Raw genomic sequence first — 67,713 nt, 5'->3', positions numbered from 1 at the left:
CTGAGTTTTCACACAAAGAACGCCTGAACATGTCAAACTGGTTCCATAGTAGAACCATCATTGTAAAAACATCATAGTATGGTGTGTTGCTCAAAAAACATTAAGACCCGGCTGTCTAGGGTCGCTGAGAAGCAACACAAAAACAGGACAAACGCTGGTTTCCAGGGGGTTAGGAGGCTATTTATTTGAAAGAGGAAGTTTACAACAACACATGTGAGCAGAAAAATCACAAAGTCTGTCTTTAGTTCAGCTGAAAATATTAGTTTTTGTCTTTTTTATTGACCAAACTTTTCAGGAAGTAGATGAAGAATAATTAAAGCTCTCAGTAGAAATCCAACTTATTTTGGATCCTTGTGGAGAGTTTAATCTTAGAGTTTGTAAAGCTGTTGAGTTTTTAGAGTCACATGGATTGTTTTGACATTTAATAACCGAGTCCTGAAATGAAATTACAGTTGTGGATTTCTGTCATTTAGTCTGGACTAAACAAATAACAGCAGCATAAATCTCAAACGTCATTATGAGGACTCTGGATTGAGGTTTCTCACTTGATAATGGTGAAAACATGAAATTTAGGTTGATTTAAAGGAATATTCCACCTTCAATCTTTGAATGTTGACCTAAAAGGTTGGTTTCAGGAAGTATTCCACCTACAAGGTCCTCACACATCGACCTTAAAGGAACATTCCACCAAAAATCCTTGGACATGCACCTAAAATGTTGGTTTAACCAAGTATTCCATCCAAAATCCTCAAAGAGAGCTGAGGGGCTGGTTAAAAGGAATATTCCACCTAAAGCCTCAAATATAGACCCGAAAGGGTGGTTTAGAAAAAAATCCTTCAATGTAGACCAAAAAAGTCAGTACGGAGGAATATTCCACCTGAAATGTAGACCTGAGAAGTTGGTTTGGAAGAATATACCATCCTAAACATCCATACATGTAGACTAAAAGAGGTTTGGAAGAAAATTCCACCTAAAATATTTCAATGTAGACCAAAAAATCTTGGTGTAAAGGAGTATTCCACCTTAAATGTAGACCTAAAGGATGGTTTGGAGTAATATTCTACACTAAAATCTTCCAATGTAGACCTAAAAGGTTGATCTGATGGTATATTCTACCCAACATCCTGGAACATTTACCTAAAAGGGTGGTTTAATGGTATATTCCCAGAAGAACCCTTGAACATTGGGCTTAATGGTATATTCCACCCAAAATACCAAGAAGTCAGTGTAAAGGAAATGTAGACCTAAAAGGATTGTTTAAAGGAATATTTAAACTATTATTTTCATTATTTAATAATCTGTTATCAGTCAGAACCCTGGCAAACTTATTTTCATCAGTTTCTTTAGTGGAAGTCACAAATAAAGGAGCTCTTGGTTTTTCCTGGCGTTACTGAGTCCAAAGCTGCTGTTTCAACACAGACATGTTCACATGGATCCACAAACCTCTCAGCACTCAAACACCCACAGACAGGAGGCCGGCTGGACCGAGGCTCGGCAGCGTCCTCAGACCCACGAGTTGGGGAGTCGCTGAACTTGTTGGTCCGGTTTGAAGGCCTCCGTGTGGTCCAGTAGAAGTCCACGTAGTCGGTGTTGGCTTTGAACCGCAGCGACTGGCCACCATCAGGTGGACCGGCTCGTCCTCGTAGGACTCCTCCTGTAGCCTTGAGGGGACCACAGGAACATTCAGTAGCTGTTGGAGTTCTTCCTGTCAGACTCGTGGCAGAACGGCTCTGAAGAATCTTGTACTTGTCTGGAATAATCTAACAGCCTAAACTGTTAACAGTGGTGTAAAGAAGCAAACACACAGGCATAGATTAGGACTCAAACTTCCTGGCTCATCATGGAAGAGGATGTGCATCATTGACAAGGATGCAGCAACTCAGTTTTATTGAGTTTCATTATTTTCATGCAGATTTACACTTTTACTGTTTCTTTATAGACGACCTACTGTGACCCAATGCACACTTATTATTCACCCTACTTGTGTTTGTATCTAAATAAATAATACTTATCTGCTTGTATCCCTGCTTTCATGCTGTTAGCATTTATATGTCAATTGTGTATATGTCTAAGTATTTTAAATTATTTTTGTCATGCTTAATGATTCAGTTCAATGTACCTGTTTCTTGTAAATGGCAATAAACTCTATTCTGTTCTATTCTATCTCCATGTATATAACTGCCTATAGCTGTAGAGAGAGAGAGATAAATATAAATTATTGTTTGATTACCTTAACAATTAAATCTTTTGATCTAAAAACATATTTTCTATATGTGTATATTTCTTATCTTTCTCTTTTTTGCTCATATAGCTATATAATTATTTACAATGTAAATTTTACATTTATATATGTAATGACTGAATGTAGAAAGACTTTCCGTTTTTTTAATCAAATGTTCTGTATTAATAGCACGTTTTGACATTGACAATAAAGTAAACCACATGAAAATCGGTTGAGAAAAGAGCAAATTATGATTTATTTTCAATGTACATGGATTACTTTTAATGGGAACGTTGCCCCCCTCCAAGATGGCCGCCACATAGGCACGTAGCTTAGCCGGCTGCTACAGCGCGCTAGCGTATCTAGTCTTCTATATATAGCTATGGGTACAACTACCCACCCTGGACAGAAAGCCCCGCCCAGAGCCATTTGATTGACAGCTCAGTCCACCAATTAAAAGTAAAGGCTTTTGTCTTTGCTTTTACTTGGTGGACTGAGGCATGACAAAATAAAAAATCAAATACAAAACGGAAAAGACAATGATAAAATGGAAAAATAAAAGGAAAAAAGCGAAAAGGGAAAAGCAAAGACAAAATTTTCCCATTTATTTATTTCTCTTTATATTTCCACATTTATTTAGTTATTTATATTTTATTGTGGCACTCCTGTGACTCCATAGGTTTGGAGGGATCCTGAAGGGGAAACATACATGAACTTACACTACCGTTCAAAAGTTTGGGCTCACTTAGAAATGACACTTGGAACCATCACTCCTGTGTTCTAATGCTACATTGTGTTAGCTAATGGCGTTGAAAGGCTCATTAATGATTAGAAAACCCTTGTGCAATTATGTTAGTTTTCATGGAAAACATGAAATTGTGTGGGTGACCCCAAACTTTTAAACAATAGTGTATATAAATGCTCACAATGGTGTAGGCTACTTGCTTAGGCAGTGAGTGTATGATTTGTGTACACTCAACACAGAACTGTAATTCAAGCTTTATGTTACGACGGGGGAAGCAGGAGAACCCAAGCGCAGACACACAGAACTGGCTGACAGGTGAATAACGGAAAGATTTATTTAAACAACAACTGAACCAATACATTAATGGGGAACTGAACTGGGGGAACAGAACTAAACCAACTACTAAAACTCCACTAACTCTATGAATACAAAAAACGGAAGTTTACAAAACTGAACTGAATTAACAAAACTAAGCTGGGTAGGGATACTCACGAGAGGGGGAAACTGAAAACCGAGGGGGAAAACAGGCTGGGGAAAATCCATGAACAGATCGGAGCAAATGGAGTCCAAGAAGGGGAAATCCAGGAGGAGGGAGAGCAGCAGAGTCCATGGGGCTGAACCAGTCCAGAGGTGGCAGTCTTGGTGGGGAGAAACAGAATCCAAGAAGGGATGTGAATCTATGATCCAGCAGGGAGTGAATGGAAGCATGGAGCTTAAATACTGGAGGTGAGGTAGAGAACTGGTGAATGAACTAATTACTGCAGGTGACACTCATTGCAGTAATCAGCTGATGGCAGAATGCAGGCAGGTGAAACAGGGAGAGCAGGAGGGAGAGAGACATGAGGGAGAAAGGAGGAAAATGGGGAAAAAGAGGAAAGAAGAGCAGGGGCTGGAGCAGGATCAAAACGCTTTAAGCACTGAAATTCATGAAAAATGTATCTACAAAGCAATGGCTGTTATTTACTTCAATTTTATTTATCCTTATCTGCAAGTAGAGCTTATTTCACACACTACCTGGGAGAACTTCAACGGACTCGCATACCACAAATGTAAAATAAGATGACAAAATGCAACGGAATCGATTTCCCCACACAAAAAGTTAATTGCTAATAGAGTGCTGGAACTGCAAGTAAAACCATTCATCCATTAGCCATATATCCTGTAGCGAGCTATGAGGGGCTGGATCCTGTCTCAGCTGACTTTGGGTGAGAGATGGTGTACATGTCAGTCCATCACAGGGGAACACAAAGGAACAGACAGCCATACATGCCCACACTCACACTTATGTCCAATATAGAATCATCATTTAACCTGCCATGCCTGAGTGTGGACTGTGGGAGAAAGCCATGACATCCATAGACAACACACACAGACACAGGAAGAACAGGCAAACTCCACACAGAAAGGCCCTGGCTGACCGGCAGGGTCAAACCAGGAACCTTCTTGTTGTGAAACGACGGTGCTAACCATCTATACCACCACTCTGCCCCCACGAGACACAACCATCTTTCTATCAAAAAATGCAGACCAAGAGGAACAGGCTCAGGATCTTGCAGCAATCCATTTTAAAGTGATGATGCCCTCTAGTAAACCTTTACTTTCTTCACAAGGCGGGTCTAAGTCAGTTTGTGTTTTCTGACGTGGTTAGCATTTTAAAGAAGAGTATGAGAGTCTGAGAAGTGCAGCTTGATCTACATTATGTACAGTAGGACTTACCCATTAGCTTTGGAGGAATTTTCCTCATGTGCTGCTTTCACAATGACACAAATATTAGCTGACATTTCAGGGAGTGAACAGCGATCTTTATATCTGAGCATGGCCTTTCCATGGCTTGACATTTCTCCTGCACTTGATTGGCTGAAGAAAAAACAGTCCAGCAGCCTCTTATGCACTCCCTACCTATCCCCTGTTCTCTTTGTCTCTTTCAATTAGGAACTCTGCCCTTAACGCTGCCTAGAAAATGCTCGAAGGCTTAAAGCATCTTGTGTGGCCTCACAGAGGGTGCAAATTCTGAATTCATGGCATTTCTGCCCACATGAAAAGTCTTTAGTATGCAGTTACATGTTCAGCAATTGAAGCAGAGCGTGCAGCACTTCTGACATGGACAAACAGAATGTTGCATGCAACAGAAAAGCTAGAAACAATGTACAGTGAATTTCATCTTGATACTCAGTGTGTTTGGGTTTTAATGCATTTTAAGAAGACAAAATGCTTTCTGTGCACGATGTGTGGTGATTCATAGCAGGCCTAACTAACTAATAATCAGCTGCCGTTTTTATCAGTCCTGAGGCATGCACAATAAATTTGTTATCAAGGAGTTTTTTTCTAAAAAAGATGTGATTTGAAACTCAGAAGCCAAGAGCAGATAGAGTTGTGAGACATCAGAGGGATGGTAATGATTCATTATTTCATTTTCACACAATGTCAGGCGTTATTTACACAGATGGTTCAGAGGATCTACTGATGTATGGCATGGCTGAGCTGCTTACAGCTCAATGAACTGATAAGTGCTACTAAAAAAACAGTCAGCCTTGTTTGCGTTACGTTCTGTCCCTGACTGCAGTGGACATAATAACCTCAAAATGCAACACTCTCTTATGCAGTGCTTTAAATCTTTTCTGGAAATTGTCTTGTTTCTTCTCTATAATAACACCAGGCATACAGAGGCCCATTTTCAGCAATTGTCTCTTATGTGTTGCAGTGAGACATTGTGTTACCAAAAGCAAAGTAAGAGTGTTAAAACGCTAATCGATCATGAGGAAAAGCCTTGTGGAGTTATGGTTGCACAGCTCAAAACTAGCAAAGAATTTGCCTTGGCAAGTGTCTGGAACATCCTTATCTCTGGGTTTGATCGTTTCAAAATGACCCACAAAAAATACATTTTCTTCTGAAATTCATCAGTGTATTGTTTGTGGGCCATTCCAGAACTGGAGGACATTTTACATCCCACCCATCAAACTTCAAATAATGCACGTTCAAAATACTAAAACATGCAGTTGTTGTGTAAATGTACTTGTCCTGAGACCAAATCTAAAAGCGATGAGTCTTTCTCATCTCTGTGGAGATATTTTGGTCCACTCTTCTTTGCAGAATTCTTTCAATTCAGCAACACTGGAGGGCTTTCGAACATGAACGGCCTTTTTATGGTGATGCCACAGCATTTAAATCGGATTCAAGTCCAGACTTGACTAGGCCGCTCCAAAACCTTCATTTTGTTTTATTTTTAAGTCATTTAGAAATTGACTTGCTGGTCTGTTTTGGATCATTGTCCTGCTGCAGAACCCAAGTGTGCTTCAGTTTGAAGTAACAAACTGATGGCCGAACCTTCTCCTTCGGGATTTTTTGGTAGAGAGCAGAATTCATGGCTTCATCAATCACAGCAAGCCGTTCAGGTCCAGAAGCAGCAAAGCAGTCTTAGACCATCACACTATCACCACTATGTTTGGATTTTAAATTTTATCCTTGATTTGATAATGCCAATACAAAAGAAATATGATCTCTGTTACTGGTTCCTGTCAGAAGTTTGGCTGATTTTTAAGCGAGTTTTTGAGACATTCTGGTAATAAGGATTTACAATAGACCAAGCTAGAGGTTACAAATGCATGGACTCGTTTTTCAGTGACGCTCGAAGACAGGATGTACCTGATTTTGATAATATTATGCTGGTGAAAGAAGCTGGTGACAGATGTGCTTTATGTATGAGTTAAAGGACATATCCAGGTTGAAAATAATGCCAAGTTTCCTCACAGTGAAACTGGAGACTAAGGCAAAGCCATCCACAGAAATTATCTGGTTAGATAACTATTTGTTGTCTTGTCCACTTAGTGTATGTTAAAAGACCTGTGTTCTCATGCAGAACACATACAGTTCCCTATAGCATGTTTTTATGTGCATTTTCAAATGTCTCGGTCATTTCTGATCCAATGAGTTCTTAATGTTAGCCAGAGGTAGACAAAAGCAGTCTTCTCATTTGTAACTGACAAATGCCAATTTTACTGGCTGAAAGGTCAACTCTATGCTGAACTATAGAGCAAGCTCAGTTATGTGTAAACCTCAGATGAAAAAAGCAAACACTCATTTGATCATCAGACCAAATTATGACATGCAAACATGTATTTATTAATCAGTATCTCCACTACCATCTGTTGAGGTATACCATCTGATGACACGCTGAACTGCACACCATTTCCATCCTAGACAAGATGAAAATCTCAGGATGATGTTATGGGCTGTTGATTTTGTTTGGTTCCCATTTCATGCCCAGTGGATTGAAATGATAAAGTACTCTGATGCTGAAATGCTGCTAATGTTAAAGTCTGGACTTGGTTTAAGGTCAGTGGTACATAATGCTCTAGTTGGACGTCATGTGTACTGTTTTGGTGCCTGTGAAAGAGTCCGTAACCAGATTGTCCACAGAGCTCACTCTCATTGGATTTTATATCTATTTTACATACAAAGCACATTATAGATTTCAAACTCCATTGCTCATTAATCACTTTTCCGCCTGTCAGTGGGAATTGATGGGGAGACATATATGATGGATGATGAAGCTGATGTTTGAATGACAAAATAGGCAAACCTGCATTATATTGAAAGGGATTCTTTGGTAATTAAGAGCCGAGGGTTGATCGTGAGCTCAGCATGTAGTAATAAGAAACATTTCACAAGCGGTGTATAGATTATGGATGGATGATTAGTGTAGTGGTATTATTTATTTTCCTGTGTTGATGAAATTGGGCTGTAACAACAAACTCCATTACCCAGAGCAAAAAAACTTTCCACTAAAATATCTTCTTTATTCTTTGGTAGATATATTTTAGGTCATGATAATGAAAAAAATTATTAGATTTTTTTTATGCTGTGAAGAATCAACAGCATAAATAAAATCTTAATGACAGATATTCAACAACCATTTTGTATCCTGGGCTCACTTACAATGATCGGCGTGAAAGTTTCAGAAGGTCATCACTTTAGCAGCTGCTTACATGCTGCTGTGCACATATATTTAATCTGATAAATAATAGCAGCGATGCAAAGCTTAATTTATCCTCCAAAAGAAGCCATAGTGATCCAATAATGTATTAATCTCTTGGAGGAGAAAGTCTCTCTTTGTTTACACTCGCTGCAGTCACTCTCACTCAAGGACACTTAAGCAGAGCAGAAAATGATTCGCAAATATCACTTATTCTGAAGGTTAGTCAGGAATAAATGTCAGCTGTACTAAGGCACAGGTGATTTAGAACAATTTATGGACAAAATACAGTATATGAAGGTGCTGTTGAACACTGATGCCTGAGGGTCCCTGAAGTGTTTCTCATACATCATGACTCACACTGACTGATTGACTGCTTTAGGAAAGACATGCACAATACACAGGTACATATACAGATAATTACTAACCTTTTAAATTTAAAAAAAAGAAGATGAAGGAAAAAAAAGAAAAGCTCGTGTATATATTTATCCAGAAACTAGCTTGAACTAGTCTACTTCAAATATTGTGTGGAAACACAGAGCCGAAACAGCTATTAGCTAATGTGGACCTAGAAAAGAAACCTGCTGACATTGAATTTGCTTGCTAGTCCTTGAACAACTATGATGACATTCACAATAATAACAAAGCAGAGAGCTCAGGTTGTATTCAATGCCATATGCACATCCAGTGCTGATTAAATGTTTTGATCACAGATTCAGATTTACATGTATATGAACTGAGGCTTATTGTCTTAGTCAAATATTTACTTTTTACTTTTTCTTTTTTCTTACTGTGTAGGTAAATTACTGTAAGCACTTTTTTCCAGTTCACATATTAGCTATAACTATGGGTCTTCTATATGGACACCGTCTTGTTTATTATATTACTCTAATTAAACACAGTTCTTGATGTTGTGCGATCACAAAACTAAAGCCAAAAAGTTGTGCTGTACTTAAATTCCCAACAAAGTCTGAGATGAATTAAATGACTGAAAGCCATCTCTTACCAGATCACCAGATCTAGTGAGGCTGGCAGCTTGCTTGAACTGGAGTTCATATTTGTAGAACCCTCAAAAAGAGTTGCTGCTGAGAAAGCAGAACAAGAAGGAGACTTACAGGAGCCTAGCATCAATGGTGTTCTGGATCATGAGTGACCTCTATCTGGCACTAGTGTCACCAAAGACCATATCAAAGTATAGAACAACACTATATACCTTGCAATGATACCATGAAGTGCTCACTGCTTATTAATTATATAGGCTGCAAAGTAGGTGGTTGATTGATCACTGTGACTGGGCTCATTACTGGCACATGATACTAACGGACTCACAGTTCAGCTCTAAATCATTGATGCTTTTTATAAACTAGAGGAGTATTGCCTTGTCCAGGCTCTTCAGAGAGCTGTTGTTTTGATGATTGTAGTGAAAAGTGCTGTTGAACACATTAGCCAAAGACCTTCCATGAGAGTTTACTAGGGTTGCGACCTGTTGACTGCAAAGATTAAACATTTAGTTATTTTCATGCTCAAATTAATCAATGATCATTTGTGCCTTATGGATTGAGGGGATTTTCCTCCTAGAAGAGAACACTCCCATCAGGATAGAAATATTTCGTCATAGGTTAAAGGTAATCATACAGAACAGTTTAGCATTGATTTGCTGTGACCCTTTAAGTGGACAAGCAGGCCATTTCTTATCCAGCGTGATCTCCATTTCTAGCTCTAGCCTTCACATGTCTAACAAGTGAGCCAAAATCATCCCGTCTCTCTGGCCGTGCTAAGGCTTGGGCTACAGCGGAGTGGAGACCTCCAGTGTACAGCTCACTCCCTGCTCACCAATGTTGACGCTAATGCAGATTTGCCAACAAATCGCTCCTAGCAGGGAGGCAGCCAGACCTCTGGTGGGACCCCAAAGGGCAAATGCAGACTCCAGGATTACACCATTGACATCCAGACATTAGTCAAACCAATCAGAGCTCTTCACTGCCTTTCTGCATGGACTCTCAGCAAACACGAAGGATCAATTAGCTATTCTTGACCTGCCTTCTGATTTAGACGCTCTGATTGCCCTGGCTGTTAGGATTGACAGTCGTTGAAAGATGGAGAGAGAGAGAGAGAGAGAAAATTTGGTTCACCCTGATATCACTCAATTTCCAGAGACACTTATCCCCATTAAACCTTTTGCTATCGACCTCGTCACCCGCCTCATCGCTCAGCATTGCCGCCCCCATACCCATGAGGGAACCCATGCAGGTTGCAAGGATGCATCTCCCCCCCTGAGGAACACCAGCGATGCATCAGAGAGTGTCATTACATCTGCTGCACCCAGTTGGGTCACTTCTTCACCTCCTGTCAAAGTGTTGGCTAGCCAGTGAACAAGAGAGCCCTGGTGGGTCCAGCCCACACGACAGAATGTCCTTCTCAATCTCTTTTTTGGGGGTTTGTCTTCTCCTTCTGCTTCACAGCTATTTCTGATATGGACTGACCACAATAATCTGAGTCCTTCCACTGGGCTGAGAGGTTAAATGCCAGACAGGCCTTGTAGGATCTATTCTCTAACCAGTTCAATTTCACAAATTAATATCACCGTGGTTCTGAGAATGTGAAACCTGATGCTTTGTCTTGTATTTTTCAACCTGATGATTTTTCCCAAGGCCTCTATTCTCATCCTGCCACCCCACTTCCTTGTGGGGTTGCTCACTTGGGAGATAGAGGAAAAAGTCAAGCAGGCGGTCGCTGATATTCATGTGCCAGATGGGTCCCCCAAACGGGTTGTTTTCTTCTCTCCATCCTCCATTCCCAGATCATCCACTCCAGATATCTCTAAGCATTCTCTGCAAACCAAAGATGAAGTTCAGTTTGCTAGTTTAATGTCCAAAACTTGAAGACAAATCTTGTCGAAGAACATTAAAAACACAAAAGAAGGCCTTTCTTGTTGCGATGATACACGCTGACAGTCAAAATCGTGTAGAGCAGGAACTGTGGCTCAAAGCCATGGGATCATTCCAATCATCTCTCAGTTCCTTAAACAAACGTGAATTGTCTGTGATGGCTGTCAGCTCATCTCTCCTCCTGCATATTCACATATCTTAAACCCTGCAGGCCACCGCTACCTGATCACCGTCCTCTCCTCGTCAGCATGATGCTTCCAGATAAACACTGACACCATTTTGTGAGACAATCCAGAAAGTAAAGCAAGTATTTCCTTTTTTAAAAAAAGTATTTCAAGTATTGCTTACAAGTAGTGTGTGTGTGTTGGCTGGTATTTCACAAGAAAGTGGAATAGGGATTAAAGCTTTCAATTTATACCTGAGGAGTTCACACCACACTGTAGCTTCAGTGTTGCAATACATTCATTCACATACAGACACCGTGAAGATACAACATAACTGGAGCTCACAAGAAACAAAGTGCCAAGCTGGGACTTGCTATTACTCTCCTTACCATCTTGTGAATGTAGAAGTAAACTGAATGAATCATAATTTATCAGTATTCAATTGGCAGTTCTGGATTTCTGAAAGTGAATTTGGACCTGACCATTTGCTGCTTAAGTTGTGAGGAAGCTGATAGAAGCAGGCTTGTGACTAGAGGGGCACTGGTTCAGCTCTGTAGACAAGCTATCAGGATGAGGTAGGACAGTGAGTCATGCTCTTACCTCTCTCTGCAAAGGACACTCTTACTAAATGTGCATAATTGTATTAATGCCAGCTAATTGAAGGCTATGTCTTAAACATGCTCTATTTGTGATTAATAGTAACCATGTTAATAAGATTAATGTGGCCAATTCTGCAAATGCACACTGCTGTCAAGCATGTGTACTATTGTCCTTGAAACATTGTCACCATGAGGACTGTCTGCATGGACACAGTTTTTGGGCTGCAAACGCTCACAGAGAGGTCATTGTGGAGTCTTGTGTACTTGGAGAGACAAGGAAATTATCTAAAAAGCATAACAGTGGCCTCATACTACTTTTCTGGTTTGCAGGAGCCCGTGGAAGACGTGGTTGCATACATGCACAGTGGGTTAGTCATGGCTTAGGGCATTCACACTTCTTCGAAACATGCAGTCCAATGCAGTGAAGAGTGCCCAGATTTGTACATAGGGGAGACTAAATAACAGCTTCACAAGTCCGTGACTCAACACAGGAGAGCCATCAATTCCCCACAACCAAACATGAAGACAGATCTCTTGTGTTTTATTGTGTTTTGTTTTTATTTATCTTATTTTTACCTATCCTTGCTGCTATGTTGGTGAATGGTGGAACACTGAGCACATCTGTCATTTGTCTTGTCACTCAAGCAAGTACCTGCCTGCCAGGTTCGATATCTGTTTTGTAACAGAATGCCAAATGCAATCATTCTTTCTGCAAAACAAATCTACCCACGGGTATAAATAGAGAAACCTTGACCGTGATCTTGACCTTGAAATTGCAAAAAGCATGGAGAGCAGCTCCTCAGGACAAGACCCAGCAGTCCACCTGCATCTGAAGGATAAAGGACATTCCTTTGAGGACAGCAGTGGACACATTTTGGACAGAGAAGACAGATGGTTTGAGAGAGGAGTGAAGGAAGCCATGTCAAACTGGAACAGCCATCTTTGAATAGAGGAGGAGGTTTGTGACACCACTGATCAGACACCTATAGTGCAGTGATAAGGTCTCTACCCAGAAAGTTTCACCATTGTTAACATCTTGAGTCACTCTTGACTTGGCAGATTCTCCTCCTTTGTTGTGTAAACTGACTGCTCCACCACCATGATTGCTGTCATTGTGGGTGGACCACCGGATTTCACAACAATCACACCTTGAGGCATGTGAGTTCTGGATCGTCAATGGGCCATTAGCCATGTGACCTGGAGTGACAATATATTCTGTCACCCCCCCTCCATTAGTTAGTTAGAACTGAAGAATCCTCTTGGATGAGAGGTGAAGCGTCTTCAAGACGAAAAATATCAGCTTCCCTGATCGGGTTGTAACACTGACATCAGCATGCATCTTATTGAACCTGTTAACATAGTCAAACAGATGCTCTACGCCCTCCAACTGCACCAACAAATGTCTGAGCCCAACCCACTAGTGCACATAGGTGTGTGTGTGTGTGGTGTTAAAAGACTAAGCCTGGAAATGTGGATGTGTGAAGGTGTAATGGGGACAGATGAAACGCAGCAGACTGTTGAAATCCAATCCGTCTGCTGTTCCTGATGTGTGTCTGGGTGAGCAGCTGATGAGCTAAACTCCCAAATCCCATCTTTATCTTCCTCCAAGACACCACTCTCACACTTCTCCTGATCTTCTTACAACTACTACCACACACACAGAGCTGCAAAAATAAATCCTACACAAGCCTCTAAGATTTCTGATCACACCGTTTTGTATTTTATCTTAAATAGCCTGACGACATTATGGAGCATCTTGAACAGCTTGCAGTAGTGAAATACTGTGAGTGCAGCAATACTGATTCCACTGAGTTGAAGTGCACTAAGGAATAAAAGAGAAAAATCTGCCAAGGTTTTATAGACGCTTATAACACAAGTTGCACAGTAATAATCAGGCTCATACTGAGTCAGAAATTGGAGGCTTCATATAAGGGTCAATCCAGAATTGGAGGACATTTAGGCTTCAAAATTTTTAAAAAATAAACCTTTTCTTTTTACAGTTTTCTGCTCCATATTCATCAATAATAGATAATAAACTATCAAAGGCTTGATTGGCTCAGCTTACACATCAGTGGTACCATTTTCATTCCATGTTTTATGTGTTGTTTGTTAACCCTACTCTAATCACAGTAACAGGGATGCTAATCCATGCTAATGTTAGCTTTTTCTCAGCAGTAGAAGCTTGATATTTAGCTGCTGTTACTGCTGACCAAGAGGACAAACTGAGTGAAGGAAAAATGTCAAGAAAAAAATATAAATAATTAGTCTTATCCTGATAATGTGAGGTAGAGTGAGATTTTCAATTGAAGGCTGACAATGTTATGAAAATATGAAAAACAGAAGAGAGGACATACACTACCGTTCAAAAATTTGGGGTCACCCAGACAATTTCATGTTTCCGTGAAAACTCACACTTCTATCCATGTGCTAACATAATTGCACAAAGGTTTTCTAATCATCAATCAGCCATTCAGCATGATTAAGTAACGTAGCATTAGAACACAGGAGTGATGGTTGCTGGAAATGTTCCTCTGTACCCCTATGGAGATATTCCATTAAAAATCAGCTGTTTCCAGCTAGAATAGTCATTTACCACATTAACAATGTCTAGACTGGATTTCTGATTCATTTAATGTCATCTTCATTGAAAAAATTGCTTTTCTTTCAAAAATAAGGACATTTTGAAACTTTTGAATGGTAATGTACCTTTGTTCTACCCATTCTTTAGGAAAATTGTTTGATGATGTTAATTCCAGCGTATCATGTGCAATAATTGTTTCAACCTCATCCTCATGTAAATAGTCTTTTTTAAAAAAGTAAAAAATTTCGAAAATCCTCTTCTGTGTATATAATGCTCTCCGAGTTTTTGCACTGTGTTTCTAATTTATTCTAGTGCTGCCTTTATACTTTTTTCTCCTTTAGAGCCACTGTGACGGTGAATTTTTCCCACTGTGGGATCAGTAAAGTTTGTCTTATCTTATCTCATCTTATCTCATCTTATCTCATCTTATCTCATCTTATCTTGTGATTCACTGTTTTCTTCTTCTACCAGCTAAAAAGGGTTGTTGTGGGATTTAAATTTAATTTTAATTGTTTTATTTGAGATTCAGTTTGGTCATCAGGAGGGTGGGACAAGAGAAAAATTACATAGGGGGAACTCCAGACTTATTTGGTATTTTAAAAAAATATTTTCAGACATTCTTTTCTCTTAGTTTTTTTGTTTGTTTGTTTGTTTGTTTGTTTAGATTTGGTCTCAGGACAAGTAAATTTACACAACTGAATGTTGTAGTATTTTGTACATGGATTATTTGAAATTTGATGAGTGATACGTGAAATGTCCTCCAATTCTCTAATGATCCTTGAAGTTGCGATGCAAAGACAATTGTTAATTGAAATGGAAATAATTTGGGCTGAAATACAACTTTGCAGTCCCACAACATGAACAGTGCTCTGGCCGGGGGTGGAGCAGCAGTGGCTTTTACAGTACAACATACGGATGGAGCTTCATTGGAAGCCAAAGCGCACCATGCTGGAGGAGGGAGAGCTGCGGCTGGACGCCCCTCAACTCCTGCAGGGCAAGACTGGAGCAGCGCGTAACGGAGTGCGTTATCCGGAGATACACCTGACCAGCAGGCTGCCGTCAGCCTCCACAGGCTCCGTTCAGCGGGGATCTTTACATGCGTGCGTATCGGATTTGCACAATAGCGCGGAGCAGCGCGTCTTGGACGGACTCTCCTGTTGTTAGAGGGTTGAGTGTACATTCATGCCAGCATTCAGCCAGTTCAGGATACGCATGTAAAGCGCACACAGTTGGAATGGATTCGTTTAACGCCAGCGGAATGGACGCGTTCACGGTGATCCATTTGAATTCCTCCTGGAGCCTGGACAGCGGATACTCTTTGGCAGCTATAGCTGGAATTGCCGCCCTTGTAAGTTTTCTCATTCTTTTTACCGTTGTTGGGAATATTCTGGTGGTTATCGCTGTGTTAACGAGCAGGGCACTGAAAGCCCCACAGAACCTTTTTCTGGTGTCGCTGGCCACCGCGGACATCCTAGTCGCCACTTTGGTGATGCCGTTTTCTCTGGCGAATGAACTTATGGGCTACTGGTATTTTGGAAAAGTTTGGTGTGGTATTTATCTGGCTCTGGATGTTCTGTTCTGCACTTCTTCTATTGTACATCTGTGTGCTATAAGCCTGGACCGGTATTGGTCCGTGACGCAGGCTGTCGAGTACAATCTGAAGCGGACTCCTAAACGCGTCAAGAGCATCATCCTGATCGTGTGGCTGATATCTGCCTTCATCTCCTCTCCTCCGCTCATATCTATCGACAGCAACAACGACGTGAGCTCTCAGCCTCAGTGCCAACTGAATGATGACACTTGGTACATTCTCTCCTCCAGCATCGCGTCCTTCTTCGCTCCCTGCTTAATTATGATTCTGGTGTATATCAGAATATACCAGGTGGCCAAAACCAGAACCAGAAGCATGTCTGGAAAAAAATCCAGGCCAGATGGTGTGACACAAACTGAGAATGGACTGAGCAAAGCCACCTCCCCGTTCCATGGCGAGAGGGAGAACGGTCATTGTCACTGCCCGCCTACGCCCAGCCAACGCACCGCCACCGTGGGCCAGCAGACTGAGAGCCCTGACATGGAGGAGAGCTCCTCCTCAGAAGACAAAGGTCACGGATCCCAGCCCCAGGACTCCCAGAGAACCAAGAGGGCCGGTACAAACAAAGGCTCCCTCTCCAAACACTCCGCTGGCATCTCCAGAGTCAGTAACAAGTCCAAAGACCTCTTTGCCTCTCGGAGGAAACGTCGGCGGAGCTCCTTAGCCATAAAAAAGGCCTCTCAAGCCAGGGAGAAGAGGTTTACATTTGTCCTAGCTGTGGTCATGGGGGTGTTTGTTGTGTGCTGGTTCCCCTTTTTCTTTAGCTACAGCTTATACGGTGTGTGTAGGGATTCCTGTAAGATTCCTGACCCTCTGTTTAAATTCTTTTTCTGGATTGGCTACTGTAACAGCTCCCTCAACCCTGCTATTTACACCATCTTCAACCGAGACTTCCGACATGCCTTCCAGAAGATCCTTTGCAAGTCGTGGAAAAAGTCCTTTTAGATGTGAAGTAGAGCTGCTGCATCACATTGACAATCTTACAGAAGTATCAAAGTGAATTTGGAAAAAAACAAACCCAGAAATCTATTGTGTTTGTTACTGCCACTTGTTATGTGTCATTGTCCTGTTGTATTTCAGTCATGGCAGCACACACACTAGATCATCACACACTGGATCATCACACACTGGATCATCACACACTGGATCATCACACACTGGATCATCACACACTGGACCGTCACACACTGGACCGTCACACACTGGACCGTCACACACTGGACCGTCACACACTGGATCATCACACACTGGACCATCACACATTGGATCATCTGCTGGAAACTTTGACATACTGTTTTCATGACAGGTGGAAACCATCATCCTGAATTCCTACTAAAATGTGCTGAAACACTTTAATAGCATTTCATCATTGATAAAGCTCTTTATATATACACAAAAGATAATTTGCCATGTTAATTTAGAAATATGCAACATATAAGCACAGAAGGTTTTAAATCTTGCTTATCACAAAGGGACTCTTGTCAAAACAGTCTTAGTGTAAATGAACAGCTTGATATTTAGGGAAATATGTTCTTTGGCTTTCTATCAGACAGATGAGAATTAGTCTAATGTCTGTTTGGTACATATGCAGCTGGAGCAACCAGCCAGTGAGTTTACCTCAGCATAAACACTAGAAACTAAGAGAAACAGATGGCCTGATTCTCTCCAAAGTCAGCACTACTTACTGAAGTTTAGAAATGATCCCATTATATCTTGTTTGGCTAATCTGTACAAAATAAAAAATAAAGTGAAGCATAAAACAACAACCTGCTGCTTAACATGGGGTTTTGTTTGTCCTTACTGGGAGACACTAAGTACATTTCTGTTTTAGAGGTGCAAACATTTGCTGATTTCCAATCTTAATGCTAAGCTACGTTAACCAATTCCTGGCTCCAGCTGCTTAGTTACTGTACAGACATGAAAGTGATTTAATTGTTATCAGCCCAATGAATGGTCATTAAAAGTTGAAATCACTCCCATAGATATGACTAATCGAAGCTGTTTCTTCTGTTTTCTATTAGCAGAGTAAATTTAAGCACCCTCTGGCCTCCTAATGGGTCCAGTTTGTCCAATCTGAGCCATATTTATGGGTTTGATGGCAACTGGTAACAGTCCTTTAATGAGCTAACATTCAAGTCCAGTGCACTGATCTTCTCATCTAACTCGACTGAAACGCAAATAAATGCTTCTTAAAATTCCTTTAAAATTTATGTGGAAAAGCAGGACTAAACTTGAAGCTTGTGTGAAGTCTGTGTTGTGTTTTATTCACCTGTTTAAATTCAGTCAGCACAAAAGAGTTTACACTGGACAAGCTTGACCTGTATACTCTCATTACAGCCGAGGTCTCCTTTGCCATGTTTAAATTGTCTACATGTTTAAAATGAAAATTTCAACCATGTTTTGTTTGTTTTCTTGCCCAGTTGCTGTTTGTCTTGTCAGCTTATACATGTATGTACATCTCGATGTTAAACAGAATCTAAAAAAGTAAAGGTGAAGGAGTAGCAGTTTAAGGGTTAATCCAGAATTGGAGGACATTTGGGCTTCAAAATTGTTGAAAAATAAATGTTCTCTTTTACAGTTTTCTGCTCCATATTCATCAATAATAGGTAATAAACTATCAAAGATTTGATAGGGTCAGCTTACACATCAATGGTACCATTTATATTCCATGTTTTATGTGTTGTTTGCTAACCCTACTCTAATCACAGTAACAGGGTTGCTAATACATGCTAATGTTAGCTTTTTCTCAGCAGTAGAAGCTAGATATTTAGCTAGTTGTTATTGCTGACCAAGAGGACAAACTTATGTTATGTTGTACATGAATTATTTGAAATTTGATGGGTGTGCCGTAAAACGTCCTCCAATTCAGGAATGATGTTTAACTATGCTCTTAAGTATCTGGTTGCTGTGAGTGTCATCATGGCTATTCGTAACACAGCTGATAAAAGGAATGGCAGAACAGCAGAGTAACTCACTGCGGGTCTTGGTTATTGACCTCTGGCTGCACATTTTTGATTTTCAAACAGTACTAATAAGGGCTGATGCTGCAGATTATAAGCTAATCATTTTTACGATGTGCAAAGGAGGTCATTATTTTCACAGTAACCCTAAACTACTGAGTATTTCCAGTCAAATGCATTCATTTTGCACTTTTTTCTGAAACTACCTCTATTTTCTTTTGTTCTTGTTGCTGATTTTAGGTCGTTATTTTCTGCAGTGTGCAGTAGACAACTTTGCTCCACTTAAGCTGTTGTGCAAAAATAAAGGTGAAGAAGACAAATTCCTACATCAGCTGCTGTTGTGATGTTCCAGCATGTGGATGGTCCTATACTTGGGCATCAACTGATTTCGTAGCTATCATTGAGTTTTAAAATGTTGCTGCTGCTGTTTTTTTTTGTTTTTTTTTTTACTAAATCCACATACTAGAATTCTAACCTTTTGAATTTTCAGTTTATTGACTAAACTTACTGAGATATATAGCTATAAGAAAAGGTGTTGTACAGCATTGGTGTAAACAGTGTCCTAATTGGGTGGAAAAACTACACAGTCAAGAGTCAAAAGTGCTAACATAAATGAATGGAAAACATGGGTCTGGGTGACCCCAAACTTTTGTACGGTTGTGTATATTTCTGTCACAAGCCTATGTACTATTGTATATTGAAAAGTTATTCAAAGATTTAAGTTTTCTCTTCTTACATAAATGTCACCATAGTAGCAGGCAGGGACTATTTAATCAAACTGCTCCATCGCACAAAATATTCTTTAACAACTCTTACAATGAAAAACAACAAGCTATGTTCACGTTGGTTAGTCATAAGGTCAGAGAAAGATTAATCCGATTAATGGAGCTGTTCTCTCAGTATCTTTAACAGATTTATGGGTTTAGTAAGTACAGTGCCTTCTTTACTGCAATAAATAAAGTGTATTAACCATATAGGTTCTCAAGGATTCAACAACAAGGTGTGGTTTAAAAGGGTTTGTAATCGATTCTGGCTATTCAGTGATTCCAGTCCAAGCGTTGAGATTCAGTGGCTTGAAATGACAGCACTAAAGGAGCAGTTCCTTAAAAGTGAAGGTGATGTGTTTCTTTTCCTTTTTATCTGCAGATACAGAACAACATTAACAATTATTTGGAATTTTATTTCTGGCCATATAATAACAGTCTGAAATTTCCCCTCCTATTTGGGAAATATTTGGGCCTTTAGCTGAGGATTGTTAGCTATATTCAATATGTCTGCCTGCTCTTTGATAGGTCGTGTTAAATGGGTTTATCAGAGTTTGCAGTGTGCATGGAAATCAACCAGACAAAAACCAAAACAACTAGCTTCAAGACACTAAAAAGGCCCAAAATGGAATGGAACTGCAGAGTCAGGGGATCGTTTTGTTGGGGTTGCCACTACGATCATTAACATTTCACATTTTGCATAGTTAGGTCAGAAATGACAGTGATGCGGCTTATAGTCTGGATCCATGGATTTGTTAAAGATTTCTACTCTTAACATCTGGTGTCACATGATGGGACAGAAACAACTGAGACAGCTCAACCTCACGGCAATTTCTCCAACACACTTTGGACAACATACTGTACCTGCCAAGTGTCATAAGAAACTGTGTGCAACCTAAAATAGTTTAATGTAAACGGTGTGATGCTACCAAATACTGATTTTATTCAGGTTTGTATTCCTTTTATGTGAATCCAAATGATAAATGAAAACTGCTCAAATGGGTTTTAAAGCATCTTCGCCTTAGTTTTAGATCCTAAAATGTTATATTTATCAACTAATTTGAAGAATCTTAGACTCCTGCATGCCACGGAATTTACATTTTTTCCCCTTCAAATGGAAAAGAAGATGGCCAATGGAAAAACCTACTTCAGAAAAGTCTTTGAAAAGACTAACGCAGACAGATGTCACATTTCTAATCTTTTTCTTGAAGATAAATATACATGGTGTTAAATCTATTTATTTATTGTCTATTCACATCCACTGTAGAAACACTCATTTTGTTTGATGATAAAACTGGGCAAACGGCCACTAACTTTAGACATGGAAATTGCTTTTCTTATAACTACTGTATTATAAAAAGGAAAGGCCATTTGTTTCATAATTCGTCTTTCATAAGCCTGAGAGCTGAGCACATTTTCTCTGACAGCTGAGCTGGAAAGTCGAGAAAAACAAACACACATTAACCTACGTATATTCAAACTTTTTAGTACAAAGGGAATCCAAAAATCTATAAATTTGCATAAATGCAATTGTTTTTGCCTTTGTTCATGTCCTCATCAAAAGCAGCATGAGGTTTCTCATATTATTATTAAAGCCGGCAAATTCAGTGAAAGATTGAAAGCCTCAGAGTCCTGTTGATGTGACACTGTTACACCCGGCTGGCTTCAATTTTCTGCCAGACATCAGACCCCAGCAGTGAGGAAATATGGGCAGCCGTCCCAAAAAAGCTATTTGGTGGCTGAGCCCTTTAAAGAAAAAAGTTTCATCCAAATTTCTACATTTATCCATGGAGACAAGTTGTTTTTTTGAATTGTTAGAATAACTTAAGACTGTCTGTGCTGTTGTGGAAACGAAGGACAAACAAAGAATGCTTTATTTCCAATTAAAATGAGTCGTTACATGTTTTGTATTTATGATGCACTAACTCCTAATGATGGAAATCACCTCCGACGCTGTTCACTAACTCCCTCAGAGCCGAGCTCACAATAAACTGCCTGTGCAGAAGGCCGGCTGCTAATATGAAAAGGTGTAAATGACTCAACTGCAAAGACACTGAATGCCTGTCTCTAATTTTCTCCACAAGCGGTCCTTCAGCTGATTAAACACGAGCTTCTGCAATGAAACATCTTGACCATGTTTTGCTCTTTAAATACTTGAAGGACAAGCATATACCCAATGTGTTTAGTGTTGTGGAAGAACTGAACTAAAACCCTGGTTTTCTGTACCCAGTTTGCAAAAAACAAAACAAACAAAAAAGAGAAGTAATGCAGTTAAATAAAAATTCAACGCATCTTGAAACATTGATTTACCCTGAACTGAATGAAGTGACGTGTTAACCTTCTAAGCAGATGCAAGAAAGCCAGATGATGTGCAAGCAAACGATCAGTTATAATATAAAAGTTAACGATCATGAAATTGTATTCCTTCCTTGTGGTGTCTTTAAAAAAATCCCATGAAAAACAACAACAACAAAAACCCAGAAAAAAAACAGTTAGTCCATCTCTCAATGCTAGAGTAAAGAATACTGATAAGGAAACTAAGTCCCAAATCATGGACCGGAGTCTAAGACTTGACCGTGTTCAAATGTTAAAGATCTTCAAAAAACATCACCAAGAGAAGTCAGCAGTCGAGGGTACCAGGATTTATTTTGTCGACCAAAAAAACCCAAGAGCACTGCCTAAAGGTGATTTATACCCCCAAGAAAAACCAGAGATACTGAGCTGTGCACCATCTTTTATGCTTTTCTAAATCTGTTGGTCAGATCATGACATCAGGTTATCATATTTCACCATTATGTCACACCTTACAGAGGACATCATTAGGTCCTGTTTTCCAGAAAACATGTCCAGACATGTTCAGACTTTTGCTTCACATCTTACCCTTACTATTTAGTGCTATGTTTCAAGCATATTATACCTTTATGCATTATGTTTCTAATATATTAGTTATAATACCTTAAGTATACACCATAATGTTTTGAGTACTCCTTAAATAATTTTCTAAAAAGCATGTGATCTGTTCATACACGTCTGAACTCTATTCTTCAGTTTTAATAGCATTTGCCATAATTATATCATCTTTTAGTATATCACACCCAGAAAACATTACACTACAATAAATGGTGGATTAAATAAATTAATGAAATATACCGTATACCATGATTTGGTTACACAGTTTTTTTAATCGCAGACTGAATTCATTTTGTATTTTGAGTTTTCATGGGAAAGTAGGAAAAATGTCAAAATTTTGCCAGACTTTCTTTAATGAATTAATGATAGAATGCAAGATGTGTGTCATATAGCGCTACTGTAGACCTTGACTGGCCCTAAATCACCCTGTAAAGTCATCATATAAATAATAAAAAGGTCTGCTACATTAGCTGCACTGTTTTTTTATTATCTTGTGCTGAAAACAGGTTTCATGGAGGTATAGAACAGGCTGACCTTTCAACACACTTTAAGTTGGTTTTATTGTTTTGTTTGCACTGTGAGCTCATTCAGCCTCAGGGATGGCACAAAGGCAAGCAGTGCAGTTGAAGTCGACTCTTCCACGTCCCAAGTCTATTGCAAAACTAGTTACAGCTGTTCAAATACATTCTTTTATAGTTAGTTTTGTCCATTATGACAATGTCCAACAATGTGTATTTCCTAATTATAGCCTGTTGCTCAAACCCCAGAATTACTTGAGGGCACATAAAATAAGATTATCTCATAATGTGACTGTTTTTGTTTCTTGTTCCAAATATAGCACATTTACAAAGAAGAACAAGTGAAGACTGTGGAAATGACAAGATTTCTTTGAGTAGATAATTCTGATTGTGACGGTCTGTACTGTTCGACTGTAAGGCAGTTGTTAGGAGGACCTTTAGCCCAACATCGATGCAAATTCAAAGTCCACTGCGGGACTCAGTATCTCATTTATAAACATGCTCTGTTTCATACAATGCCCACAAGCCCTGTATCACATCATTAGATACATATGCAGCAGTTCACCTGCCAGCCTAGACCGATCCCTAGACAGTCACTGTGTGTGTTTCTAACTCTGACTGCACATGTGGATTATATTTTTACAGTGAAGCTGACAGTAGATTACATATTTTTGCAGTCTTTGTCATCATTAAATCATTGATGTTGTTATGCATGTGTGTGTGCGTGAGAGCGAGTGTGTGTGTGACACCCAAAAGCCAGCAAAACAGTAATTAAAGAGCTTCAATGTTTAGAAGGAAACACAATAAAACATAATTACTAAATCTATTAGGCTTGCAGCAGGAAAATATAGCTTGTCTCTATACGATAATGAAGATTAAGTTCCACAAGACAGCTTAGAGGTCTAACTAAAGAAAAACAAAATCTTTATTTTAGATTTGCTTTATAAAATTCATTGGGGTAAACATGGAGGCTATGCTAGTTAACTGACACATGTAAATGGTCATGAAAATAAAGAAAAAACATTAAATGAGAAGGTGTGTCCAAACCTTCGACTGGTTGTGTACAACCTACATAATTTGGTGACTTTTTTAAGGTTTGTTTACAACACACAGTAAAGGTTATACATAAAAACAGGCAATAAAAGGGAGAGTTACTTTAAGAAATGCAAAGTTTTTGTTCTAAACTCACTCTGGACTGTGACACATTTGCAAGCAGAGTGTAACACAGTCACATCACACATTCTCTTTGGAGTGAGTATATGTGTAATGTATATAGGATGCATAGACATCCTGAGAGGTCTGATAAATGACAGGCTTAGGTATTGAATGTAGCATGAACAACAAATGATCAACCCTCATATCACCTGAAGTGTCAAGAGTTTGCAGCAAGTGAAACTGCATTTCCTCCTTTAACGTTTCTGCCAGCATCTCCAGTTAGTACTCCAGTAAACCATTCCAGCATTCCGAGTCACGTAAAAATGTCAAGAGTCATTACAACAAAAGAAAACACCAGCTATTGTGTTACATGTTAAGAGCTGAGACATGATAGAATTCCCCCGTCGCAGTGTTCAACAATCAGAGGCATCCTGTTGCTTAGCAGCTGTGACCTTGATAACACAGTTACTTCTTTTAAACTATACAAACAGCTTTTCCAATATATTTCGTTCACTCTTCATATCTGTTGGCGGAATCTGATTCAGGGACGGAGGATGTTTACTGCCTGATCCGCTGACTTATCACTTATCCCTATCAGCTGGAATGAATTGTTTTCATTAGACTGATCAGTGGAGCTGTTAATGGCAGCCTGGTGTTCTGTTATCACTGATGGCATCCAGTGACTTCAGACTAAATAATATGTCATTTTCCAAAGCTGCAGGCTGATTAGCCTGACGACGGCACTAAATCAGATTACCTACACTTTATCACGATGAGACTAACAGTCGGAAGTTCTTAGCTTTAACTCCTCTGGATGATTATTTAGGGTAACTAGAAATCAGCCAATCACTAGCAAACTTTAACATCATGACTCTGAGGAGTTCATTCCCTCTGTTTGGTGACCAACAGCAGTTTTCTGCTTATGCACAATCCTTAAAGCAGACATTTCTCACAGTTCTGAGGAAAGTGAAGCATCTCTTTGACAGCTGTGCTCCTGTTTAGTGCAGAGAAACCTACTGTCAGGGATTTTCTTTGCTCTTAGCCTCTGGAGAACAGCTATTATTTGTCCACCTGCCACAGTTTTGGCTGTTCTATCCACAAATCCTTCCTCCTCACTGTGTGCTTTCTGGAAAGGTCAGATAAGGAAATTAGAGTTAGTTAAACAATAAAAAGAGAGAAACTGAAAAGGATGGCTGATAGAAAGTGTGGAACAGAAATCAGAATATAATTGTAATAGATTTTTACACCTATTTTTCTTGTTTTTTTCTGCTTTTGGAGCACTTGATTCTGGTTTCTCATGCATAATAAAATGCCCACACTCACACAGTCAGTGTCAGGATAAGAGGGCACTGATAAATAATTTAGCAGCATGGATAAGAATAAGTCAAGGTCTTGGTAGGGATGGACTCATTGATTGAGAGCTGGGCTCTAAGAAATTGACTTAAAATGACATCGTTACATTACATTACACATTACATTGATCTATCGCTGGCAAAGATCTGCAGGTTTGGTACAGGTGCAAAATGCAAATGTGGCAGAACTATCATTTAACAATTACAATTCACTTGTGACCAGCACAAGCACAAGCTTTACTCAGGGAATTTGGAAGCTAATAACACTTTTGGCTTCATTACTTTATCCTAAATGTACAGAAAATGCAAATGACACAACATCACATTAAGGTTTTTCAGGCTCAGTGGCAGGACAAATTTCACTAAGTGCTTACTAACATAAATGGAAAAGCTATTTGTATTAACCTCATAGAAGAAAACTGTCTCTCTTGATTCCCATTTCGCTCAAAGAGTAAACATTTACTATTTTAAAAATGTGTTTGCAAAGAATCTAAAATGCCATCGTCTCTACTAACAGGAGTGATGGAGGTCTACGCTTGCAGCTGAATATGAGCAGACAATATATTATGAAACACTTCAGAGTTCATCCTGCTGCTTTTGTCAGCAGTCACAGCATCAATAAATATAAGAGAACCAGTTCCATTGGCAGCCATACATGCCCACATCATGATACTACCACCACCATGCTTCACTGATAAGCTGGTACGCTGTGGATCTTGAACAGTTCCTTCTCCAGACTCTTCTCTTCCCATCATTCTGGTACAAGTTGATTTTTGACTCATCTGTCCATAGGATGTTGTTCCAGAACCGCTCAGGCTCTTTTAGATGATTTTTTTTTTTTTTTTTTTTTTTTGTCAAACTCTAATCTGGCCTTCCTGTTTTTGAGGCTCACCAGTGGTTTCCACCTCATGGTGAACCCTCTGTATTCACTCTGGTGAAGTCTTCTCTTAATTATTGACTTTTACCTCCTGGAGAATGTTCTTGGTCTGACCAACTTTTGTGAAGGGATTTTCTGGACCAGGGAAAGGATTCTTCTGTCATCTACCACATTTGTTTTCTCTGGTCTTCCGCGTCTTTTGGTGTTACTGAGCTCACCAGTGCGTTCTTTCTTTCTTTTTTAAGAAAATAGCAAACTGTTGATTTCTAATGTTTCTGCTATCTCTCTGATGGGTTTATTTCGATTTTTCAGCCTAATGATGGCTTGCTTCATGATAGTGACAGCTCTTTGGACTTCATATTGAGAGCTGACCTCACCAGATTCCATAAACATAAATACCGAACTTGAAATGAACTCTAGGTCTTTCATCTGGTCCTTGTAGATGAAATAATGAGGGAATAACACACACCTGGCCATCCATGGAACAGCTGAGCAGCTAATTGTCCAATTACTTTTGGTACTTTAAAAAGGTGGAGGGCATGGACATAGGTCTTGCACAACATAAAATATGTTGGAATTCCTCCACCGTTCTCCTGATTTGGATGTAAATACCCTCAAACTAAAGCTCAAAGTATGCATTTCAAGCACATCTTGACTGTTTCATTTCAAATCCACTGTGGTGGTGTACAGAGATGAAATGTTGAAAATTGTGTCAATGTTCAAATATTTATGGACCTGACTGTAGCTGCACAAGAGTCAACTACTACACAGGGAGAAGTAGTGGATTATGACGAAGGTGAGATGTATACAGGTCTGTTCAGATAAAAATAAAGATACTGAAGGAAAATAACTGGCAGACAGGTTTGCTTGTATGCAATTAGAAGGCAAATAAAAATCAATGTCATTGAACAGTTATAGATTTCCTAGGGTCTTCTGTCTCAGTAATGTGGGATCTTCAACATAAACTTTTAACAAATGCTTCGTCATTTAACTGGGTTTGTCTATTAGTAGCCAGGAAAAGCTCACTAATTACCACACTATATATCATTTGTTGAATGCATACAAAAGCCCAAAAGATGGTTTGCTTTCAAACTGTGTATGAATATAGGTACAGTGCTGTAGCCCTCCTCTCTATTAGCCTGAAAGGCAAAGAACATCACATAATTCTGTGGACTAATCTTATGCTCAATAAAGATAAATGTTTTGGGGATAGATCTCGAGTGTTGTTGAATTGTTTAGTGAATACTTTGTAATGGTTTTGCAAACCCCGGTCATAATTCACACCAAACAGGGAAGAGACATAGTTAGAAAAGCCTCATAAATTACATAAAATGGAATGTCATTTCCTGTCAAATTCAGTTTATTTTGACTATGCAAACTTAGTCATACTGCAAATGCTACACAACTCCTGAAAAGTGACAATGTACCAAGGTTTGTAAATCAGAGCCTGTTCTGTACTGCTCAATGTCTTGTTAAGTAAAATGTCTTGTGTTGGATAAAGAAATCATTTTCTAATGCCCGGCGGTGCACGGGCTACTGAAGGAAAAACACAGCCGGAGGCAATGCAAATGACAAAGTCTAGCTGGACTACCAGGAACTGAAACCTGCACATTGATTTTAAAAGCCTTGCTGATATGAAAACGCAGTCGGGATTATTTGCGCTATGATGGAAACATTTTTGTCTCTCGCACAACAGCTAGCCTCATGCAATCATTTACTTGTTCTCGCTTCTTTTTTCTCCACAAAAACCCAGTGACAGGCAATATTCCTCATCTATTCTCCTGTGAATGACTAATTTTACCTGATAGGCTGTGGAGAGAAAAGGCATGCTATGTGCATGCAGAGGAACCCTTTTTCTCTCATAATGAATTAGGCTGAATATCATGTACAGAGGCCTAGACACAGCCTCTTTCCCTGCATCCAGCCATCCATGCATAATTGCCATCGACTGCTTGTCGTAATTTTGAAACCAGGCACTTGTTAACTCCTCTAAGAAAAATACATGCCCACTCATTATCCAGAATTCTCTATTTGTCTCCTCCTGGATGTTTACCTGTTACTGCCATGATGCTGCTGGACTGCAGGCAACTCTCACAGCTTTACAAAACACACTCACCTAATGGGATGAACAGCCTGAAGACTGTTGGGAGCTCAGATTCTGGAGGAGGAGAGACATCAGCAGATCATGGTAGGGCCCAGGACTTGACCCTGGTATACAATCCAGAACAGAAGAGACGTCGACCCTCTTGAGATACAGGAACAGGAACAGAAGAGACGTCTGGAAGGTAAAGGCTGGGGCTGTGGTTCCTCCATGACACTCAGCAGTGGAGCTTCCTGGAAGATCTCGGAGCTGGGGTGTGGTAAGGTTCAACGTTGGGAGGGAAAAGAGGGACAAAACAAAAGTAAAAACACAAGGAACACGCAAGGAAAGGCATATTGAAAATAAAACAGGAACTGAAAAGAGACATGTAATCCACATGGAGACAGACACAGCAAGCATAGAAATAGAAAACGTAGGAGCGAATCACAAAACCTGAAACCAAAACAGAAGTCCATGACAAGCTCCTCACACATCTGAAGGATCTCATTAAGAAAACACAATAAAAAGGAGAACTGACTGTCATTGCATGACTATATAATATACACTACTGTTTAAAAGTTTTGGGGTCACCCAGGCAATTTCATGTTTTCAATGAAAACTCACACTTTTATTTATGTGCTAACATAACTGCACAAGGGTTTTCTAATCATCAATGAGCCTTTCAACACCATTAGCTAACACAATGTAGCATTAGAACACAGGAAGGATGGTTGCTGGAAATGTTCCTCTGTACCTCTATGGAGATATTCCATTAAAAATCAGCTGTTTCCAGCTACAATAGTCATTTACCACATTAACAATATCTAGACTGTATTTCTGATTTATTTAATGTTATCTACATTGAAAAAAAAACTGCCTTTCTTTCAAAAATAAGGACATTTCTAAGTGTCCCCTAACTTTTGAACAGTACTGTATTAATTTGAACTTTCAAGAAAAAAAGAGGTTCCTGTCCAATGAAATCCAGACAGTCCCAACACAGACAAAAAATATTTCTCAGAAAATGGGGGCATTTATTATTAGGATGTTCTTGCATCGGATTGCATTGTATTTCACAGGTGTTGAAAGTTCTTTGCCTACTCCCTGTAAATGTGTCAGATTTATTCTCTATCTACAGACCGACTTCCAGTTGGCAACAAAAAGCAAGTCTAGTCCTCGGCTAAATAAATCTGGTTGACAAAATGTTGCAATGCAGTACAGGGCATCCGCACAGAGCAAAACTCTCACTAAATGAAGACTGCTGAGCTGCATAGTTACCTGAGGCCATCAACACGAGAAAGACAATTTTATTATGTCCATTATCTGAATATGAAGGTGTGTCTTTTCTCTCTTATGTAGCAAGCCTCTGGTTTTATGAGGAAATGATAACATTTTCTGTTCAGAGACAAAATAATCTCAGTTAACAGATGATAATGTAATTTTGCTCTGTACCGGCCCACACAATCTCTGTGCTAGATGAGAGTTTGCCATTTTATTCAAGTTAATGATCTACTAATGAGCTTCCCATTGATTGGTTTTGGATGGTAATGGGGCTTTATAGCCTCTTAAAATACTGCAGAGAAAGAAACGAGTACTCGGCAGTGGCAAATATAGTTCTAAATACAATACTGTGAATAACTGGAATATAGGCTGATAAATATCAGCGTGCTGTATCGCATGTGCAACACCTAAAATAAGAAACAAACTTCTAAACTTCTAATTTCTGTTGTCATTCAAAAGTAAATATTGTATAGTTCTACTGAAAGAGGTGAGTATTTTACACAACTGAACTGCAGTTAAAGCATAATACTAACTAACTACATGACAACAGTTCTGCATTCTATGCTGCACGAAACAAGTATTAAATACTAATAAGAATGTAAACACACTGCTTTTAAACTCTGCAAAAGCCCAACCATTGATCTGTCTCTCTTGCTGACTTCACTACGCTTTAGCCAGGTATTGCTATTACTTGAACAATATGTACTGATGTCTACATTGATCAGCCACTACATTAAAACCACTGGCAGGTGAAGTGAATAACTATGGTCATCTTACTGATGCAGGAAATAGCACAACTTTTGCTACAGATATCTTCTAGTGTCATGTGTCACTCCTTCAGTCCATTTCCTACCATTATACATAATTCTTTTTATCTTTTATTATTTGCTACTGTCTGTCAGACACCCCTCTTACCTTTTGTTGTCGCACCTTTGGTCTTTGCAACTGTTTTACCCCTCATCACTCACCCTTTGTTTGTCTGCCAGACCACTTGAGTCAATTACCTTTTGTTCTTTGTTGTCTGTCCTCTGTCACTGATTAGCAACCGTATGCAAATGAACCACTATTCACCCTTGTATTTACAAATAGTCCCCTCCCTACCCTCTGTCCCACTCTCTGACCATCCCTATAAATTGTGTACTCTGAAAATGTTCTGGGTCCGCTTACTTTCACAGACTCATGCTCTGTGTTGATAAGCCCACCGTATACAGGAATACCAATAAATACCCCACTACAGCAAACTTCATAGGACTAAGAGTGAAATTTCTTCAACAATACAATGATGCTTGTCAAAAGGAGGATGTATCAGACTGCAGCAGAGCAGTCACTTCTCAAAGATTATGTGTTGGAAACAAGAAAAATATGAAAGCATAAAAATTTGTGTGATTTTGATGATCACAATTTGACCCTCAGTAGACTGCCCATTTCCACCAGTCTACTCTGCATCGCCCTCACTATACTAGATATACTCACATACATACTGTTAGAATTTTACTACCGGCTATATATATGTAGTATATCTAATGCCAGAGCCTTACACCATCACAGTAAACTTATGAATCAATGTTAGCTTGTACTTTGCATGTATCATCTATCTTATCATGCATGTATCTAATTGTGTGTTATATGTTCCCCCACATAAAGAGCCGGGTTCTGCTCAAGGTTTCTTCCCGTTAAAAGGGAGTTTTCCTTGCCACTGTTGCCTTAGAGCTGCTCTGGGTTTCAGGCACAAGGGTTCTGTAAAGCATCTTAAGACAATCTGACCTGTAATTGCCGCTATATAAATAAAATTGATTGAACTGAACTGAGAGCATCACCGAAACTACAGAGCAACAGTTGGGTGTTCCTGGTGGTGTTTACCAAAAGCTGTCCAAGAACGGATGTCCGATGGACTAGCAACAAGGTCATGGATACACAAGGCTCTCTGATGGACATGAGGAGACAAAGCTGGCCCATTAAATTCATTTCAGTTTATCACTCTGCCACGTTCCTTGGTGGAGTTATGTCACAATCAGCATTGGTTTGTCTGTCTGTTCACAACAGATTTGGATGAAATTTTGAGGGAAGATCAAAAATGACTAAAGGAACAAGTGATTAGATTTTGGCAGTGATGCGGCTTATAGTCTGGATACATGGATTTGTTAAAGATTTCTGTATCATTGCAAGATAGTGGCATGGCGTCACTGTAACTATGACAGCAAGTGAACACTACATCAGCTGCCTGCTGACAATAACATGATTGCGATCTTACTACAAATCGACCGCTACGGACTTATCAGGACTTATCCATTGGAAATGATACAATGACTGAGCAGCCGTGGTGTAGAACTGCACTCTCTGAGTGCTTTTCTTGTTTATATAGCACCAATTCACAACATATGTCATCTCATAGCACTTCATATAATAAGGTAAACTGCAGTTTACATTCCTGTCTGTTCAGGCTACACATTTGACCTTTCAGATATGAAAAATCTTTGCTTTGTTACTTTATCCAATTAGACATTTGTGTAAAGCTGCTCATAGTACTGTATGGATTCCTCAGTTATAGTCAGAAACATATTTTGTGAGGAACCAGTGACTTCTGACCACTGAAACTGAATCAGTTCATTCTGGAATCGAAGTTAACATTTGTACCCCAGTTGAAGAAATTCCCTCAAGACCTTCCTGATATATTGCACCTCAGCATTATAGGTCCTGCACTGCCACCTAGTTGTTATCTCTAACTGGGCCATCTGAATAGTTAAACTTCTGCTCAAGTTGAGTTTAGCAGAGCTATGCTGAATTATATAAGGTATTCATGCACCAATAAGGATTTTAAAGGATGTAATGCAACACTGATAGGAATGAATTAACAAAGCACTGGCTGTGTATAACCACTGGTGAAGTCTAATCCTAGGTGAGTGGGCTATAAGTGTGCTGGGCATTTAATGACCCAGTAGTACACCACCATTCAAAAATTTGGGGTCACTTAGAAATGTCCTTAATTTTGAAAGAAAGCCTTTTTTTCCCCCAATGAAGATAACATTAAATGAATCAGAAACACAGTCTCGACATTGTTAACGTGGTAAATGACTATTCTAGCTGGAAACAGCTGATTTTTAATGGAATATCTCCATAGGGGTACAGAGGAACATTTCCAGCAACCATCACTCCTGTGTTCTAATGCTACATTGTGTTAGCTAATGGTGTTGAAAGGCTAATTGATGATTAGAAAACCCTTGTGCAATTATGTTAGCACATGGATAAAAGTGTGAGTTTTCATGGAAGACATGAAATTGTCTGGGTGACCTGAAACTTTTGAACGGTAGCGTACGTTGTTTCTCTCTTCTCTTTTGCTTGGAAAGAATTCAAATAAATCATTGAGAAGAAACAGGTATTTAAGTGTAACACTGTCATCTAGTGACAGAAGACTGGTGTTACAAACAGGACATCAGTCAAATGTCTGCACAATCTGCTGCTGTCCACTCTGTAGCATCATTATTACCAGCAAAATAAACGTCAACATTTATTACTACATAGATGAAGTTTTCAAATTAGTACGTACTAGTACAAAGTAAGCACAGTATTGCTGTCATGGACTGAAAAATGAAATTCACAATTTATGCAGGAAAAATGCAAAGCAACTGGCTATAATGTAAGTGGACTGTACTTCAGCTCCAGTAGGTAGATTTAGGTTGCATTTGAATCTTCAGAGAAAAATAGCAAAGAGATTAAAAAAACAATTCATCATGTTATCTTCCATTACTTATCATAATAGAAGACAATTGTTTTTCCCATAATCCCCAATATTAAATATATGTGGACTGTTACTATGTTCCTGTCATACTGGCAATTATGTTAGTGTTTGGGAAATGTGTTTTGCTGCCCTCAGTTGGCTGACAGTGGAATAAAATTCTCCAGTTTCTTTTCTCCTCATTGCATGAAGTGATACAAACCAAAACAACACTCATTATGAACAACTTCCTCTATTTCTGACCTCAAACAGCAGATTACAGCGAGGAGAGCTGTGGAAAACTGCTCCATATTGTGGTGTCCTCCCTCACTGATTCTCTCTGAAGCAGATTCAATTGTCTTTTATATTGCAGAATTAAAAATACGCTCTGCAGCACATATCACACTAAAGCTGTGTGTTGGCTTCATGGGTTTGTTCTAAGTAGGAACGCTTTGGTTATCTGTGATGAACTTTACAGGTCAGTGAATAAAATAAAGAGCACACACACACACGCACACACACACATTCATTCATTCATTCATTCATTCATTCATTCATTCATTCATTCATTCATTCATTCATTCATTCATTCATTCATTCATTCAATCAATCAATCAATCAATCAATCAATCAATCAATCAATCAATCAATCAATCAATCAATCAATCAATCAATCAAAATTTCAAAGGTTTAGGTGACAAAAATATGTGAAAACAGAACTACGTGGAATGAAATCAACTCCTATTGTCTATCATAATGTTTATTTTTTTCTTTATATTTTTTATTAGCTTTTTGGTGTGTGTGCATTCATTTACTGTTTGATGCTGAAAGAGGAAAATACCTATATTACATGATAATGACTGAATAAACTACTGTTCAAAAGTTTGGGGTCACTTAGAAATGTCCTTATTTTCGAAAGAAAAGCATTTTTTAAATGAAGACAACATTAAATGAATCAGAAATCTAGTCTAGACATTGTTAATGTGGTAAATGACTATTGTAGCTGGAAACAGCTGATTTTTAATGGAATATCTCCATAGAGGTACAGAGGAACATTTCCAGCAACCATCACTCCTGTGTTCTAATGCTACATTGTGTTAGCTAATGGTGTTGAAAGGCTAATTGATGATTAGAAAACTGTAGTGCAATTATGTTAGCACATGAATAAAAGTGTGTTTTCATGGCAAACATGAAATTGTCTGCGTGACCCAAACTTTTGAACGATAGTAGTGTATGTAACATGACAATGGATGAATTAACAAATACAGATATTATGATAAAAGCTGTAGGTTGACAAAATATCAATCATTATAGATAATATACACTGATAAATGCACATTCAACAATTTCATGGTAACATTTTTTGTAACTATACCAGTAATCTCTCATTTAACAAAGAAATCTATGCAAAATTACAAATGCACTAATTGTTATTAATTAGCGACATACTAAACTACATTTTCAGAACCTACACCTTAGAGGTGTTTTCACTGATGAAAGTTTTTCATCAGTTTTTTCCCTGTTGTATGTTCTCTTCCCCCAAATAATGCTCAGAATACATTCAGTCTGACCCCAGACTTGTTTTTTTTTTTACATGGGAACTTTAGGGTCAATCCAGAATTGGAGGACATTTGGGCTTCAAATTTTTTTTGAAAAATAAAACTTCTCTTTTACAGTTTTCTGCTCCATATTCATCAATAATAGGTAATAAATTATCAAAGATTTGATAGGGTCAGCTTACACATCAATGGTGCCATTCTTATTTCATGTTTTATTTGTTGTTCGCTAACCCTACTCTAATCACAGTAACAGGATTGCTAATCCATGCTAATGTTAGCTTTTTGTCAGCAGTAGAAGCTAGATATGTAACTAGCTGTTACTGCTGATCAAGAGGACAAACTGACTGATGGAAAACAGTACAAAGAATTTGCCTTATTCTGATAATATGAGGTAGAGTGAGACATTCAATGAAGGCTAACAATGTGGTGAAAATCTGAAAAATAGAAGAGAGGACATAGCTTTGCTCTACCCATTCTTTAGGAAAACTGCTTAAAACAAACATTTTTTTTGTCTAGTTTTTGGATTATTTGAAATTTGATGGGTGGGATGTCAAATGTCCTCCAATTCTAAAATGATCCTTAAATAAATCACTTAATTGTAAAAAGCTAAACATAGAGGACATAGAGCTGAAGACCCTCGAATAAGGGAATCGCGTGAGAAAGACTCCAAATATACTCAAAGTAGCAGCTGACTGCTGTGGAAAGTGCACCGGCCCCCGAGGTCAAAGCACTTCTGTCATATTAGCTTATACACTGGGTTCCTATTTTCAATAAATCATGCCCCTGAAGGATAGCTGGGAGTACATGGGCTATTAGGACTGAAGCCAGTCCTGCTGGTGGGCTTTCTCCTTCTTCATTACTAAACCACACCTAATGAGGAAAATACTGTGAGTGCCTCATTTAGTTAAAACCAAGCTAAGAGAAGCAGTGTGTCCTTATCAACTTCTAAAAGTATTGTTTCCTGTTAGTTAACAATATAGTAAGATGTATATGAATTTTAAGCATGGAATAAGCAGGTATTGAAAGAGATGGAAGGGTTTTCTTTGTTCAGCAGTAACAGCTAGTTAAATATCTAGCTTCTACTGCTGAGAAAAAGCTAACATTAGCATGGATTAGCAACCCTGTTACTGTGATTAGAGTAGGGTTAGCAAACAACACATAAAACATGGAATAAAAATGGTACCATTGATGTGTAAGCTGAGCCAATCAAATCTTTGATAATTTATTACCTATTATTGATGAATATGGAGCACAAAACTGTAAAAGAGAAGGTTTATTTTTCAAAACATTTTGAAGCCCAAATGTCCTCCAATTCTGGATTGACCCTTAAGTTCCCATGTAAAAAAAACAAGTCTGGGGTCAGACTGAATGTATTCTGAGCATTATTTGGGGGAAGAGAACATACAACAGGGAAAAAAGGCTCTATTTTTCGGAATCCATCCAGTTTTTCAAAACCTTTAAATCTGAACATTTATCTACAAGATGGTCTTGGTTGTTGTTTAACTGCCACATTAACATCTGACCCCGGTTCCTGGCACGGCTAAAGACATTAGTGGTGTTACAGGGAAGCTGATGTTTTCTCATTGATCTCATGTTCCATAAGCCTCAGTACTTGTGGAGAGCTTGTAATCCATTAGAAGTGCTCCTTCATTCCCACTCCAAACTTCAACCAGCAGGGATAAAACATGCTTCTAGTGTAGGTCTATTGTGTCTACACTGGCTGCATTTATCCATGATTGTGTGATTAACCTTGATCACTTAATCACTGCACTTTTTCTGAAGATCAAGACTCTTTTCTGAAGGTTTCGAACTTTTCAGACATACACAAAGGGACTGGGGATGTGTGGCGAAAGTCCATAATGTGCTTAAAATATCAGTGGTTTTCCTCCTTTGTACTGAACTGACGAGCTGGCTCTAACAGGGGTTAATTTGCCATTTAAGGGTTAAACAAACACACATCAATAGTTTATTTCAGTCAAGTATTGAACGTTCCTCGTTTCCGGTCTCTGTGCGATAACACTCAGACGAGCAAAACTAAAATAAGAACTTCATTGTTTTAACAAACTTTAGTGTGAGACTGCAAAAGCTTTTCCAATGACCCAAACAGCTCCCAGAATGCCTTTTGCTTTGTTGCAATGAATCGGGCTTGGGGTGCAGTGAGGTGAGGGCTAATAGGGATTAAGCAGGAGAAGTATGTGTCAGTTTCGATGGCTGTAATCTGCAGTGTTCTTTTAGGAGTTTCTGAGCAGGTAGAAAATGCAGATTAAGAGTTTTGTTTTTCTGTTAAATGACAGCAAGGAGCCTGGAGGTCTGTTTTCACGCTGGGCTCAACGCTGACCTATTGGACACAAACTGCCAGAGAAGCAGCATGTTTAAAATCTCATCTGATCGGGTAAAAATTCAGTGTTTTGAAAAAGCAAGCTCTAGAAACTGAGGGTCCAATAAACCAACAAGACATACTGCGAGGGTTCAGGAGAGCCTGGAAACCAGACCAGTTCGTCAATAAGTCCATGCTCGATTTGGCATAAAGGGGCCTTCTGGTTGACTGGCTCTGTTAAGGCCAACCTAAGATGTCTGGCCCTCACTGACCTCATATACACTCTCATTCTAGGCCATGGCTTTGACCTCAACAGCTTGCATCAACACAGTGGCCCTTTATAGTAAATAATGATGTGGAGGATCTCCAACATGCTATTATTATAGGGATTCCCATCACGCATATGGAAAGACAAACATAGTAATGATACAGGACTAGAACAGTGGATTAGATTCTTGATGGGTTTATGATGGATGAGCTGTCCCTGGTAAATCAAGGAAATCAGCAGGATAGACGGTGACAAGATTTCCCGTCTGGCACATTCTCCCTATGAGGCTGTAGCTTTTTAATAGGACTACTTAATGACTTTATTTGGAATTATATCCGGTTTAAAGAGCAGTTAATTAGTGGTGGCAATTTTCTGCATAAAATATGTCAAATTTATCTACAGCCAAACCAATTACAGCATTTCAATGCAGCTTACAATGCTGCAATAATTACTCCGCCAAGGAATGCAGCGCAGTTATGTCGATCAGCGTCTGTCTGTCTGTCTGTCTGTCTGTCTGTCTGTCTGTCTGTCTGTCTGTCTGTCTGTCTGTCTGTCTGTCTGTCTGTCTGTCTGTCTGTCTGTCTGTCTGTCTGTCTGTCTGTCTGTGCGCAACATTACTCAAAAATACACAAAAGGATTTGGATAAAATTTTCAGGGAAAGTAAGAAATGACCAAATGATTAGATTCTGGCAGTGAATCAGCTTGTAGTCTAGATCCATGGATTTTTAAAAAAGATTTCAGCCGTCGGAAACGATACTGCTGCATAGTCTTGGCGGAGTACTCTGCTCTCTGAGTGCTTTTCTAGTTTTAAATGTGATAGCATACCAAAGAGCATGTTTTTGTTAAGTATACGTGGATGACTTTTAATGGAATATATTTAAATTATAGTGTTGTTACTTTCACTTTAAACCAATTATGTATTTTCTTCGCATTGCACAAATAAAAAAATGCATGGCATGAGCATAAAAGAACAATGAGTTCTTCTGAAAGGATGAATTAGAAATGTCTCTGTGTATACAAGCAGCAAAAGGAAGGAGTTTTTATTGAAGCGGGTAATTTAGAGGTTAAGTTATTCGCTGTCATCATCTCTGGCTTCTCAGGCTGCAGTGCCATCCTTAATTAAGAAGTCTCAAACTGTGCAGTTCTTCAAAATGAGGTGAGACAGGAAAGGAAGTATTACGGCAGTGTTGCTGTTGGCAAAGAGGCATGAGATCATTTCTAGCTACCTAGAAGCTGACACAAAAACATCTGTCTGAATCAGCGTTTAGTAAAAATCGCAGGGGGAGGTAAAAGCCAGCAGAAAGCAAAGTTTCTCATTATTGTGCATCCTAAAGTGAGCATAGCTTTACATGCAGACTCATGCAAGCAACTCTACAATCAGGCCCTCCACATTATTATGGCTCAGAGTTCAAGGTTAATCGGATAAAGGTACTTTCATTTCTCTGACAGGTCTTTACATACCGTCACAAAGCCCATGGAATAATAGTCTACGCATCAGACACTACAATATAAAGATCACAGTCAAACTATGTGTGATTGGCAAGACAAGATGAAGGCTAAAACCCAACCAAACTACAATAAATAACACCTAAACGTTTCTTACTTACCTACACTAGCATTCAAAAGTTCAGGGTCCACCAGACAATTTCATGTTTGCCATGAAAACTCCCTTTTATTCATGTGCCAACATAATAACACAAGGGTTTTCTAATCATCAGTGAGTCTTTCAACACCATTAGCTAACACAATGTAGCATTAGAACACAGGAGTGATGGTTGCTGGAAATGTTCCTCTGTACCCCTATGGAGATATTCCATTAAAAATCAGCTGTTTCCAGCTACAATAGTCGTTTACCACATTAACAATATCTAGACTGTATTTCTGATTTATTTAATGTTATCTACATTGAAAAAAAATGCTTTTCTTTCAAAAATAAGGACATTTCTAAGTGATTCCAAACTTTTGAATGGTAGTATATACATTTCTTGTTTTTCTTCTCTTCTAATAAATTACATTTTAATTTCGTACTTATTTAAATTAACAATATCTCATGCTATACAAAAATACCAAAATAATATAGTTTCATCATATTTGAAGCTAAGTCTTCATGGGCCTTATGGGGACAGAAGCATTTTCATCTTGAATGAATAAATTACAAACGTAATTTATTCATTTATTCAAACTGCCGAAAGCTTTTCATTTGAGGACACAATATTATTTCATCATTGAATTAATAAACAAGCTTAAATAGTGAGCACAAATATGAGATTGGGATAAAATCAATGTAAAATGGTCACAGTATCGTTATGCTGTTGGTTAATGAGTGGAATCTCTGCTACATATTTATATCTTGATGATATAATTTGGGAGCTCATTTGAAAATGTCTGGAGGTGTTCCACTCCTAGAAGACCCCACAGCATTATCAGCTATTATTTGCAAAGAGGCTTTAATAAAGTCAGTTGTGAGTATACAGTTTGTTGCTGTCTCCACTGATGACTGCTGAGCTCTACAGGGATTTTAGTCCTGTGTTCAGTTTTCATGTTTCTGACCCCGACTAATATAAATTCTGTGGAGCTTCTTTCCGAAAACAAGCAGAGGAGAGGTAGATTCAGTGAAGCTGACCAACATGTCCGCAGCATGGAATGTTCTGAGCATTTGTTCCAGGCTGCTTACACATGAAAGCAAGCTTTTCACAGTCTAAATCCTATTACACCTCCAAACTCAGCGCGTTTACTGCTCTCACTAAACACTTTCCACTTTCAGCATTGATAAACTCATTTAAAGCTGGAACACATGGTCAGTCCTGCATCCAGGCGTTCTCAATAAAACATACATTATTTCTCCATAGCGTTCATGGGCTTGGAATAGATTTTTTCTTTGGCCTGTGGTAAAGCTACTGATCAGTCCTTCAAACCTATAATAAATGAGTCATTCCAGAATTGGAGGACATTTGGGCTTCAAAATTGTTGAAAAATAAACCTTCTCTTTTACAGTTTTCTGCTCCATATTCACCAATAATAGGAAATAAACTATCAAAGGTTTGATTGGCTCAGCTTACACGTCAATGGTACCATTTTAAATCCATGTTTTATGTGTTGTTTGTTAACCCTACTCTAATCACAGTAACAGGGTTGCTAATCCATGCTAATGTTAGCTTTTTCTCAGCAGTAGAAGCTAGATATTTAGCTAGCTGTTACTGCTGACCAAGAGGACAAACTGACTGATGGAAAACAGTAAAGAAAAAAGTCAAAAGAGTTTGTCTTGTCCAGATCATATGAGGTAGAGTGAGACATTCAACGAAGGCTGACAATGTGATGAAAATCTGAAAAACAGAAGAGAGGTTATAGCTTTGCGTACCATGTGATTCACTGTTTTCTTCTTCTACCAGCTAAAAAGTTATGCTGACATTGTTGCTGTGGGACACACGTTCAGTGCATGATAATTATTGTTTAAAAAATTACGCTGATTTTAAAAAAAAAAAAAAGTTCCCACAATTACAATAGACATCAGTGAAAAATTTAATATCAAAAACGGAGATTTAAATTTCGTTTTAACTGTTTTATTTGAGATTCGATTTGGTCACAAGAGAAAATGCATTTTTTAAGTTGTGTTTTGGCTTTATTAGACAGGAAAGTAGACAGAAGACTTGCAGTAAAGGGCCGTGAGGTGGAATCGAACCCAGGCCGCGGAATCGGGGACTATAGTCTGTTTATGCGTCTGAGCTGTTTGGGCGACCAGAGAAACAGCATTTTCGTGGGAACTCCAGATTTGTTTTTTGAAAAATGTTTTCAACCATTCTTTTCTTTTAATTTTAATTTTTATTTTTAGATTTGGTCTCAGAACAAGTACATTTACACGACAACTGCATGTTATCCTATTTTGTACGTGGATTATTTGAAATCTGATGGGTGGGATGTAAAATGTCCTCCAATTCTGAAATGACCCACATTTCTAACTCCAAAAGCGTCAATTTAAAAAAAAAAAAAAAAAATGTTGCAGTGCGTGGTGACTTTGTGCGTAATTTGGAAATACATGACTGATAACAATCAAACGAAGTTAAAATAAAATATATTGTGAAATAAATGATGTATATAATGTCTTTGTTGAAGTGATGCACTAAACCATTTTCATCTATTGTGTCCAGTAAGAAAACTTTTAAAATTGAAAACATATCCACAGAGGAGGGATTTTAATGAACAAAAATGGAGTATTCATTTAATTTTGTGTGTATACATAATCTGCTTGTCAGACACACATTATTAATTAAATACATTTAAATGCGCCGTCGGGTTATATTTAGGCAATGAGAATTCATTTTTAAAAAGGGAGAAAGCTCCTAAAATACAAAATAACCTACAGAATTAAAATAAAGTCTAATAAACAACTTATGTGGAGACTCAGCTATCGTAAACTTACAGGCTGGATATATGAGAATTCATTACGCACAGTTAATATTCATAGAAATAAAGTAGAAGAGGTTGAAAGTCCCACACTTTAATACTTCTTGGTAAGATGTATTTCATTTCTGGCTTCATTTGTCATGTTTTTAGTTTCTTGTCTTATCAGACGAGTAGACAGAAGAAAGAGGAAATACCATGAGCTGCGTTAAAATGTTAATTACCCCTATTTTCCACTGATGGAAAAGCAGACAGGCAGGACTTAAGCAGAAAATTGAGAAGACATATATTTGAAATGTTTTCTTTGGACGCTATAAAGCAAAAAATGCGAGTTTTAGAAGAGAATGAGAGATTTGCAGTGTGCACGGTGGATCTAAAATGTGCATGGTCAGATGTAACCAATAGGCGGTACTGTGCCATTCTTCATGAAGCTTTCTTTCTCCATCTCCAGCCCCGAGGACAACGCCGCATCTCTGCTTTGGTTTGCGCCCTGGTTGACCTAAATACAGCATCTCCGAGGTCCCGCAAGGCAGAAAATCACACAGCCTGCAAGAAAAGGATCCGAAGAAGGACGCGACTTTTCTTTTCTGGAGTGATTCCTCTTTAGCTTTCTGACCCTCAGCTCTAACCTGAGACCAAACCTCTTGTCCGGATCACCACCGCAGCGCTCCGTCCTCTCACGGACTGCGTCGGGATGTCTAAGCAGAGGACAAGAAATGACAGGCTTGACTGATTTGATCATTTTCCGATCTGGCGACTGTTGAAGGAGCTGGAGGGGAAGACAGGGAAAGGCAAGATGCTGGGCGATAAAGTGCCGGGATCGAAATTCGGTCCGAGAGGTCCGTCGTTTTACATCGAGAATCTGTTGGGGACATCAGGCAGAGGTTCTTCAGCTGAGGAGCGGGCAGACTCTCCGGGGTTTAAAGCTGCCGTCCACGGCCCGGGACGACTGAACGACAGTGAAGTGTTGAACTGGAGCAGAACTTTCCCAAACACCAGCAGCTCAGGCAGTGAGTGGATTGATTTGCTTGTTCCAATCAGTCCAAATAAAAAATGCAAAGTGCTAAAGATAATCTGCAAAAAATAAATGATTATATGTATCACATAGGCCAGACGATCCCGGGGCAGAGGCTACATACAACTCGTTAAATTATTCAAGACAATATTCCTTTAATGGTAAAAAAGATTTACCCAAAAAAGTGTTTCAACAGGCCGCGGATGGATAAGACCAGCCAGTTCACTGTGCGTAAAACATCCAACTCGACCATTACCGCCTCCTTGAAGAACTGGCACCCACACAGCAGAGTCGAGTGGAGCTGATTTGTCACCAAAATGTGCGTAATTTAGGCTAAAGCCATTTTTTTTCACGCTACAGGTCTACTATGCAACAGTAGCCGCTCACATGAACGCATCCCGAACAGTGACCGGGATTTCCCGACTTTAACGGGGCAGGCGCAGGAGAGCGACCAACCGGCGGAGAAGGGGGGCGACGGTTTGGATGACAGGGAGGAAGAAGATGCGCGCTCCTCCTGCGTCTCTCGAGAGGACGGCGGGGACACAGGTGACACCAGCTACATCCTAAAAACAGCACTCTTCCTCTGGTAGAACAGATTTTTTTTTTTTTACTTTTCTAGAAAGCAACATTTCTGGAAATTCCTGGTTTGATGCAGTTTTTAATTGACAGGAAGGTATCAGCAGTTGCACGTGGCCTATATTTATTCAGGTTTTTCATTAAGAAATGGGGGTGTACCTTCAGGTATTGTGTTTTCAGTTTGTCCCCTTTAACCCTTTAAGGAACATCTTGAGGAATGTTTGCCTGGACTATGGTGTGAAGCGATTAGATTTTGGTGGTCAAAGGTCCCGCTAAACTCACTAAACACATTCTGTGTCATAACTCAAGAATTCACACACTAAGTTTAGCAAAAAAAAAATTCTCACAAATATTTAATACTATAAAATGATGAACATTTTATATCCAAAAGGTCAAAGGCCAGCGTCACTGTTAATTTATAATGCTTTACACCTTTCTCTAAGCATTTACAAATTAAAATGTGAAGCTCCTTTGCAGCAACATCCATCCATCCATCATCTCCTGCTTAATCCTTATTAGGGTCGTGGGGTGCTGGAGTCTATCCCAGCTGACTTATGGTGAAGGCAGGGGACACCTGTCTATCACAGGACTACATATAGACACAATCACACCCACATTCACACTATACGGACAATTTAGAATCAACAATTAACCTCAGCATGTTTTTGGACTGTGGGAGGAAGCCCAGAGAGAACATGCAAACTCTATGCAGAAAGATCCCAGGCCCAGGGGTGTGAACCGGGGATCTTCTAGCTGCTAGGCGACAGCGCTAACCACCGATCCACTGTGCAGCAACATTCATAAGTGAAACATTGTCTACTGTCATGGCTGCCACTATTTTCCAAAACCAGCTCCGTGGGCCTAAAGCCGTGGTTTTACTCCCTTGTAGATGTGTGTACGGACAGCTGCAGACATAGAATAGAATAGAATAGAATAGAATAGAATAGAATAGAATAGAATAGAATAGTCACTTTTATTGTCAAACAGAACATACACTATAGCTGGTGCACATTTGAGTGAAATTTCATTGCAAAAACTCGCCATCGGACTGGTAAGAAACAAGAAGAAAAATCATTTGAAATAGAGCGTAAAAAATATTTACAATATATACATGTAAGACTATGTGTGTGTGTGTGTGTGTGTGTGTGTGTGTGTGTGTGTGTGTGTGTGTGTGTGTGTGTGTGTGTGTGTGTGTATATACACACACACAACACTGCCAGTCCGAAGTTTGGACACAACTTCTCATTCAGTGCTTTTTATTTATTTGTTTTATTTTATACATTGTAGATTACTACAGAATATTAACACTTTTTTGTTTACAACATAATTCCATATGTATTCTTTTACAGCTTTGATGTCTTCACTATTAATCTACAATGTTTAAAATAATTAAATAAAAACCATTGAATGAGAAGGTGTGTCCAAACCTTTGATAGGTAGTGTATTTACATACACACACACACACACACATATATATGCACATATACACACATCCGCACACACTTATTGCACATTGAAATAGCAGCAGTTATATTTCAGTGAACCATGGGTGCCTTACCCAGAAGAATTAGTGGGAATTTAAGTGTCTGATGGCTTGGGTGATGAAACTGTTGCAGAACCTGGCTGTTCTCACTCTGGTGCTGCAGAACCTCCTCCCTGAAGGGAACAGGGAGAACAACCCATGGTGTGGGTGTGTGTGGAGTCCTGGACAAACAAGCTGTTTTGATGCTACTTAGTAGCTATCTTAGAGGAGGTGCTCCAGAAATGTGCTGCACATGCGCACTACTGTCCTTGTAGTACCGTGGTGAGTGAGTGGACACTAGCCAAACAAGAAATTTCACTTACTTCTGTTTTAGGGTCACTTAGAAATGTCCTTATTTTTGAAAAAAAAAAAAAAGCATTTTTTTTCAATGACGATAACATTAAATGAATCAGAAATACAGTGTAGACATTGTTAATGTGGTAAATGACTATTGTAGCTGGAAATGGCTGGTTTTTAATGGAATATCTCCATAGAGGTACAGAGGAACATTTCCAGCAACCATCACTCCTGTGTTCTAATGCTACATTGTGTTAGCTAATGGAGTTGAAAGGCTAATTGATAAGTAGAAAACCCTTGTACAGTTATGTTAGCACATGAATTACAGTGTGAGTTTTCATGGAAAACGTGAAATTGTCTGGGTGGCCCCAAACTTTTGAACAGTAGTGTATGCAATGACTGAAAATTCCATTTATATGAACGACCCTCCATCAGAGCCATGCAGTTAGTGTATAAATGAGTAAAAACTTTCATTCTTCTTCATCTCAGGCGACATGAAAACGATGAGAAAGAAAAAGACGCGCACCGTGTTCAGCCGGAGTCAGGTGTTCCAGCTGGAGTCCACGTTCGAGCTGAAGCGCTACCTGAGCAGCTCAGAGAGAGCTGGGCTGGCGGCGTCGCTGCAGCTCACTGAGACCCAGGTGAAGATCTGGTTTCAAAATCGCAGAAACAAGTGGAAGCGGCAGATCACGGCAGACATGGAATCCAGCAGCGCAGCCGTCCCCTACACTACTCAGAGGGTCGTCAGGGTTCCCGTGTTGTACCGTGAGAACGTCCCCTCAACTGTGTCGCTGACCAGTCTGCCTCATGGCTCACCGCCGGTAGTTGGATTCTCAAGTTCTATTAATTATCCCTTGACTGGCCGTTTCACCCATACAGTGTCGTTCTTGACACCACAGATGACCGGACTGGTGTGACTTTGAGAGCGGAAGTGAAGACACCCGTTTTATCTATGACTTAAATTGATCAAATAAAGATGTTTGGGATTCTATGAAGTCAGGAAATCTTCCAGTACACTGGGACTAATTCATTCTGTATTTAACCATTTCTTCTGGGTGTTTTCTGGAGGAAACTTCAATAAAAACAGGCAAGTTGAGTTTAAGTTTGATGAATCTACCAGACAATGGCTACTTTAGAGTCCAATTTCTCATTTTTAGATGTCCCATTTTCCAATTCAGTGCTAGATATGATGTCTATGATGAATATTTTTGGACTGTTTAAACTGTTCACAAACCTGTCCTTGGTGCTTCATTAACCCATAGATGCAGAAGTGGGTCAAAAGTGACCCGTTGAGGTCGTTTTCTTGCAATATCTTTGTAATGAAAAGTTTTTATCCTTTCATATTCCAGCTATTCCTCAAAAAATGTGTTTTTGATATCATTCCATTTAAATTTTTAAGGTATCTTTTTTAATTTTAAAGAAATTGTAATATTTGTATGACTACCCCAAGTTCTTTATCACTGATAATATTATACAAGAGGCGATGCAGTGCAGAAACTTGGAGGAAAAGAGTGGAAAAATGTCAACAAAATGGATGTTGACATTCTTCTGTTGCTGTTCTGTATAATATTCTCCTTTTTCAATCATCTAAATGTTCAAAATCTGTGACAAAGCGAAAAATAAACATATTTCAAACATGAAATCATTCTTCTGTGGACAAAAATGGAATAAAAACGATAATACAAATGATTATTCTTAACCAAATCAACAAAAAAAAGGCATAAAAACACATTGATTCTTATACAGGTCATTTTTGACCCACTTATGGAAGAGTTTAGTTTCCAATCACTGGTGCATCTAAGGGTTAAGGACATTTTACAGAAGGTCACATAGTTTCCAAGTATAGCCCTATTTTGTATGTGTGTTTTTCACAGAAAATATATAGATAATTCACATATATGGGATCAAATAAGGGTCAATGTAATTGTCAGATTGTACCACAATGTTCAGAAATTATGTGATTAAATTATGTGCCTGAAAAATCAGGCACAAAGAAAATAAAACATAAACAGGCATGAGTCTGACAAACAAAACCACAGCTAAAAGTTGAACATTCCATTTTTTTTGCTACTGCTGTCAAACTGTAATCACACGTCCCCAGAAGAAATCTCTTTTTTTTACAAAACTTTTCAGAACACAGACAATGATACATTCTCCTGCAGCCACAGCTTCTGATTTTTTCCCCGAACATTATTTCACAAGCTCAGCATTGTTTTTATTTACCCTTATTTGTGTCCATACACGTTCCTGGGAGTAATATGCATGGTACAGTTGAAGTGATCTTTAAATGTAGAACTAGATTATTTATGAAAAGGAATTTCTTGTAGACTTGATATTTTGCTAGATGTGAGCAGGGATAGATTGTTAGTAATACTGTGTAACTGAGTCATTTTTTTATTTATTTTAATACGGACTTTTGTACACATACGTTCACATGTAAATAAAATGTATGCACAAATGGGTTTGGATTGTGGTTTCTTGCTAGTTTGCTATATTTGTTATTTATTTCAGTTAATGTTTTAAACACTTTTGCTAGGGATGAAGTGATACTATTAAGCATAAAGCATGTGCCCCTTGAATTCAGCTTTAAGTTCCATAAGGACTCCACACTGTAAAGAATGTTCATAGATTTTATGATGGAAAAACTGTAAAATCATGACAGTAAAAACCTGAAAACTCTAAAACAGCTTGATATGGTTTATATAACATTGAATAAATAAGCCAATCAGGATTTTTTTTAAAAAATGCCATAATAAGTAAAATATTCAACACTGAAATTTTTGTATTAATTGCTCAAAAAGAATCACATTTTTCACTGTTAGATGTACATATTGTTGTACTGATAACAGAAACATACCATAGCATTTATAACAAGTATAATAGTGAATTTTTGCATTTATTTCATGTAAAAAATACAGTTTGTCCCGGTCAAATTGATGAACTTTTATGTAAACAAAGGACACATGCTTTAATATTTATGACCATTACAACCACAATTTTTTTGCATACATGTCAAAAATGTACATATTAAATGTTAAATACACTAACTACTGTGCTGATAATGGAAAAATGCTATAATATTCACAACAGGTCACACAAACTCTATTATATAGATATTTTCATGTAAATTTTCAAGTAAAACTAAAGATTAGAAATTTCTTTTTATTTTACAGTATAATGTGGAATAAAGCACATTTTAAACCTTAAAATTAACAGTATCAATTCATTTCTTTCCCGTAAATGAAAAAAAAATGCTTTACAGTAATTTTACAGTAGCGTTCTGGCAACAACAGCAGCCAGAATTTTACCATAAAAATATGCAATATTGCACGACCGTTCAAAAGTTTGGGGTCATCCAGACAATTTCATGTTTTCCATGAAAACTCACACTTTTATTCATGTGCTAACATAACTGCACAAGGGTTATCTATCTATCTATCTATCTATCTATCTATCTATGTAGCATTAGAACACAGGAGTGATGGTTGCTGGAAATGTTCCTCTGTACTCCTATGGAGATATTCCATTAAAAATCAGCTGTTTCCAGCTGTTCTAGACTGTATTTCTGATACATTTAATGCTATCGTCATTGAAAAAAACTGCTTTTCTTTCAAAATAAGCACATTTCTAAGTGACCCCAGACTTTTGAACAGTAGTGTAGATAAATCTATGTTTTTTACAGTGCAGTCAAAGAGGCGTCAGGGTGCTGTTTTTAAAAGTCACAATGTCATCAGTCTTGGAAACCACCCAGCTTGTATGTAAAGCTGCCTAATAATGACGAACTCCCATATTCAAGCTGGAGTTCTGAAAATGTGCCTTGTACAGCGTTGCACTGAGGAGAAACGCATCAACTCGGTTGTCAGAAAAAGTGTTTAAAGCTCCAATATGGCAGACAGACGCAAATCTGCATCCCGCCCTCATCTGCCCCACAACCTCACCAATCAAAAGCTGCTAAACCGCAGTCTTCCGGGTCGTTGAGTTAAAGCGCACCGGCTCGCAGTGCGCGCTGGTCAGCCGTGGAGAGATGGTGCTCGGAGCGCCGGTGTTTCGGGAACCTCTGAGGAGCGGATGAGATGCCGGGGAACATGAGCAAAGACGATGCCTCGAGTCGGAGCGCATGTTTGACGTTCACCATAGACAACATCCTTAACCTCAAGCAGCAGGACGGCGGAGCTTTGGGAAGTTTAAAGGAGAAGAGGGCCAGTGAATGTAAAAATGATTTCCAAGCGCCGTATGAGGAGGTGTGGGACGTCCGGAGGAGGCTGGACGGAGGGTCACAGTCTGCAGGTAACTCAAAGGACTCCTGTTTACAGGGGTTAGGATGATGTAAAAACGAGAAGAACGTGTTAAGAAGATCCAGAGAGATTAAAAGCAAGTGTTTATTAGAAGAATTGTAGGAAAATGTAGCGCGAACTGGAGGTCGCTGTCACACACAAATGCACTTTATTCGCAACTGTTTGCAGAAAAACAAGAGTGTATCTTTTGCCTTTACTGTTGCATCAATGCATATTTTGTGGCTCCATTCACAGTGAAGCCCAGAGCCCATGGAGACACACCGACGGTGCCCGCTGGCTCCTGTCCCGACGCGCCGAGTGCGCACAACGCCGAGGACGCGCCCCAGCAGCAGCAGCAGCAGCAGAGCGCCGCGGTCAAGAAGAAGACCCGCACCATCTTCTCCAAGAGACAGATATTTCAGCTGGAGGCGACTTTTGACATGAAGAGGTACCTGAGCAGCTCGGAGAGGGCTTGCCTCGCCAGCTCCCTGCAGCTCACGGAGACCCAGGTGAAGATCTGGTTCCAGAACCGCCGCAACAAGCTGAAGCGGCAGCTATCCACGGACACGGAGGGGCCGCTGGCCGCCGAGCACTTCTCAGAGGCTGGAAAAAACGTGCAATTATCGACTTTTTACAAAGACTGCAGCTTGCTGGGCGGATGTTTGTTGCCCATGCCCTTCCCCGTCCTGTACCCGAATGCAAACGCTGCGCCTTATATCTACTTCTCTAATAGCGCCAAATACTTTGGCCTGTTTGATGGAGACTGACAGAGGACAGTCCGACAGACAGGGCAACACAAAATATGACGGACACGGATTTTTCAACATTTTTTTTTTTTTTTTTTTTTTAGTTTTGAAAAAATGTTTCCAACTTGTAAACATATCAACTAATCCAAGGCATGCATGTGTTCCTTTCTGTGCCTCCCCAAATGATTTTACATTATTATTATTATTATTATTATTATTATTATTATTATTATTATTATTATTAGATATTTATTATTTCATTTTTACTGCTTAGAGAACTTCTAACATGTTTTTTTTTCATAAAAATGTGCATGAATTTTAAATTCTCTGAGCAGTTTGCGCAGTACTGTCATCTGAATGAATGTACGCTAATGCTGCAATAATTTGTCTTTTTTTGTGTCCGTTTTCTGTTTTTTCCCCGTGGAGCAACATGTCATTTGTATTTATATGGCCTTATTATTGTTGTCAAAAACTTTGACCGTTCGTTTTCACTCGACCTTTCATAAGACTGTTAAACTGTGAGTGCAGTTACATAATGACGATGATGAAATTTGCAATAAAATGTGTAATATTTGCCATCTTTTTAAAGGTGTATTGATTTATATTTTAATATATCGAGTATAAAAGTGCGAAAAAACGAGGTCCCAGATGATTTTTTCATTCTTATTGTGTGTTTATTCGGGTTAGTGATAAATAAACTGAATATTGATCTGCTGGTTTTGCACTTTATCAGCTGCAAAGAGCACAAATATGGTGTTACTGAAAGTGGAAAAATCCAGGTTTCATTATTTCTAGCCTTGTAATGCAAAAAACTACAACGAACTTGGTTAAACAGACAGTTGAATCATTTTATCACACCAACAATACACTTTATTGAGTCATATATATGACTGAAATTGAGTCCCAACAAGTTGACATCTTTATTTTATGCATACAGTTTAAATAAATTTGCCAGGTATTTTTATATCTTAGCATGATGTCCTGGTTGAGCCTGCTTTGTCATTCTGAATAATTCACAGAAAACGTTGAGTGATCTTCAGCAATTATCAGGTCTTCACTGATGTTCAGTTAGATGTCTCCACAGAAACTTTACAGTATCAGGTCAATATCCTTTTTGAAGCCTATGCAGCTCATTTACAGATTTTTAGCATCAAACATTCATTCAGATTTATTTCTCTTGGAAGTTAATTTAGTTCTATGAGTAGACGCTCATTGGGGGCCTGTAGCCACGTTCCACTACTTCATAGGTAACTTTGAAACAGTTTGTTTGTTAGACTATATAGCCTGCATATGAATACATTCAGTAAATGTTCTAAATGCTGTGCGTAGCAGATAGCATGAGGTGAAATTCATGTGGCATTACTTTGAACCAAGACCAGAAATGGTCATGTCTTTGTTGGATTATGATTTTAAGCATTAGTAGCATTTCTGCTAACAAATTAAAAAGAAGAAAAAAAATAACCTTGAGATTAGCACAGATATTTTTGTACACATTTAGTCTTTTTTTTTTGCTCAGTTGTTTTTCTTCCTTTCACACACACACACACACACACACACACACACACACACACACACACACACACACACACACACACACACACACACACACACACACACACACACACACACACGTATATACATACATATATGTGTATATATACATACATATATACATATATATATATATGTATATATATATATATATATATATATATATATATATATACACACATACATACATGCACATTCAAATACACTCATACTAAAGAAAACAGAACTAGAAACCTTTAACTAAATCATAGTTAGTTACCAATTAAATAACTAAAAAGCTAAACATTAACTCTGGCATAGGCCAAGTCCCCTCTTACTGTATTAGTAATACTGTAATACTGTATTTTAAACTGCAGTTTAAAAACATGATTTTTATAGTTTGAAAAGTTTATCGCTTACTGCAGGAAGATACGCATTTCCACATCCAATGAGCAAATCTGAGCCTTTTATATAAACTGAAAACACACACTTTTCCATTTAGATGGCCTGAAGTAACTTAATCAAACCATGATATCATGACTAATATAAGCTAATGTGTTACCAAGATATGAATTTGCTGTTTAAAAAACAGACACATATCTATCCTCAACAAAATTTTTATTAAAAAGAAAAAAACAGCAACAAAAAAAGTGAATATGTTTCTTTTACTTCTGGAAAATCTGCTCAAATGAAAGAATCACTTGGAGTTTTTTCTTGTAGGTGACAAACACACACTCCCCAGTAGCACTTTCTCTTTGCTGTTGGAGTGCATGAGTGTATCGCTTCTCTTCAGACCGAGTGAGGGAAATAAGAGAAATATGTATTTAGGTAGACTTGCATCAGTGCTTCTCGAAAGGTTTTTCCTAAAGGGCCCAGCAAGCTGCACTTATTCACTGTTTCCGGGTCACTTCCCCCTTCAGTACTGGAGCCTCTCGCTGCTTTCTCCCTGTCACAGCCATTCAAGGCCCTGCTGCTGTTAACCTGCTCACTCACCCACTTAGTCTGCCTGAGAATCTGCTGTTTTCTCTACTAAACTCCTCTCTACCTTTAGTGTGCATGTTAAATTGTACTGTATTACATCATACACACACACACAAAAACAAGTAAATGAGGAATTGTTGCTCTGATGAAAGGTTGAGCCTCATTTTTTGAGGCTGTTATTAAACAGTAAAAACAGAGGAAGGAATAACCCTTTTTCTCTACTTTCCCACGCTGTTTTTCTTATTTAAATGCAGATATAATTGTACATACCATGCCAATTCTTTTTTTCCCATTTAGTATTTTACTCTTGTGTATTTTAATAAATTCAAATGCACTACTGTTGAAAAGTTTGGGGTCAACCAGACAATTCCACGTTTTCCATGAAAATTCACACTTTTATCCATGTGCTAACATAATTGTAAAAGGGTTTTCTAATCATCAATGAGCCTTTCAACACCATTAGCTAACACAATGTAGCATTAGAACACAGGAGTGATGGTTGCTAGAAATGTTCCTCTGTACCCCTATGTGTATGTGTGGGATTCCTTTCACTTTGCTGCAGCAATCGATTGGAATTCCCTCCAAAAATCTCTGAAACTGTTATCGCTTCCATCACTTGCTGCAGCAGACCCTAGCTGACCACTGCAAATGCTGGCTGTTTTCACTGAATTGCTAGCATTAATTTAGGGTGTTTTTAATCTCTGCTTCAACATTTGTGTCCTTTTTTTGTATATGTATTGTTTATTTGTTATCTTTCTTCCTGGTGGTTCCTCTTGCCAGGTCATCATTGTAAATGAGAAATTGTTCTTAACTGATCTTACCTGGTAAAATAAAGAATTAATGTAGATATTCCATTAAAAATCAACCGTTTCCAGCTAGAATAATCATTTACCACATTGTCCTGTTCACAGAATGTAAAAAATGGAGTCCACGGGTACAAACACAGCATTAAAAAGGAAATATTATTCCTTTATTTTAGGGTTAGCTAACACTTGGTTGTAGGATTCGGAATATAAAGGTCTCTTGATGACTTTGTCTTTAACTGATTTGATTTTAATTAACATTAAAGCCTATTCACCTCACATTTTATAAATATTACTAATGTGCCTGACTTTGCCATGTAGTTTACAGGTACAAACTTTAATCTACAATCTCATAAAACTAAGCTCACAATGGCTTTTTTCAAGTACACCTTAATGGAACACTCAGTGTATGTGACTTTAACTGGTTAAATGAAGGTTAAATAAAATTCTAAAAAATACATTCCAATTAAAAAACTATTCACACAGTTTACTCACTTAAACAGAAGTGTTTGATCAGATGTATGTTGTGTTACGTTGCTACCAAAGCTCAGCTTGGTTCTCTTACTGACACTATTACTCAATGTCAACAATGTCTAGACTGTATTTCTGATTGATTTAATGTTATCTTAATTGAAAAAAATGCTTTATTTTTCAAAATAGGGACATTTCTAAGTGAACCCAAACTTTTGAACAGTAGTGTAAATTAATATTGACATGTTACATTTTGCATCAGCTGTTGTTTTTATTTGGATTTTTCTTAATTGTTGTGTTTCCCTCTGACTTTTGCAGTTTCTGTCAAAACACTTTGTGAGCCACTGTTTTTAAAATACTTTATAGAAAAAATTATCATTCTAAAAGTAAATAAAAATGTTGAAGATTTGGTTGGTATGACATTGATTTATTATGCTCTTATCAGCTTATTGATTTAATCTCAGTGACACAGCAGGGTCTTCACACTGAAATATATCATTTTACTGATGAACTTTTCAGGGTATACTGCTCCTGAAATAATAAAATATTCGTGTTTAACATGTCTGCTGTGTTTTTGTTTTTTTTTTTACAGTTTTCAGATCCAGCCTATCTTGGGACAGCTTTAACAGTAATTGTTTATCATTATAAATCCATCCTGAGAACGCACAAAGGAAGCTCATGGCAAAACAGACCTGTTTTTCAGTGTAGAGTCGCCATAGGTTATTGGCTCATTATCAGGGCTATTAAACAACAATTCGTACATTCAGTTCTAGTTGTGAACATGAGCAGCGGCATGTATCTGACATGGAAATCTCAATCTCGAGAGTGAACGTTCAACATGTCAGCCTCCTGGCGATGAAGACTATATGATGATCCTTTAGCTAAAACACACACAAGCAAAAGACACCGGCTTGTATAAATATGATTGCAGTGTATAAAACGTTTCAGTTCCCCTCTGTATTTTAGATTATTTAAAAAGACTTATCCGAACTTAACAGGCATATTTCAACATGAAACTGATGGCAAAATGAAGCCATAGAGGTCGGGTCACATCTCCATATTTGCATGAGAGACACTCTCACCACAGTCATTCAGTGCGACCACATGATCACTTGCAATTCGGGATCAGTGATTTCAAACAATAGCACTCAACATTCATACATTTAACGCAGAATTGAAACCATGTGTTGAGTGGGTTACTGATGGGCAAACTGGAGGGGCATGTTGACAGCTCTAGATGGCTTTGAGCTGCACATCAGCCTGGAGTTACAGTGCCAAACTTGTAGCTCTGTTTCTGTACAGATACAAAAAAAAAGCCTTTGTTGCCACTGCTGGCAGTTAGTCAATTGCATGTATTAAACTACCTCACAATGTTGGGCAGTCATCGATGGACCTTAATTAGCGCATATGGAGTCTGGGCTTTGGCTGTCCTTTTGATCAGGTTGAGATTTTATTGGCTTTTTGTCGGCCTCGGACAGATGAGGCTTTGGGGTTTGTAGCCAGCTCGGGGCAGACTGCAGGCAGCCCGTGGGGTCATTTGAACCTTGTGGTTGCGGAGCAGAGTGCTGAGACACAAAGAGCCAACGCTGCGTTCACAAGTGTCCGACAGTGGGAGAGTCAGGAAGTCTGGCGACTGAAAACCCCACCCTCACCCTTCACACCACCCCCTCAGCCGCCTCTCAGACATGCTACGGGACAGGCCAGCGCTCCTGTACACAAACCTGCGCTGCCACATTTACCAGGACATTAACTAATTACATTCAATTTCTGCTGTCTCATGCAAATTTTAACCCTAACTTCACCCTGTTAAACCTCAGCCTTTACACTGACCATAAACTAGTGGTCATGATTACAACTTAAACGTATAGCCTGAGGCCCACGTGTGAATACTACCGTCAAGTCACAAACAAACAAACAAAAGAAACAAAAAGGGCCTATCAAACCAGAAAGACAAAATCATAATTGTTAGTGTAACATAATTACTAGTGTTGTATTACTAATATTAATAAACATAGGGTAAAATGTTTGAAAATAAGTGTTTTGATTTATAAATAAAACACAAAAAGTTATTTAAATAAATACAATGTAACAGAAATAATATAAATAGCTTGCATTTTGACATTTATATTTGTGCAGCTAAACTTAGCTAACTACAGAGGTATTTGACTAAATGTCCTGTTTGCAGAATGTAAAAAATGGAGTCCACGGGTACAAACACAGCATTAAAAAGAATATTTTATTCCTTTATTTTAGGGTTAGCTAACACTTGGATGTAGGATTTGGAATATAAATATAATATAATTTGGAGTAACGTGCTTTTCTTTATTCCGCTACCTTAAATCCTTTATTACAAACTGGCTGCAGTCTACTAGAACTTACACTTGTCTCCTTTCACATTACACTTGTTCAGACTTTGCCAGTATTAGCAAAATATGAAACAATCGTGAAAAAAACAGTAAATGCTCGACCCATTCTAAATCAAAGAAGTCACTGCTGCAAGCCTGAATCTGTTCTGCCTTACTAATGCAAAACTTTTAAAACGGTGACCAAATTAAGTGACAAAAACGTACTACATGAGACTCAGAGGGAGATAAAGCTCAGTTGACTGAAAAGCCCATTCTCAACCTTTATGAATAATTTAATTTGTAACTAAAAATCAAGCAGTGTCATAATCATTTGGACACAGCTTATTCACAACTTGTCAGAACAAAAGATGTATATATTGTGTTATATTTAATATTATTACTGCTATTTTTTTTCCAACCTGTTCCTCTTTCTATAGTTTATTTGTTTTTATTTTTATTTTATAGTTCTTATACTTACCTACAAAGATTCATTAAGCATTGATAAAAAAGATTTTTCAATCAAGGGCTGCATCATTATAAAAACTGTGCATTTTATCTCGTTCTCTTGGCATCACTGAAAACTCATCAACTGGGCTTTAAGCTGTGGATCAGAGGGTGGTTTGTTCAAAGAACTCAGTGGCATTGCACTTTACAACATAAACAACACCCCATTCATTATGACTAGTAACCTGATAGCGACCACAGGGATCAGGACCCTCCCTCCAGCCTTTCAGAGGGCTTATTGATCCATTAATTTCATCGACTTTAGCGGTCTGCAGTGACAGAATGCCTCTGTAAATTTGAATGGGGGCTGAGGGATTACAATGACCAGATCTGATGAAAGGGTCTTGCATGGGTGACGATGACATAAATAAAGCCAAAGGTCATCTATCCTTGTCTCTCGGGGACTGGTCTTCCATGTCAAGGAAGATCTAATCTCATCTTAAAATCCCCCCTCGTGGCAAATATGTCATAGCAGTGAAAAGCAACCAAATCCAAGCATTTGTTCGTTACACTTTGGAAATGCTGGACACACAGTTGGGGAGAAGAAGTGAGAAGGTCAAGGCACCACAGAGGATACTAATTTTGTATATTACTCTCTGCTGCTCTGATTTAGTTGATATTTGAAAAGGTCTGTTATGACTGTGATTAGTAACAAATTAAGTAAAACATTTTCCATGAGTGGAGATGAAGCTACCAGTAAAGACACTGAGGTCATATCATTTGTGTTTTGGGGATTGTAGATTGTAGACTTTCGTCTTGCAGCTAGAAGATCCCCAGTTCGCATCCCGACCTTCCCGGGATCTTTCTGCATGGAGTTTGCATGTTCTCCCTCTGTATGTGTGGGTTTTCTCCGGGTTCTCCGGTAACTCTAAATTGTCCGTAGGTCTGAATGTGAGTGTGATTGTTTGTCTCTATATGTAGCCCTGTGATAGACTGGTGACCAGTCCAGGGTGTCCTGCCTTCACCCTAAGTCAGCTGGGATAGACTCTAAATGAGGATTAAGCGGGTTATAGATAATGGACGGATGGATGGATGGATGGATGGATTGTAGATCATTTTGTAAGTTCTTTCTATGTATAAGTTTCACCTTTAATGGAAATAGTGTGTGCAAATATGGCTGGATGATCATCAACAGATACACTATCTTTCAACAGTTTGGGTCCAATTAGAAATGTCCTTATTTTTGAAAGAAAAGCAGTTTATTTCAATCCAGATAACATTAAATTAATCAGAAATACAGTGTAGACATTGTTAATGTGGTAAATGACTATTGTAGCTGGAAACAGCTGATTTTTTAATGGAATATCTCCATAGAGGTACAGAGGAACATTTCCAGCAACCATCACTCCTGTGTTCTAATGCTACATTGTGTTAGCTAATCGTGCTGAAATGCTAACTGATGATTAGAAAACCCTTGTGCAATTAGGTTAGCACATGAACAAAAGTGTGACTTTTCATGGAAAACATGGAATTGTCTGGTGACCCCAAACTTTTGAACAGTAGTGTACATAAACGTTTTTTGCAAGCGAAACTTATCTTGATAAAGGTACATTTTTGCTTTGGAGCTTATGATTCTAACACACAATCTTCGTCAGTACACTTGCCTCTTAGCATTGTAAGGATTTCTCATCCAATGTATATTCAAAATATAACTATTTACTTCAAATATTTCCCTCTTTGGGCCTTGGGCAGTCAAATAAAGGAAGTTATTTCAGAAGTTTAGAGGGGAAATCTCTCTTTGGTGGAACTGCAAAAAAATATGCCAAAACATTGTTACCAGTAAATTCATCTTTACCATGTACTGTATTTAATGCAAAATCTTCCACTGAAAAGTAAGCATTTTCTCAAATAAAAACAGATGGTCAGTTTAAATCCATGTCAACAGGACCAAATACAGGCCAGCCCTCATCCAGACCAGGTTAAAGGCAGGAGTAAGTAAACTCCTGGTGTCCATCATGTAATGTGCTTGCCAGTTCAGCATAATGAACCATCTTGGTCATTTGAAACTAAAAGTGATGAACTTTGTGTAGCTATGGCTTCATTTTTCACAGCAATGCCCACCTTCTACATACGGTCTAAACAAGGACTTTTAGGAAGCCATACGAATGACTTAATGTATGCAATGAATGCAGCTTTAAAATCCATTTCATTCATGGCTTACTTTGTTTTATTTGTGTTTTTGACTTTCCTCATTCACTTATCATCTTTTCCTTGTACTGTCACAGTCATTAGCTCTGAGAGTCCATAGAATCTTATCACATCTACCTTCATCTTGCCTCATCTTAGTAGGACTCATAATGGAAAGTCTGACATGACCATGCAGGACACTTCATGTAACAGATGTAGGCATGTGTTTGAAAAACATTGTCTCCAGGGATATAAGACCATATTGTGCTTCTGGATTTGCTGTGACATCCTTCTGTGTATGACAACAACAGGCCATGTCATAAGATAAAAAGCCCTGACCTCTAAGGGCACTGGTCTAGCCTATTCTGTCATTTGATCATAGATCAGATGCCTGCTGTAAGGAAACTTTGAGCAGTAATAAGAGTGAAAGTGACCGTGGTTATAAAATCATTCGGTCAAGTAGAATATGGGGAAACTCTGCCTTAGCACTGGAATTGACTGGCATATAAAGTTGTCCCTGTCTTTAATATCCATGTAAATGCTCTCAACAAAAGATCCACCAAAATCAATAGTACAAGTTAGAGGAAACAGATACTTGAGACTAATGGACTTTGGGAATTGCGGCTGATGGAGGCAAAGGGATGAAATTCATATAGATACGGACATCACAGGCCAGTGGGCTCCAAGGGCCAAGACGAGGTCACAGGTTGCTTTGACAGTCTACCCTCTCTTAATGGAACCTTATCGACTGAATTGGGAAGAAGCTACATTGACTAACATGAAACAGGGAGGCACAGAGTCTGTGAATCCTTGCACTGAAATAAATGTTTGTATGGGTGGTTGTACATGTGCACTTTTTATGTGTGTGAATACAGGCATATCAGTTTCTTAGCAGTCCTGACAGATTCTTTTTCTGATCAATAGCAGGTTATTAGATGTTCAATAAAGCCTTTTGATGCAAAAGACCAGGATGGTGTGCACTTGAAAAATCCTAGATTATGTGATTTTTTTTTGTGACCTATTTTTGCATAAATAGAAAAGATGCTGCCAGTGTGATTTCTCTGCATGATCTGCGGGTTAAAGTGCTATTAATCATGGAGAATCATGTTTTCATGTTGCTTCTATCACAATGAGGCCTTGAGATTTGGCTTTTAGTCAGGACAAAGTCACCTTACCTTACCTTTTTACCTGGTGAGTCCCTCAACAATGAAATATAGAGGACGATATTTAAATGTTACACTTCTGTTCTAATCCAGTTGGGTTTCATTTGATTAAAGGTGACATGTGTACTGTCAAGTGCAGAGAATGACATTGATCATCTCGGTACAATGCAATGTTCTGCTGAGAAACTTTGGGTCTTGGCCTTCATGTGAATGTTACTTTGACACTGTTGTAGACCAAGCACACAGCAGCATGGCAACGACACTCTCCAACACCAGCGGCTCTTTCAGCAGGATGGCACAATGCAAAAAAATGCTCAGGGACAGCTCAAGGAATACAATAAAGAGCCCAAAGCATTGATCCATCCTCAAACTCTCCATATCTCGATTCAAGCACCTACAGGATGTAGCAAAACAAAGCTGATATGCAGAGCTAGCAACCAACAGAACCCAAAGAATCCATTGCCAATGTCTTCTAGGCTTTAGCAAGAAACCACAGGACAGTCTCAGAGGTCCGATGACAATGACTTTACAGGCCATTGCGGCCTACACAATATCAGCCAGTAGTTTTTGATGTTGTGGTTGATATACACTACCATTCAAAAGTTTGGGGTCACTCAGGCAATTTCATGTTTTTCATGAAAACTCATACTTTCATTCATGTGCAAACATAACTGCACAAGGGTTTTCTAATCATCAATGAGCCTTTCAACACCATTAGCTAACACAATGTAGCATTAGAACACAGGAGTGATGGTTGCTGGAAATGTTCCTCTGTACCTCTATGGAGATATTCCATTAAAAATCAGCTGTTTCCAGCTAGAATAGTCATTTACCACATTAACAATTTCTAGACTGGATTTTTGATTAATTTAATGTTATCCTCATTTTTTTAAAAACTGCTTTTCTTTCAAAAATAAAGACATTTCTATGTGACCTCAAACTTTTGACTGGTAGTGTATATAATTTATCATCAAATATATAGTCAGGCTATAATAACAGTGTAAATTTTGTACCCTCATCTATAAAAACATTACTAGTCAATTACGTTCAGGCCTAAGCATGTCAAGTCACTGTTTTTGGGATGCAAAACTCTGTATGTGGTTTTCACTGGACAGCAAAATCCCACTCTTAGAAGAAAAAAAAATCAATGTAGAGAAAACCATAAGACTTATACTGCTTATTATTCTTTCCTGACCTATTTATCATCTCTCAGTTCATTAGATTTATGTCGTCTTGACACCAGGCTGGAAAACACTGTGTTAGATTAGATGAGCTAAAAGTGGTAAAGCATGCTAAGGAGTGAGTACACAATCAGTGACATGACTATAAGTGCCTCTTCGTTTTATTACGAACTGTAGTCAATGGAAAATTTTTACTTGCCAGATATGTGAAGTAACAATCAAATAAAAAAGTAAAATACCTTCCGTGTGCATTTATACATAGTGCTGACTCAACATGGGAAAGTGGTGTCAAAGTGACAGATAATTGACAGCTGGTGTATTTCCTGTTGATTTACCCACCTCTTCCAGGCAATTAGCGACAGATAGCCTGACCCACATTTCTCACCACAAAAATGTAATAAACTGCTCCGCAACTATTTTTCCCTCCCTCTGAATTGGCAGCATGTGCTCCCAGCTCGGCTCTCCCTACGGGCTAAGCAGCTGCGCATCGCTCAGCTCATCCAGCGTGACAGCCTGGAATCACAAGTGCAACAGCCCAGTCATGGGAATTTATCATCTGTAAACACACATATCACTGAGCAATCAGTGACTGAGTGGAACACAAGTCGAGCTGCGGTTGACGCAGTGAAAAGGACAACTACTCCCCAAACAGAGATCATTGGATTGTGGGCTAATAGCCTCAGTGGCAGTCTGCCAGGTAGATGCACCTGGGGCTCTTAAACAGCCTGTGTCATCACTACAGTTAAACCATTACATACAACTTCAGAGTATCAAGAGTGCTGTTATCTCACAGCTGCTGGGAAAGAGCCATTGCATTTTTTAATTGTAGAAGCAAGAGACTATACTGTAAAGTCATACATTTATACGTAGACTCCAGAAAAACTAAAGGGTGCCATCTCTAAGATAGTCAGTGGTGTGGATTTAAAATGCACTAATCATATCTTCAAGAAGCCTCTGATCAATGAGAGACAGAGGTTAGCCCGGTGCCATTGGGCCCAATCACATAAGAATTGAACAGCAGGAAGAATATTCTGTGCTCAGATGAGTCCAGTTTCCAGCTTTATCTTCCTCCTGCTAATGTGAAGGTAAGCAGAAGGTCAGGCGAAGCATTACCTCCAGCATGTACAGTACCTATTGTCAAGCATGGTGGAGGCAGTATCATGGTTTGGGGATGCATGAGGGCTGCTGGTGTTGGTCATCTCACTGTCTGTGATGGCACATTGAACTCTGCCAAGTATTGTGCCATTCTCCAAACACACATACTCCCTTCTGTATGTGCACTGTTCAGTCGAGGTCACTACTGGATGTTTCAACAAGATAATGCCCCTTAAACACATCCAGGGCCAGTAGAACTTGGCTGCAGAAGCTCAGTATCCAGGTCTTAGAGTGGCCAGCTCAATCCCCGGACATTGAAAATCTGTGGTGGATTATCAAAAAGGTCTGTTTCAAAGTGTAAACCAAAGAATTTAGAAGAATTAAAAGCAGTAATTCAAGAAGAATGGAACAAGATTACCCCTCAAGGCTCATGAAGAACATGCCAGCCAGGATTAAAGCTCTACTGTGTGCTAATGACAGGACTACTAAATATTAATTTGATGATGTGTGATGGTTTATTTATATTTTGTTCAGTTTTGAACACATTCTCTGTTTTTTGTTGACTTTGATACTAACAATGTTGAGAATTGACATAGTGAAATTGTCAAGAATTTAGTTTATTCATTTGTCTTGTAAACAATAAATAAAAAAAATATCATTTGTATTTGTCTGTGTCTAATGCACCCAGACCTTTAAAAAGACAAAAAAGATTTTTCCATAACCATTTCATGATAATATTTGAAATGTGTAAAATTTTAAGGGTCACTGAAAACTTTTTTCCACCCTATATTATTTAACGGTGCATCATTTGATATTTTTGCCAACTTGGGGGTAGCAGAACAAACTGAAAACACAACATCCACCTAATTAGTTTCCACACATTCATGGGCCATACTTACTTAGGTCTTAGTTAAAGTCAGTCTGGGGAATGTTCAACATTCACTCTCTCTTTGCCTCTATTTTGGCCACAACTATTTTAGGAGGGAAACATCTGGCACGTCGGCTCCATTACCTTTACCACCTAAATGTATCTACTGTTTGGCTTTGGGATCATATTCATGTAACTACTGGAAACAATAAGCAGTGGAACTAAATCAAAATAGTAAAATTTAGGTAAAGTAAAATCAAACAGTGATCAAAAATAGGCTAAAATGCTTAGTTGGGCTGGTGGAAACTTTAACATTAGAAATGTCCTTATTTTTGAGAGAAAATCATTTTTTTTAATGAAGATAACATTAAATGAATCAGAAATACAGTCTAGACATTGTTGAGCTGCTGCCTGTTCTGTCTGTGAGCCACTCTTAACCCTCTGATGCGCAGCATGGGTCAAAAGTGACCCAAATCCAATGGAAAATGGGTATCTCCTGACCCACACTGTGCATCAAAGGGTTAATAAAAGCATCAGTTGAATACCACAAACATAACTGCATCCAGGGCTGCACAGTGGCGTAGTGGTTAGCACTTTCACCTTGCAGCAAGAAGGTCCCTGGTTCGCGTCCCGGCTTTCCCGGGATCTTTCTGCATGGAGTTTGCATGTTCTCCCTGTGCATGCGTGGGTTTTCTCCAGGTACTCCGGCTTCCTCCCACAGTCCAAAAATATGCTGAGGTTAATTGATTATTCTAAATTGCCCGTAGGTGTGAATGTGTGAGTGCTTGTTTGTCTATATATGTAGCCCTGCGACAGACTGGCGACCTGTCTAGGGTGTCCCCTGCCTTCATCTGAGTCAGCTGGGATAGACCCCCCCCCCCCGTGACCCTAGTGAGGATTAAGCGGTGTATAGATAATGGATGGATAACTGCATCCTACAAAAGCACTCAGAGCGCGCAGAACTTGGTCCTTGTGTCATTTCTGACCCTCCCCGTTTTTGAGTAATGTTGCTAACAGACAAACGGACGGACAAACGTACGGCAATCGTCACATAACTCTGCTGCGTTCCTTGGCAGAGCAATAACATTCACAACAACGGCTGAGTATGAACACATTTAAGGTGATATGCCAGTGAAGATTATTGTTTTCAATGAGACAATCAAATTAATAGCATCCCACCCCATTTGCCCTCTAAGAAGAAAAGACACTTGTCACATCAGGGCTTAACAGTGACACTGCCTCAGTGCCAGAGCTCTGACCCGTTCACCAGCTCTTTGGCTCTCGATGGAGTCCCTCGTGAAAGACAATTTTTAACAGTCCAGCTATTTCTGTTTGAACCACTCATCTGAAACAAATCCTGTGACTCAGTGATATGCACATACAGATGGTGCAACAAAACTAAGTTGATTACTGCATGACAGATACTCACATTTCTGGATCTTAGACTTCATGCTGAGAATTCAACAGCAACTGCCCATATTATGAAAATGACAAGAAAGCTGTTATTTTCAAAGACAGGGAATCAGGAATTACTGGATCTGCTAAAAAACAGTGATCAAAACTGGAAGATCCAGTTTGTAGCACTTTTCAGGCAACAAGCAGATCCATCTTGACAGCAGCCTGAGGTTGGACTCTAATCAGTGTCATGATCTGATGCTCAAAAGACTCTCATGTTATCTGCCATCCTAACCACTATAAACACGGTTGTCATCATTACTCATCAGCTCATCAGAATGATGCGCCACGAGGGCCATAGTTCACAGTCACTTCCAACTGCCAAAAAATAAATACATCATTTCAGCTATCTCTCAAAAAACACTAACATTCCATGCACAGTCTACGAAACCTTTCATTTTGACCTGTAAATCTGTCATGTTCAGCTATTTTTATCTAATCCTGATGATTTTACTGTGTGCGTTTCCGAATTGCTTTATTTTTTTAAATTATTTTTTTGGGCCTTTTTAGCCTTTTAACACATCTTTATAGCTCCTGCTTATGGGTCACCCACTCAACCAGTTGGGTTATGGCACCAGCATTTGCTAATTTTAACAAAGATTCTGTTCCAAAAACTGAAAGCTCAAAAACAAACAATGCATCATGGCATTAGTCATTTCTGGCTCCAGTTATTGGTCAGCTAGAGTCAGCATGACATTTAACAGATAAAGATGGTGGCAGCAAAGTCCCACACAGTTCTATGTAAAAGTTTCCAGAAACCAGAAGATTCAAAATTATGGATGTACTCCAAATGCTCATATACCAAAAAAAGTGGTTTGCACACTGTGCAGTGTTTAACCTCAGCAGAACAGTACAATGCACAAGCACCTGTAGTGAAACACACTGGCACTGTTTGCACAGAGTATTTAATGTCTATTTACTTCTCTCCTGCTCTCTGTGCTCACATACACTGTACTTTAATACAGCCATATTCCCAACAAAACTGTTTTCATATACACTATTGTTCAAAAGTTTAGGGTCACTTAGAAATGTCTTTATTTTTGAAAGAAAAGCAGTTTTTTTAAATTTAAAAAATGAAGAAAGCATTAAATGAATCAGAAATACAGTTCAGACATTGTTAATGTGGTAAATAACTATTCTGGAAATGGCTGATTTTTAATGGAATATCTCCATAGGGATACAGAGGAACATTTCCAGCAAACATTACTCCTGTGTTCTAATGCTACATTGTGTTAGCTAACGGTGTTGAAAGGCTCATTGATGATTAGAAAACCCTTGAGCAATTATTTTAGCACATAAATAAAAGTGTGAGTTTTCATGGAAGAAATGAAATGGCCTGGGTGACCCCAAACTTTTGAACAGAAGTGTCCATATTCTTCTATTTATGTTGTCAGACGATGGAACAAGTGTGAAATAATGACTGAAACATGGCTAATTAAGACTGCTTGTTAACCAGCAGTCATTTCCAAGCTGCTGCTCTTCATTGCTAAAATCCTGATCTGTGACTTTGTCCACTGAACTCACCATAATCATGAGCTAAAGACACAACCGTGTTATGAGTTCTGTGTTTTCATAAAAGCTGGCAGAACGGATAGACTGCTGAACTGGTAGAAACTTGGATATTTTTTGGAACTGCTCTACTGCTCTGTCTTTTTTATTTTTATTATGTTGGAGAGGTCAGTTTAAGCCCAAAATGTTGAATTTTTATTATGTAAAGCTTGTTTACATTTCATCCTTCGCATTATACAATGACATACAGTTTGTCAAAATCAAATGAAATTCGAATTTTCTTTTTTGTTCTTTGTTCAGAAATCAAGCAACACTTCATAAATATCTGTGCTTACTTTCCTTTCCCTTTGTGTCCAAGAAAAGATGGAGCTCAGAGGGGCAGATGCTTTCAGCCATGTATTATTAACCACTTTAATTCCACTACCCTACAAAAGAGAAAACAGACAGTTTGTGTTTATTTTATTTATCTCTTAAATCCACAAATAGATTGCTTCAAAATGTTCCTGGTTAAAAATTCATCACGGGCATCAAATCGTGGCCATATTGTCCTGTTGCCCTAAAAGTGCTTATTTTCATGAGAAGTGAAGCACTTGGTTAGAGACCAAACAGAAAAAAAAGGAAAAACAAAAACTTCAGACCTATTATTTTTGGACAGATTAAATTAATGAGAATCTCACACTGACAATTTTACAACTTTATCTATAATGTTAGGTAGCTGCAATTGTAAAATAGCAATAGTTTTCAGACTTTTTCTTTAATCACTGATTTTAGGGAATCATTGAATCATGTGATCATTTGCATTAATGGTTATTGAAATGAAACCAGGAAAGAAATTTATAGGTGCTTGTATGACATCAGTAGCTGAACGGGGTGGAAACCATGGGATGAATCTAACAAAATGTGATGGATTTTAAAAGGTTGTCATACTACCCATTTTGTAATATCCTCATCTTAAAATCAACTAGTAATTTCAAGCTGTAAAATAAATGTGGTGGAGTAGAACGTACCATATTTCTGTCTGGAATCTAGTGGAGTAGAAGCATGAAGTAGCATTAAATGGAAATAAATCAAAATAGGACTTTAGTAACACTGAAAATGAGAAAATGAATGTCAGCGTGTTCATCTGTGTGTTCAGCATATATGCTGGCTCTTGCCAAAGTTCAGAAATAAGCGTAATAGCACCTTTGAAGCTCACAAATCAACATATTACATCAAATTTGCTTCATCTGTAAACAGACAACTTTAAAAATCAATTTTTGTTAACTATTTCCTGTCATCACTCAGGGGAAAGTCCTGTAGCTCAGCTGTCTCACAGGTAAACTTCAGTAGCAAATGTAATTTT

General features: G+C 38.6%; 3 protein-coding genes across 3 annotated transcripts; all 3 read left to right on the top strand.

Annotated features, from left to right (window-relative positions):
- The first annotated feature begins 15,116 nt into the window (after positions 1–15,116).
- LOC111577212 (alpha-2 adrenergic receptor) lies at positions 15,117–19,044 on the top strand. The gene has a single exon (XM_023283358.3). The coding sequence runs from the start codon at positions 15,267–15,269 to the stop codon at positions 16,704–16,706; it is 1,440 nt and encodes a 479-aa protein (XP_023139126.2). The 5' UTR covers positions 15,117–15,266; the 3' UTR covers positions 16,707–19,044.
- A 23,286-nt stretch (positions 19,045–42,330) lies between these two features.
- Positions 42,331–47,781, top strand: LOC111577190 (homeobox protein HMX1-like). Its single transcript, XM_023283328.3, has 3 exons — positions 42,331–42,919; positions 43,285–43,470; positions 45,809–47,781. Exons 1-3 carry the CDS (start codon positions 42,706–42,708, stop codon positions 46,234–46,236), a joined length of 828 nt encoding a protein of 275 aa, XP_023139096.1. The 5' UTR covers positions 42,331–42,705; the 3' UTR covers positions 46,237–47,781.
- A 1,417-nt stretch (positions 47,782–49,198) lies between these two features.
- Positions 49,199–50,915, top strand: LOC111577214 (homeobox protein HMX2-like). Its single transcript, XM_023283360.3, has 2 exons — positions 49,199–49,606; positions 49,849–50,915. The coding sequence occupies exons 1-2, from the start codon at positions 49,393–49,395 to the stop codon at positions 50,358–50,360; spliced, it is 726 nt and encodes a 241-aa protein (XP_023139128.1). The 5' UTR covers positions 49,199–49,392; the 3' UTR covers positions 50,361–50,915.
- Positions 50,916–67,713: the final 16,798 nt, after the last annotated feature.

The sequence above is a fragment of the Amphiprion ocellaris genome, chromosome 23, assembly GCF_022539595.1.
Source record: "Amphiprion ocellaris isolate individual 3 ecotype Okinawa chromosome 23, ASM2253959v1, whole genome shotgun sequence".
Classification (NCBI taxonomy): Eukaryota; Metazoa; Chordata; class Actinopteri; family Pomacentridae; genus Amphiprion; species Amphiprion ocellaris.
Note: the sequence above shows the minus strand (reverse complement) of the source record. Positions and strands in the feature narration are given on the sequence as shown.

Excerpts from the sequence above, each read along its gene's own strand:
- LOC111577212 (XM_023283358.3), top strand. The coding sequence starts at position 15,267 with ATGCGTGCGTATCGGATTTGCACAATAGCGCGGAGCAGCGCGTCTTGG.
- LOC111577214 (XM_023283360.3), top strand. The coding sequence starts at position 49,393 with ATGCCGGGGAACATGAGCAAAGACGATGCCTCGAGTCGGAGCGCATGT. Across the intron at positions 49,607-49,848 it reads CGGAGGGTCACAGTCTGCAG|TGAAGCCCAGAGCCCATGGA; the intron begins GTAACTCAAAGG and ends CTCCATTCACAG.
- LOC111577190 (XM_023283328.3), top strand. The coding sequence starts at position 42,706 with ATGCTGGGCGATAAAGTGCCGGGATCGAAATTCGGTCCGAGAGGTCCG. Across the intron at positions 42,920-43,284 it reads AAACACCAGCAGCTCAGGCA|GTCTACTATGCAACAGTAGC; the intron begins GTGAGTGGATTG and ends TTCACGCTACAG. Across the intron at positions 43,471-45,808 it reads AGAGGACGGCGGGGACACAG|GCGACATGAAAACGATGAGA; the intron begins GTGACACCAGCT and ends TCTTCATCTCAG.